General features: G+C 41.0%; 6 protein-coding genes across 10 annotated transcripts; 2 read left to right on the top strand and 4 right to left on the bottom strand.

Annotated features, from left to right (window-relative positions):
• Window positions 1–2790: 2790 nt before the first annotated feature.
• Window positions 2791–14613, bottom strand: LOC128742717 (nucleolin-like). 4 transcript variants are annotated; one of them, XM_053839163.1, is made up of 5 exons: window positions 12924–13165; window positions 12693–12819; window positions 12389–12617; window positions 11307–12285; window positions 2791–4550 (listed from the first exon to the last, which is right to left on the bottom strand). In XM_053839163.1, exons 3-5 carry the CDS (start codon window positions 12398–12400, stop codon window positions 4492–4494), a joined length of 1050 nt encoding a protein of 349 aa, XP_053695138.1. In that variant the 5' UTR covers window positions 12401–12617; window positions 12693–12819; window positions 12924–13165; the 3' UTR covers window positions 2791–4491. The 4 variants fall into 4 exon arrangements, with proteins under 4 accessions (XP_053695138.1, XP_053695137.1, XP_053695136.1 ...); XM_053839162.1 differs by lacking the exons at window positions 12389–12617; window positions 12693–12819; window positions 12924–13165 and adding an exon at window positions 14346–14613 and having other exon boundaries at window positions 2791–4547; XM_053839161.1 differs by lacking the exons at window positions 12389–12617; window positions 12693–12819; window positions 12924–13165 and adding an exon at window positions 14346–14613.
• Window positions 14614–21168: 6555 nt separating this feature from the next.
• Window positions 21169–23191, bottom strand: LOC128742904 (cleavage stimulation factor subunit 1). Of its 2 annotated transcripts, XM_053839400.1 has the most exons (3): window positions 23035–23191; window positions 21793–22975; window positions 21169–21647 (listed from the first exon to the last, which is right to left on the bottom strand). In XM_053839400.1, exons 1-3 carry the CDS (start codon window positions 23109–23111, stop codon window positions 21627–21629), a joined length of 1281 nt encoding a protein of 426 aa, XP_053695375.1. In that variant the 5' UTR covers window positions 23112–23191; the 3' UTR covers window positions 21169–21626. The 2 variants fall into 2 exon arrangements, with proteins under 2 accessions (XP_053695375.1, XP_053695374.1); XM_053839399.1 differs by having other exon boundaries at window positions 21610–22975.
• Window positions 23192–25770: 2579 nt separating this feature from the next.
• LOC128739416 (uncharacterized) lies at window positions 25771–32306 on the bottom strand. Its single transcript, XM_053834901.1, has 3 exons — window positions 26365–32306; window positions 25912–26037; window positions 25771–25837 (listed from the first exon to the last, which is right to left on the bottom strand). The coding sequence occupies exons 1-3, from the start codon at window positions 32304–32306 to the stop codon at window positions 25771–25773; spliced, it is 6135 nt and encodes a 2044-aa protein (XP_053690876.1).
• Window positions 32307–36353: 4047 nt separating this feature from the next.
• Window positions 36354–36808, top strand: LOC128744525 (28S ribosomal protein S33, mitochondrial). Its single transcript, XM_053841596.1, has one exon. It carries the CDS (start codon window positions 36355–36357, stop codon window positions 36688–36690), a length of 336 nt encoding a protein of 111 aa, XP_053697571.1. The 5' UTR covers window position 36354; the 3' UTR covers window positions 36691–36808.
• LOC128744524 (eukaryotic translation initiation factor 2-alpha kinase-like) lies at window positions 36748–41428 on the bottom strand. Its single transcript, XM_053841595.1, has 3 exons — window positions 40989–41428; window positions 37335–40242; window positions 36748–37272 (listed from the first exon to the last, which is right to left on the bottom strand). Exons 1-3 carry the CDS (start codon window positions 41177–41179, stop codon window positions 36967–36969), a joined length of 3405 nt encoding a protein of 1134 aa, XP_053697570.1. The 5' UTR covers window positions 41180–41428; the 3' UTR covers window positions 36748–36966.
• Window positions 41429–43456: 2028 nt separating this feature from the next.
• On the top strand, window positions 43457–45612 carry LOC128742440 (general transcription factor IIF subunit 1). The gene is made up of 3 exons (XM_053838807.1): window positions 43457–43554; window positions 43619–45114; window positions 45182–45612. The coding sequence occupies exons 1-3, from the start codon at window positions 43540–43542 to the stop codon at window positions 45390–45392; spliced, it is 1722 nt and encodes a 573-aa protein (XP_053694782.1). The 5' UTR covers window positions 43457–43539; the 3' UTR covers window positions 45393–45612.
• The last annotated feature ends 21149 nt before the right edge of the window (window positions 45613–66761 follow it).

The following is a 66761-nucleotide window of genomic DNA, read 5'->3' on the forward strand; positions in this document are numbered from 1 at the left end:
CTCTGCCATCTATAAGTCTTTTGAGAAGGCAATCCAATCCAGCTCGGCGACTCCATCATACAGTGGTCCGATGAGGTCGATTACCTCGGATTACCTACGCTAGACTGGCAGCTGATCTTCAGGTCTCATATTAACAAAATTATCAACAAATATGGCATTCTCATCCGGTCCTTGTACCTGATGATATGCAGAACATCTTCCAAACTGAGCTTGACGAATCGGCTGGCTGACTATAAACAAATCATCTATCCGGCAATAGAGTACGCGGTCCCGGTCTGGTCCGGCAGTTTTTGGACACACAAGCCGCGGCTTCAGCACGTACAAAATAAATGCTCAAAGATGGTCCTGAACCTGCCACCCTGAACGAGAACAAGCGAAGTGCACGAGCTTGCTGCCCTGGATACCCTGGAAACTAAGTTTGATGAATAGGATGCATACAAGCTAAAATACGAAGAGAGGTGTTCCCAATCATTACATGAAGTAATTCAAGTTTTGAATTCATTAGGTTAAGGCTTTATTTTGAGGTAGGTATGATATATTTTCAATAAATCATACGAACCAAAATGTTTCAACATTGAAAAATGTTAGGTTTACATTAAAGGCATTAACATTCGTTCAGAAGCATTGGAAGTTGATAAGCGGGCAGTTGATGAAAGAAAAACTGCCCGTATTTTGGCTTGTAATTCTATGTCTTCCTCTCGTGCATCCCATGTGGACCAATAAAATTCCACATTTTTTGGTGTTAATACAGGAAACTTCAGAAACTAGAACTTAATCAATTGAAATTCAAACATTTTAAAATAATTTTTCATAAAAAACCAAGTTTGCAAAAAAATCGTTTTAAGATGATTTCATAGAAAACATGGAATCTATCTATTCCTCGTGGAAAAGCAACTGGAGTGCAGTTTCATCCCAGTTTCCGCTGAACCGAAATAATGAACAATATTTAAGAGTGTACTCTAAACCTACTCACGAAAAGCTTACAAAAAGCTTACTTGCAAGTTCTGGAGCTTTCATTAAAACGGCAAAATATACAGCTAGTTGCATGCAAGAATTGTCAAGGGCGACGCGTACTTATTTTATTTTGCAAATTTTCATTTGATTTTGCCATAAATGTTCAAAATAGACTTGTACGAGTAACGTCTGTTAAAAATAGATAAATCACCCTATAGGCGATTTTCAGCCTCATTCTGCATTCTGAATACCAATGCTAAACAACGTCGAAATTATTGTATGCAAATAAGGTACCCATACTTACTTACTTGTGTGTCCATGTCTGCCGGTCCGGCGGTACAAAGGGATGAAATCAGAGATCACTGCCGACAGTTACCCGTCATGGCTTTTACCTGTCGCCGGGACAAGTTTTCGTTGTCGCCATGAGCCTGTGGGCCTGCCTCTTCTACGACGTACTTGCGGATTCCAGTCGAGTGCTTCTCTGCAGATCTCGTTCGCTCGTTACCTCAAGGTGTGTCCGTTACACTTCCACCTACGTACACGAATTTCTGTTGCTATCGGCCATTGATGACATCGACGATGGAGTTCCTCATCGGATATCCAATTGTCAGGCCACCAGGCACGCATGATACATCTCAGGCTCAGGCACCGATTAATAAATATCTGCAGGTTTTGCCTTGCAAAAAAGATACCAAAAATCAAAAAAGTTATTATTAAACGTCTTAGAATTCAAAATATGAGCAAAAGAAATTATTTCTCTTTAAATTTACTATTATACCTATCACAAACTCATAAGATATTCGCTTAGCGATTGATTCATACACAAAATAATCACTTTAATAGTTTGTAAAACAAATAATGCACTTGAACAAAACTATTTCGAATTTGTCTACCTTGGTAACGGCGGACAATGATACCAACCGTGAGATTCGGAGGCGTATTATCAGCGAAAGTCCTGACGCAGTGGCCTTTTAACCCAATGCCCTCTCCTGGCATACAAAAAAAAATCAGCGGAAGTCGTGCTTACCATGGGCTCCACAAGCAATTGCGGTCGAGCAAACTAAGTCCCCGTACAAAGTGCACCCTGTACAAGACGCTCTTTAGACCGGTTGTTCTCTACGGACATGAAACATGGACAATGCTCGTGAAGGAGCTGCGAGTGCTCGGAATTTTCGAACGACGGCTATTAAGAACGAACTTCGGCAGCGTACAGGAGAACGGAGGCGGAGGATGAACCATTAACTCGCACAGCTCTATGGCGAACCCAGTATCCAGAAGGTGGCTAAAGCTGGACGGATACGATGGGCAGGGCATGTTGCAAGAATGCCGGACAACTACCCTGCAAAGATGGTGTTCGCCTCAAATCCGGTAGGATCAAGACCACCAGAAACGCAGTGAACAAGATGGTTAGACCAGGTGGAGCGAGATCTGACGGAGAGTACTCGGTGTCCGAGGAATTGGAGAGCGGTAGCCCTCAACTGAGTTACATGGAGAAACTTTGTTCAACAAGCTTTGTCTTAGGACGGCAAGCCACCTAAGTAAGTAAGGAAGTAAGCTGTAGCCAAAAATGCAGGAACAAGTAGGTTCTAGAGGCTAAGTTAAGGCCTGCAGGGAACAAGCGATTGTCGTCAAAGTTAGTCGAAATTCTGGACATAATTGAAAAGATTTGAAGAAAAGACAACAAGCAGGCCTACACATGTTCTAATTTTGAATCGGAATTTCCAGTTTTTGTGCAGCAATCTTTTGCGCGGTTGAAACGCCAAAGAAAACACGGGGACAGTCATCAGCGAAATCATATGCGGCGATCACCTCCCAGCGGCAGTTTGTTTTGTTTTTTCCATATTTCTGTATTTATCATCTCTTTCTGTCTCATTCACGACACAATAATAAAATAACCTATACATTAGTTAAAAAGAGACCAGTTTTTTTTTGTTTTCTTTTTGTTTTTTTTTCTGTTTTCCCTATTTGTGTAGTATTCTTTGTCGCGTACAACACGCGCCAATATATTACGTGTTTGTTTCATCAGGTTCCTGTCTGTAGAAGGTTGAAAGAAATGTAAACTCGGTGATCATTTTTGTGTAAAGACTCTCCATATATTTTATCGGCTTTTACCAATATATCTTTCTTTGCTTTAAAGTATAAATCATATCTCTAAGATGGCAAAAATTAACTGAAATTCTTTTAGATCGGTTGTTTTTGCCGGTAGAAATCAAATACAGACAAGTATTCTCTAGGTGTTTATTGATTTCAACTTTACAATAGCCAAAATGGTCCGTTCCCTGCATCTGCTTAGTGTAAACGCTTGCCTAGAATAACGGCAAATACCTGTTTGGCCGGCAGCACACTCCTGCGAACGTACTGCTCTCGGCAAGCTCAGGTATCAGTGGGAGGGAAAAACCTACGACTCGGTGCAACTGTGTATACTAACTATTGTGGATTTCAAAAGAAACAAAAGGAAAGCGACATGTAAGAGAAAAGAGGAAACTAGTAGCAAATCATAAATTATACATTTAAATGTTGCTCTCGTGTTAGAGTCCTTAAGTTTTGCGCTTATTTGCTATCATACATATGTTTTGTTTTTGTTTAGCTTTGTGTAGTTTTCTCAACTGCTACTACAACACGTTCTGTTTACAGCATTAGTTGTGTGCTAAATTCTGCTCAGGTCCGGTTTATGATCAAACAAAAAGATGAAAACATCTATAGTTTTTTCCTAATTCTAGCGATCTGATTCTTATTAATGATTAAATCTGTAATTAGTGTATATTTTACATCTTCCTTCCGTTATTTTATTTTTGCTTTACTTTGAATCTACAAATGGTATGAGGGTGTTGTTGCTATTTAGTCCAAATTTTTAAAACAGAGTTAATTGTAGAACCTTCCGGCCTTCGCTACGTCAAAACTTTCAATCAGCGAAGAGGATTGCCATGCCTATTTGCAAACAAAAATTAATAGATAAAAAATAGAATCCAGCTACTTAGCTTTTAGCAAGTATTTTCGAAAACGTGTCTGTTTGGGTGTGTAAGAAATCTGGTCAGAAAGACAGTAGAAGAGGGGAGGGGAAACTGGTAAATTTTTGGAAGAACAGTTGAAACTCCAATAAATCGAATAGGAAGGTTGGATTCATGCAGTGGTACGACGTCTGTGCTCTGACCCATCTATAATCAAAATATCCGTTCTACGACTGTTACTGTACGCAATCTGGTGAAAACGAGATTTTTAAAAATTTACCATTTTGCCCGAACTTCCCCCTTGATTTAAAATATGATCCAAACTAATTGTGCAACGTGAGAAATGCAGGTTGGTTGTCGTGTTAATTTGCGGGCTTCGCAGCACTTGTCTACCTCTTTGCTCTTTACTGATCCTTCGGTGTGGTTCTTTTACCGCAGCGTAATTGGGACCATATGAATGAATTTTTAGTTTTGTTGTTTTTCTTCTGTGGGTGTGTGTGTGTTAGCTTTCCAAAACAAAAGATTTTGTGAAGGAAATGATGATAACGTAGTATCTCTTTAGGTTCAAAAAGGTACCCTCCGTATGCGTCTACTGTGCTGCCGTTGGTTCAACAGCTGCCGGTTCTGCTGGTAAGATTTTAGGTTCTGCTGAAAAAGAAGTAAAGACAAAGCTTTAGGTGCATGTTAGTTAGAGTCCTACAAAAGCAATAGGATGCACCTGAGCTTGAGACTGTACTGCAGTGAATCTTGTTGTTATAGCTCTATTGGCAGTTTTTTGTGATTCACTTTCTACGTTTCTATAAATTTTATACTTTGTAATAGCTGCAAACCTATGTTAAGAAAAATCAGCGCATATTCCTACAAATCACGTTATCGGCATAATTATTCCTGTACCGAATTGGGTCGTTAGTAAAAACGAATTGAATTAGTTTCTTCTGCAACACATGCAAGGCCTACTACTAACAATGATTGCTCAGAATTTTTAGATAGGTTATGTCCTATCTATAATAAAGTCTGGATGCCGTGAAGGCCTACATACCAGATGAGACGACCTAACAGGTTGTAACGGTTTAGATTGTTCACTTAATCGTTCATAGGAATTTAACATAAATTCAATCAGGTTTAGATCCCAAGTTTTTAATTTTCTTGAGATGATCTGTGTTCCTTTCTGGTATACTTCCAGATTGGAAATCAAGAATCTTCACCCTGTTTGTTAATTTTATCCAAAACGTTTTACCTACACAGTTTTTTCAAATGTTCAAGTTACTTTCCCGGTTGAAATAAGATTTTATACCAGCACTCGGTCACCTCGTTTTGAACGGTAGAAACCTCTGCAAGACGCTTCAAGTCTCCTTTTCCTTTTCCCCTATAAAATGAAGTTTTTCCTTTTTTTTTTCTTTTTTTCGTGTTATCCAGCTTAATAGCGTATAAAACTCTGCGCTGGGCCCTTTTGTAATGTCAACAAAGTGTCAGGGAGACTTCAAACATGAGTTCTACCTGACGAGACAGGCAATGTCGCCCACTAAAACAAAAGTAGAGCCCCAAGCATAGCCGACACGTCTATGCCCGCAGGCGAAGGTATTCCGGCCTTGCGCGGAATCCACGAACTGACTTTGAGATTTCTCTGCCAAAGGCCGGAATGTCATATTTTAAATAAAATGATGATGATGATGATGGTAATGATGATGATGATGAGAAGAAACATGATAGATCGAATTTATAAATGTGCTTTGGACTTTTTGTACCACTCGAGTTGCAATATGTGGTACAGTGAAGAAGTGGAGGATTCGTCAGCCCCGCCTAACACCGGTCTTCAACCGCGCGCCCGCTTTCAATTTTCCAACACAAACAACCACAAATGAACCAATAGGCAAGACAAATTTCGGAACATTAATGGTTATCAACTTATCACGGCAAATTTAATCTTTCATTTCTTTAGCATTCATGCACTGTCCCACGATACAAAGTAAATTGAGCACAGCACAAGCTGGACGGTCGCAGTAGTCGACAGAAGCTTCAAAATATAGAGACTCACCCGCCTTTCAACCCTCGAGACCAAAGAGCTAGTGCAGTAAAGCTCTGGGCTTAAACGTCTCTCTAAGACTCGACCCCTTCTCATCGACAGACCCCGCGGGCGGCCATCAGAGCACAGGACAGCCACGGGGCCAGTGCAAATATCCTACTCTATCTAGCAGCACCGCCTAGCCGAGACTCACCGAGATTACAGAGTGGTCCAACCGGATGGTATCCCGCTTTCATCCCCTTACTAACCCCAAGCCCCCGACCAACTCAATCAATCCGACATTTTTCGGAGATATTTGTGACAGTTGTGATAAATAGGGATGAATCCCAGAAAACTTCATCTATTAATTATCAGAGATCCCCATGCTGGCCTTATTCTTAAATGGAATAAAAGCACTTTCTGAACAACGCAACAATCATAATTGAAGGAAGCTTAGAACGAAAGATTCAACTTAAGTAACGCAGAAGGAACTTAACCGATAACGGTGTGTGGGATTGGGTTATATTAAGAGATATAGAAGCCAATCAGTCTTTCAATCGCGATTCATTGAATAGCTGATTTTAGGTTGCTTTAGAAGCGAATGGTTTTATCTCTCAACAACTGCTTGATTGCCTCAATGTTGGAAGAACTCTCCAATTGGCATCAATCATCGATGATTCCCAGATTCTGAGCTCAGATTTCAATCATGATGTAGATACCTCACAACATGGCTCAAGTCCGACGAGTTCAGTCGATATTTTGATTTTTATCCATACCACTATGACCAGATACGTTTGTGTCTGAATATGATCGTACAAGTTGAGACAGCATGTATTTCTGCCTGGAAGACTGTGGGCCACTGCCCCATTGGAATTGATATCTCGATCTCTGGTCCGGTAGCTCTAGCTCCTGTAGATTTGCCAATTTTAGAACCGTCGGTGTAAAACAAGAGTGATCCCAAACCTTCTTCGCATGTGCTCCAATCGGTTTCGATTACTTTGAAGGATAAATTGAAGTTTGTCCTAGTTTACATCCAGTCTTCATTTATCATTACCAGTGTTTCGTTGGAAATCTCGAAGGATTCGTAGATTTCCATTGAGATCTCCATCTTGAAGATGTTCAGCACACCGAAGCCTAAGAAGAGCACCTTTTCCTGCTTCAAGTTGTTCGAATTGGTGCAACGGTAGAAGACATAAAAGAGCATCTAGCGCTCTTTTGGAGGGTGTGCTGGCCATTACTCCAGTAAATGAAGAACATGCCATACGTTGTAGTTTACCATGCCTTTTTTTTGAGATGTTATTCGTGTAGTTTTAGGCCACCACACTACTGAAGCATTAGTCAATCTGGGTCTCACAATTGCCGAATAGATCCCGTGGATCGTCCACGGTTTAAGTCCCCACTCTTTACCAATAGTTTTGCTTTTGAATTTGCTTTTGAAATTGCATACTCTAGATGATCGCTCCAATTTAGTTTATGGTAAAGTATAACACCCAAATATGTAGTACGGTTGAATAGCGCCAATTGGACTCCCCTCGACTGTAGAACTGCAACACTGTATGGCCATTTTATTGTAATACATCATTATTTTGGTGTGTAGTTTAGGGCTGGATTGGAAATAGTACACTCATATTTTCCTCTCACCAAAGCCCCACACAGCGAATCCTATGACTTCATAGCTTTTGTCAGCCAACATATTTAGAAAATCAACTATGAGAGACAGCATAGGAGATAAGCCTGCCCCCTAGTCGGGTTTGTCATTAAAGCAGATCCTCCTAGTTTTGCTGTTATTATGAGGTTCATTATCAAAGCAAGTATCCAATTGAAAATGCACCTGACAAAATTTCCTCTCTCCATGGTTTTATTTATTGAATTGCGGGAGGCGTTGCCAAAAGCTCCCTCAATATCATGAAAACCTGCAAGTGAGATTTTTTATTGCCAAGACTTCAATTTTCCAGTTTTAATAGACAAATAGGAATTTGTTAACCGTTCAAGTATGATAATTTGATATGAAGATCAATAATTTTTGCCATCATTTTTAAAATCACATGTGAAACTAATCAGTCAGTACGCTTTGGGACTTTGGGTCCTGCCACGTTTTCCAGCTTTCGGAATGAAGATGACCCAGACCTCTCCTGATTTCTTAGAAATGTATCCTAGTATCAAGCGGGCCCTCGACATCTTTGTCAGAAAAGGAGTCGTAACATCCTTACTTTTATGAACTCTCGACTCTCGATTTCGTGAAAATAGTACTGGCCAATTTTTTTTATTAGAGTGGTTTTAACTCAGAGGGTCATTCACCATACTGACTAATTCATGAACTCTTTCGTTGTCGTAATTGAGCTAGATTGTTCTGCGTTGAAATCCTGTGCGTCATCTCATCGGAAGGCGTATAAATTGAGCCTGGAATTCCTGAGAATCGGTTGTAAACGGTCCGTTTTGATATTTTAGACTTCCAAGTCTATTAGTGTGATCTTTTGAAAGGGCTTTGTGGAGACTTGCTACAACAGGCAAGCTATAAACTTGCTCATATGTAATCCTCCAATCCTTTCTGTTGGATTTACGAACTATCCTTTATAATTAGTCAAATTAGAAGTAGCCTTGGCTTTATTGCAAAGTTTTCTAGTCAATTTACTAAGCCTTTCAGCTTTTTGTTCCACCACAACATGAAGTTTTCCGCTTTAGTTGACAGCTTTCCTCGAATGCTCTTATGAAGTTAAGAGATCCACAGATTGCAACTAAACTATTGGATAATCGGATAATAATCGCTCGTTTGGCACATGCCAATTTTCAGTTATATCTGATCATTTAGAGTGTTGGATTATTAACTTCCTGTCCAATTTAAGTAACAAATGTTGGATCATTACTCTGAAAACATAAGTTAATATTATGCGATTATTTTGGTAGGTATACTCAAGTCGCTTTTTACGCGAAGGATACGCCCCGCGTAAATCAAAACCGCGTAAATTCCGAAATTCGCGTAAAAAAACCGCGTAAATTCCGAAATTCGCTTAAAAAACCGCGTAAATTCCAAAAATCGCGTAAAAAACCGCATAAATTCCGAAATTCGCGTAAAAAAAACCGCGTGAATTCCAAAATTCGCGTGAAAAAACCAAAATTTTGCGCGTAAATTCCGAAATTCGCGTAAAAAACCGCATGAATTCCAAAATTCGCGTGAAAAAACCAAAATTTCGCGTAAAAAAAAATTTAACGTTTTGAGCACATCCGCGTAAATTCCGAAATTCGCGTAAAAAAACCACGTAAATTCCGAAAACCGCGTAATTCCGAAATTCGCGTTAAAAACCGCTTAAATTCCGAAATTCGCGTAAAAAAACCGCGTAAATTCCGAAATTTGCGTAAAAAAACCACGTAAATTCCGAAATTCGCGTAAAAAACAAACCGCGTAAAAAACGACTTCAGTGTATTTGCATCCAACCGTTGTTCTTCAATTTACAGTGTAGAACCAGTGCTATAATAACTCCTCTTGGAGGTGTGTCAGCGTTGTCTCCTGGGAAATAGGTTGAATAGGATAGGATGGAATCCGTTATTTCCCGGGTCGTTGGAACCTCCAATTCCATTGCCACAATGTCCCTATTGATGAATTGTCACGGGAATAAATTTATTGTCTTCCCGTTGTCGAATTGCTGCTTTTGGAGCGGTTTTCGAGTATAAAGAAGCCTTCATTTTTGTGTAAAGATTCCTAGAATCCTATTTTTGTTGAACCAAAGCCCTTGAACTATAGAACGACGTACAAGTTTTCGTGAATGAGCCTTTAGCATAGGACGCTGCTTACTTCCTTGGCGTGGTGAAGGTTCACCTGAATAAATTTTACTTTATTCTACATCTTTACTGATTCCATGCTTCAGGGGCATTCTATAATCCCTCTGATTAGAGTGTTTTCCAATTGTTTGTGTGCCTCTCTCTTTCTGGACATTCATAGCCTAGAGTTTAGAACGTCTTCAAAACGACCAGCAGTACTATCAGAATTCACCTAGCTTATTATTGAAGAGCGAGGTTTATCTCTTCGGGACACGAGGCTATTATTATTTTTATTGTGTGACCCTGATACAGGCCTCTAAATCTGTACAATCCGTATTAGCAGGTTGCCCAAGGTTGTCTTCAATACTAGTTTTACCGGTCTTTGTTGGAGTTTTTAACTTATCCAAATTTGTAATTGATGCGCATGACGTCTTCTTCGAAGCTCCGTCCACCGTATATGCTCAAAATAGAAGACAATAGTTTGTAGGGGCATTCCTTGACTCTAGGAATGAAGTTAGAAGTAGTAAAAGTTACAGAACATTGAGAAAATAGGACATACAACACTGACATTTCTTAAGAACAGATAATACAGTTCGCTTACTCAAAAGTGATACTGCAAAGAACGAAGTGTGGAATACAGAAAACAACTGGACAATAACACAATAGATCAAAGTACTTGTCCCAGTGATAACATCCACACAGAAAAAAAATAGACCATTGATAATTTTTTTAAATAATGAAAAAGTTCCACAATTTTTCGTCTGACAAACTATATTTCCCATTAAATTTTTTTTATTTTTTCTAGGCTTATTTTGCAGTTTTCATATTGGCACAAGAATCTCTAGGATTCTGCCAAGAGTTTCCAAATATTTGTGGTGGAAAATAATGTTAAAATAATCTCGTCCAATTCATACGTATGTTTATTAAACTTCTAAGTCATAAAATATTATACAGTTCGTTCAGTTATCACTTATTGGAGTTGCTTGATAAGCCATGGATGCGACGACGACGACGACGACGATGACGACGAATTTTAACAATAAATGAAATGTCAATTTTCTGTTTGGTTATAATCTGTAAAACACGCCGTCTCGAATCGAAAACTCCAATCGAGCAGAACCAGTTGTCAACTAAAGTGATCCCATTTGAACACGAGATCTGTCAAAAAAAATTATTACGATTTGTTTAAACGAAAAGTGTTGTTACCTGAGGTGAAAATTAGTTCATTTTTGGATAGGAAACTAGTCCTGGTATCTGTTAATCACAGAATAATCTGTGCATGTGCAAACCCTGAAATGTTGCTAAATAAATCGGTCAAGTTGACGACTCTCTATCCACCATTACAGCCTCACTGGGTAGTTAAATTTCAATAGAATTGTGGTCAGTAACATATAATGTTGTTGTTGGAAAAAGAATTAAATTCAAAAACAAAATCTGTAAGTATCTCTTACATGCTAGCAAGAATAAAAATCTAGTGCAAGTCGCACAGAGTATCCAATCAATGATTAGCATCAATCAGACCTATCAACTTATTCATTCGCAAAAATATTAACCTATTGCATCCCCAACAAACTAATACTACATTATCTAAGATTTCTAATCGTGCGTCTCCATCAGAAGACACGTATCCTATGCGAACAACTCACCGGTAGTGTCCAGTTTCGTCTCCTCCACGTTGTTCTCAACGACAGCAGCTACGTCGTTCGTCTTATTCGTGGATTCTGTGCTGCTGACATCGTTGGCCTTGGCCGATTCATTTACTATTGCCATTTGCTGTACCGCCAATTCCGGCTCTTCTGGTTCATGCGCCGAGCTGCCGTTGCCTTCCACCTGCACAGGGGCAGACTCTGGGACACATGGCGCTGCTGTGTTTTCCTTCGTTTCTTCGGCAGGTTTTTCAACAGCGGGTGTTTCGACAGCAGGAGTTTCAGCGGGCTTACTGGGTTCGTCGACTGCTTTAGCGGGTTCCTTTTCTTCAACAGCGACCGATGCTGCAGGCGTAGATTCTGTCGTCGCCGGTTCCTCCGGTTTTGGGTCTGCTTTTTCAGCCGCCGGTTTCTCCTGCTGGCTCTCTTTCTCCTTGGTGACTTCTTCCTCTTCATCGACATCCATTTTTTCCGGAGCGGATTTTTCTGATTCTTCTTCCTTTTGTTTGTCTGTGCTATTTACAACAGCGTCGACTTTGTCTTCCGCTTTCTTGTCCGCTTCATCGGATTTTTCCCCAGTCTCAAGTTTTGACTCGTCATCTTTTTTGGCATCAACCGGGGTATCCTTCGAATCTTCATCTTTGTTAGTGTCCTCTTCCTGTTCATCTGCTTTGTCTTCTTCGGCGTCTTCTTTATCTTTGCTAGGTCTTCCTCGTTTCTTAGGAGTCTTAGCCTCTCCCTCTGGGGACTTTTCCTCCTCGTCATCGTCCTTCTTCCCTCGCCGTTTCGGTGTAGCAGCCGAACGAGCTTTCTTTGCCGGCGGGGTAGCCGGTGTGGTTGGAGTAGAGTTAACACCACGTGTGCTAGCTCGCGTGCGGCGCCGGCCTCCTTCCTCCGATGGATCCATGCCCATATTCTTCAGTAGCTCTTCGCTTTCTTTCTGGAATGCATCCTTACGCTTGGATGGCGTACGCTTAGTCTAAAAAAAGAATAAAATACGGTGTGTAAGTGTACATCTACTAACAAGTTTGTTTAGCGTGTTGTGAAAGTGTAATTTGTAATCAAGCTTGTTGCTTAGTCACCATCATTTTCATCGGCCATCTTCAACGCGCCGATAACAGGGTATCTATTGTTCCGTTATTATTACAACCGTGACATCAATTGGAAAAACACATCAGAGCGGAGCGTTGCAAATTGTGTTAGCAGGCATCAATGTAGAATGTGTGTTGAAAAAAATCAACTTGGGATGCGTCGTCCACTGCCACATGCTCCGATGACCGAAGAAACACGCGTACCCAAGCTTAACGCAAACTAATGGAAAAATGTAAGTATTAAATAACATAACTATCGGCGATGTTTGCAAAATTATTATTGACGAACGTCTACCGATGTTATATCAGCACTACCACATCAAACCAGACATTTTCACATGATGCGCCAGGCGCGCTAGTAGGCCTTGCGTTGTTGATAAGTACCCCTCAGAGACCTAAACCGAATGGAATAAGGTAAATAGCTGAAAATAAAAGATTGAAGCAAGCACGGTTCGGTCTCGCAGCGTTTTTCTTTAAATTGTCGGCGCGAAACTCTGCACGACATAGCAAAAAATAAAATACTCACGATTACATGCTAATTATTACAACTTTGCAAATTTATTTGGACGTCATACATTTATATTTAAACGGACAGTACCCATAATCGATTTAGAAAAAAGCCGGCTCAATTGTAAGATATTCTCTGTTAGAGATTCAAGATAAACTTGATAACAAACAGAAAAGGGAGTAAAGAAACGGGAATGACTATGTTCTATTTTTCGACTACGTTTGGTGATATTGCACGCTTGCCGTCACCGTCGTGTCCAGTAGCGGCGGTTAAGTGAGGTTAGAAGACGTGATAAACAGTTTTTTGTTTTCCCTTCAGCCGCGAGCCCAATTCTACCACGTAACAGTTTCCGCGTGATGCAAGTGAAAGTCAACAGACTTCAGAGCCGAACTGCTTCGTATCGTGTAATGCAGTTGTATACTGCCTTCGTTCATCGTTCAAAACAACAAACGAAAACATAAAAAAAAACGAGGCTGTATGGAACACGGATGTTCTTGAAATTTAAAAAGATTTAAGAACGAATATTTAGAAAATCTCCAATTTCTATTACCAATTGCTTGGAGGTTATATTTCGTGGCACACAATATACTTATTATTTCTGGAAAAGAAAGAAGCATACCTACACATTTGCAAAAACAGCGAAACGGAAATCCGCTAACAATTAATTCTCAACCCATTTTCAAAATGTCAACGTTGCGAATTGAAATAGGTGAAAAATCGTTCAAAATTTGTTCAACTAAACAAGGTAAATGACCCTATTATTTATGATATCACTAATGCCCATACATACGCAATCGTCCGTTATGTGATTTCAAACTCTACGATGCAACACACACATACATTCGCACGTACACACTGCGAGCTTGCTTTTTGTGACAAACACGTAATTTCAACAAATAATAAATCGTCCAGCTCCCTACCGTCGCCGAAATCACAGCAAACAAATGCTTTTGTAAAACGTAGTAACATTCCTCCAACCCCAATAGACACCACTCGAAAGCATTTGCATCGATTCAGAGCTCCGCGTCACTTGAAAATTTTCCTCATTTCATCACGCACTAACACTGCCGCATCCTTCATTGGACGGCACACCAACATCACTACGCACCGAAACAAGTCGAAAACCCATTTCAAGACGAGGGAAAAGATGGAAGCAAAGCCTAGCGCTACTGGCCCGAAACCTTCCGGGTTTGAATCGAAAACCCGTCCGACGGGCTCAAATCCGTTCGCTTCCGTTGGGAATAATCCTGTAGCAACGCGAAAGCACACGTTCCATCCGGTTCGAGATGACGCCAGCGGTGCAACCTGGCCTTTTCCGCCAAGTAAAAGCGCAAATAAAGATGGACATTTTTCGCTCCCGCTCGAAATCCCAAGCGCAATGACGATACAGAAGTCGGGTCCCCTTCACACTTGAAAGAAAAAAAATCGCTGCGTACTTACCGGCGTTTTTACCTCTACTTCCGTCGGTACGGCTGCTACTTCCGTGGTATTTGATTCCGACATCTCGTATCAGGTGCTTTCGACAGGATTTTATTCCGATAATCCGGTTTAACTTGCAATATTCCTCCGAATCCGCGCTTCGCACAGGGTCAAAATAACATGAATCGTTTTTCTATACCTAGCGAACGCACTCTCTCTTTTGTATGATCCGTACACAGCTCAGCAGCGAAGCTTCAGTCAGCACCACAGTTCGGCAGGCAGTCGTAAAGCAAACTCAACTAACTCGACGTCTCTCTCGCGGTTCAGTTCTCAGCACACGAGGAACACATAAGAATGAAGTGAACAGCAAAAACGAGGCAGCAACAAGATGGTTGACCGGTGGGTGTCGACAAAAGCTTGCGCAAGCGACCGAGCCAACATTTTACTATGTGGCCGAAGCGGGGAAAACTAAATTATTATCACGCACTCATTCGTTTTTGAGCAACAGATGAGGTAAGGGGCCATCCAGATACCACGTGGACAGAAAAATACCAATTTTCAACCCCCCCGTCCCCCTCCGTGGACAAGCGTGGACTTTACCTCAACCCCCACCCCCCTCCCCTGTTTGTCCACGTGGACATTTTTTTTCTTATGTCAAATTTAACAAAACAGAAATGCATTGTTATAAATTTTGTTTTCAACTTGATTTATGCAGTATTTATCAAAAAGCTGACGTGAAGGGAAGCGCCAGTCTAAATGCTGCGACACAATGCATACGGCTTTTTAGGCGTTGCGGAAATTTGAGTTTTTCCATGGATTTTCCGTCAACTTTCCGCAGCCTATTAAAATCCGTATGCAAGGTTTTAGCACCTTAATTCTTATGATCTTGTCTACTGCAAATTATTATCGACTGCAAGAAAGCTGATAGCTTGACTTTCGCTTGACGATTCTTCTCTGTCCAGAGTATCTTTGTCTAGAGTATCTTTATCCAGAACATCTCAGCTTGGCCGTTTACTTCAACGCAACACAAGACCTTTTCGACGCAATGTGATTCGTTAAATTTTTTGAAGGCGAAGCCTTTTGGAAATAGGTTATCCATGGAAGCCCTTTTTTTGGCGAGCTGCATTTGATTTTGAGGCAAAATGCAAGTATTTGGCGCAAGTGCGACCTAGGTGATAAATGAGTCACGTGACTGGTGAATATTCGTGGATTCTTCCGTTACATTTATCATTTCCCAAAGAAGGCAAGAGTTGTAAAAAAATTTCTATTGCAGTTCTATTGAGTTGTTTCTAATTTCTAGTGCATGAAAAAAATGAAAATTCTTGTCCACGTGGACATTTTCAGTACCCCCTCCTCCCCTTCCGTGGACAAGCGTGGACATTTTCATACCCCCCACCCCCCTCTAAGCTGTCCACGTGGTATGTGGATGGCCCCTAAAATCGAAAGGATTATCATAATTCGCTGTCAAGTATTTCCATTGCGAAATCTTCACAGGATGTTTTAACTGATTCGCGAAACGAAACCCGATACCTGCACGGTAAGCATCTTGGCTTCGGAACAAACAAGACGCAGACTAAACGAAAAATTATAAAACCGGGAGAAATTGAACGAAGCTTTTGACGAACAAAATGGCTGCCGAGGCGTCGCTGCGCGGCCAACGTGCGTCGCATTCGTCATACAGTGACGGCGTAATTAATGGAACTGATAGGGTAATAGAATAAATATGTGCACATGCACGTGTGGTCTATTTTTCTGCAACGACAATAAATACGATGTTGAACATTGAAAGACGCGATCACTTCCGAAATCCCTTTTTTGTGTCAAAACAACAACCATCTGGCTTGTCTTGTCGGTCTAACTGAAACCATAGTTAATTACTTATTAGAAGCCGTATCCAGCCTGATTGTCCGAAGCGCGGTTACGGAAAAAGGCGACAAGAAGAAGTACAGAAAAGCGCGAGCTAAGATTATTTTATTTTTGGACAACGTGAAATTGAATTTGTTATTAGATTGAATTTGAATACAAGCCTATGCCATGAAATTTTATTTGAAACTGGACTTTAAATTACACGGAATCGGAAATCATCTAATATCTCTGACTGTTACAACCTTTATGTAATTTGATTATGATTAGTAGAGTAAAATGAGTTTAGGAAAATCCTTGAGTTTTTGCTAACTCATTTTTTTTTTAATTTTGCAACTTGGTCCAGTCTGATTTAATACCGACCAATTGAAGTTGTAATTGGCCATGAAATGGACATCAAATAGCACTGAAAAATGTTTTTAAAATTTAATCTGAAATTTTACTTGAACTCGTACTTTTTTTTATTATTAATCACTTTTACGAAGTAAGATTGAGCCCGAGTTCTTGGTGTGTGAGGCGTAAATGCTGACCACTACACTGATCCCTCGGACTTAACAATTTGATGAAAAACTGCAAAGCAAATCAAACCAAAACGTGAGTCCAATTTCATGAACAATTTCAATTAAAAGTAAAATTTCTAGTCTTTCTTCAGCTCCAGTTTCGAGTCTGATTTGAAATGCAACTCTAGGTTCATTTTTAGTCCAATTTCAAGTCTAATTTAATTTCATTTTCAACACCGATTCTAACATGTACCTAACATAATATCAGGTGCAATTTTAAGTTTATTTTTAATTCTAATTTAATTCCAATTTTAACTTCAATTTCAACTCCAGTATGAAGTCTAATTTCAAGGGTAATACCAGTTCTAGTCTAATTCAAATTTCAAGTCCAATTTATAATGGAATTTAACGTCTTATTTCAAGTTTAATTTTAGGGCCACTAGTGGACCGAGGCTGGCGCACATTTTTAAAATTTCCTATTCCCACCTTCTGTTTAGGTCTGGGCACGCCAGTGAACATCATACAAACAATTTGTATTTTCTCTTCTTTTACTTACTACAATAGGTTATGAGCCTATTCTTCAAGCGGATAGAGTTTTGCACTAATTGCTAAAATCCGGAACAAAATGGACTGGCTGAGATGGCGAACCGAGCAATCGTCGAACGTGCGAGATGTATGCATTTTAAAGCGAAGCTACAAAAAGCTTTTTGTCCAGAAACTATACCAGCCACGTAGTTAGCTTCGAGGTTGGTAAACGGTTGGATAATGCGGAATATAGACCCCATAGTGGTCGTTAGCCTCTCATCCAGCAACTCCGATCCCGACCTCCTTGTGGTACCAGCCGGAATGTGAGCAACCTTAGCGGAGATCGGGTAACCAACCCCGGTGGAAACTAAGGTCGTATACTAACCGGGAAGGAGGTATAGTGAGTCTCGGCACTATAAGATGGCAGCCCCCTCGCGAGACTCGGTAGTGTTGCCTCAGTACGGCTACACACCTAAATTAAATTACAACTAACAAGATTCAAGCATATTCGGAGCGGAATATTCGGCATCGACCCAGGCGACGGAACAAGGACGACGGAGACGACGACGACGGTACTTGGAACTGCAGATCGCTAAATTTCGCAGGTTGCTGATTGAACAGCTTGAATCTCGCAAATTCGGCATCGTAGCTCTGCAGGAAATCTGTCGCAAAGGAGAAAAGGTATGGAAGATCTGTGGCGGAAAGGTCCAGTTTTACCAGAGCGGTGGCGCTATCAACGAACCGGGAACGGGCTTTGTAGTGTAGGGCGGAATGCAGGATCGCGTGATAGATTGGAAGGCGGTCAACAAGAGAATGTGTGTATTGAGGATAAAGGGCCGTTTCTTCAATTAGCTTCGCCTTTCCACAAAGCCACCTGGAGATCACCTGACAAACGTACAATGAACCAAATTGACCACGTTCTCATAGAGGGGCGGTTTTTCTCTATCATCACGAACGTACGCTCCCGTCGGGGTGCGGATATTGATTCTGACCATTACCTAGTAGCAGTACAAGTGCGCTCAAAGCTGTCCACCGTATACCGGACACGTCAAAGCCGCCCTCCTCGGCTGAACATCAGGCAGCTAGATAACCCACAAGCTGCCGAGAACTACGCGCGAGGGCTGAATGATGCACTGCCTTTTTCCGAGGAGTTAGGTGCTTCAAACCTCGAAAACGGTTGGAGCAGAATACGCTAGGTCATCGGAGAGGCCGCTACCGCGGCACTAGGTTTTAGTTCGCGGAGTACACAAAATGATTGGTTTGATGTAAAATGTAGACAAGCGGTGGAGGAAAAAAAATGCTTGGAAAAGATCGTGAAGAATTAGAGCAACTATTCCAAGCTAATGACACGCGCATTTTTATGAGAAGGTGAACCAAACTCGGAAGGGTTACACACCGAAACCTGACATGTGTAGGGACGAGGGAGGGAATCTAATTACAAACGAGCGCGAGGTGGTCGACCGATGGAAGCAGTTCTTCGATGAACACCTCAATGGCGAAGTCGCAGAAGGAGGCGGAACGGAAATTAACCTAGGAGCGCCGATGGAAGATAGTAATATCCTAGCACCTGATCTCCAGGAAGTCAAACGAGAACTCGGGCTGCTGAAGACCAATAAAGCCGCTGGGAAGGACCGCCTACCGGCAGAGCTTTATAAACATGGCGGAGAAACGCTAGCAAAGGCTCTACACTGGGTTATTTCGAGGATTTGAGAGGAGGAAAAGCTACCGGAGGAATGGATGGGAGGAGTGGTTTGTCCCATCTACAAAAAGGTGATCGGCTAGACTGCTGCAACTATCATGGTATTACGCTGGTAAACGCCGCCTACAAGGTATTCTCCCAGATCCTGTTACGCCGTCTGTCACCGATAGCACAAAGTTTCGTAGGGAATTATCAGGCGGGTTTCATGGGGGCTCGCGCAAATACGGACCAAATTTTTACTATCCGACAGATCTTGCAGAAATGTCGGGAGTGCAGCGTGCCCACGCATCACATCTTTATTGATTTCAAAGCAGCATACGATACAGTCGATCGAGACAAGCTATGGCAGTTAATGCACGAATACGGTTTTCCGGACAAACTGACGCGACATTTATCCTGCATCCTGCAACATCGCTCTTGAGGGGGTGATCCGACGAGCGGGCATCGAAACGAGAGGCACGATTTTTACCAAGGGTAGCCAACTTCTAGGCTTTGCAGATGACTTCGATATCATTGCCAAGAACTTTGCGACGGCGGAGGCAATCTACGCCAGACTGAAAGCGGAGTCTAGGAGAATTGGGCTAAAAATAAATGCGTCGAAGACCAAATATATGAAAGGAAGAGGCTCAAAGGAAGCACCAGGAACAGGGGAGCCCAACGTGCACGATGGCTCGACCAGGTCGAAAGCGATTTGCGACTTCTGAGACGACTAGGAAATTGGCGACGAGTGACCCATGACCGAGTTGAATGGTGGCGAGTACATGAAACAGCATGAGCCACCCCGACTCTATGCTGCTGAAGAAGAAGTTAGCTTCGAGGTACGATGCCTGTCGAACAAGTCAGTCCTCGTATGTTCGAACTCGGCTCGGTTGGGCGGTGTGGCTAGACTCAGTAGGATCGTTGCACCAACCCCGTAATTGTCCTATACTCTAATAAACCGGCTATGAAGTCGGTCGATAAAGAAGGGTCAACTGTGGAAGACGTCCAATCCGTCCATACGCAAGGCTTTGCTCTGCTTCTGAATTGCCCTTAAACTCGTGGACATGATGTCACATCAGATAAGCTTTAGAGCGGAAAGAAACCAGACTTTATCGAATGTTAAAATCTTCGGAATGCAAGCCATGGTTTATGTTCCAAAATGATTCGATGAAAACGCAAAAGGCCACCGTTTACTTGATCTAAAGACCACGAAAATCATCAAAAGTGGACATGTTTAGATTCATCACCGAAGGGACAACTGGTGGTCGTGTATTGCAAGTTGATCGCGAAGGCAATCGAGCGCGCACAGTGATCAGAGTGTTTGTCCTTGACTGACGATGAGACGTGTTCAGCAGCTAATGCAGTTGCAGTAATGCAGAGCAAAGACTTGCCCTGTTCCCACTCATCACAGAAACCTCACATCACGCAAGCTGCCCAATCCGACGATGGACACGTGCAGTTGAATTGATTTGCGAAGCCAGATGAATCGGGGTACTTCAGTGGAATGGCGACTCGCCAACAGGGTCGGCACTTCAAAAGATTCTGTCACGCCCCAAGAAGCGGTATCGCGTCCCTATGCCGAGAAATGGAAGATAGCTATAACCGTACGAAAGTGTGCCGCTTGTACAAGGCACTATATTTAGATATTTTGAAACGATGATTATTGGATCAAGCGTGTCAAGGACTTTCTGAATGACAATTTTCGCATGAAGGACTTAGGCGCACTGGAGCGCCGCCAAGCATCTCTTTCGCTACCTTCGTGGAACATCAAAAATAAAGCTGGTATGCAAGAAGGATAGCAATGACGAAGTTTCTGGATACGGTGCTACGGATTGAATAGCTGATTTGGGCCAAAAAAAAACGAACCTATACATGTGCAAGCCATGTGAAAATAGATATAAAGTCACACTGTATTCGAGATACCTTGGAAAGAGGAGTTGTTAAACTTAAAATAGATTACGTTGCCTCTGAAGACCACATAGCTGATGGATTCACGAAGCCTTTATGCCCCGTCAAACCGAACCGAAATCGTGAAACCATAGGAATTACAGTTAGCATGAACTTTTCTTAGCAGGCTATGATTTGCTAGACTCACACAGAATACAACCAATTTGTATTTTTTTTTTCTGATGGAATACGTTACCGGCTACCGTACACCGATGCTTTCAGCATACTTTGAGAAACAGACGATAACATATTTTAAAAATATGAGGTTTTTCATAGCTGCCAATAACAAAATATAAGAATAAAAAACCCTTGGCATGGTTCTTAACTACAGAGACAGATTTATTACCGCTAAATTATTTGGTACACTTTTAATAGAAAAGATGAATTTTATAACGAATGTGTACAGTATTTCCGCAAATTGCAATCTGATTTACAAATGATTTCGTTGCATCGCTTTGCTAAATTCATTGTCCATACTCCAAGAACAAAACTTTTCATAAACCGCCTAACTCCCTCACAGTGTTACAGATATCCCAAAAACACATTACTCACCGCCTGAAAGCTTCCAAAAATAAGCCGATAACTTCTCAACAGCATTATGCCACTGGCGTCACTTACTTACGAAAGCCAACTAACTATACAACTGCGACAATTCGGTGCAACTCTAAACCGACCACCGGTGGGCCTCTTCAAAACTTGCAGGCCGCGTGCTTAACGTCCGTGAACGCCGTAGACAGCGGGCCCGTATTAGGTTACAGCCGCGGTGCGCGGTATTTAGTTTCGTTTTATTCAGCGTGTTTCATGATGGACCTATAATAGGCGATAAAAGAATGAAATGCGATAGCGGTTAATATTATAGTCAATAATAGTGTAAAGAACGCTATAAAATGACTTGAACATGCTGGATTGTTTTTTAATATGCTCAATTCTACTAGTGCGAATTGGATCGTCTCACCCAGAATCGTGCCCTGTAGTCGTCCGAACAGGTAAGGAAAGCCGGATGATTCGGTGAATGGACGATGAAACGAACGGCGCCGTTGTGACCTAACGACATCAAATGACAACGGGATGCGTTGCGAGAATTCCATGAGCATAGTGAAGTGGTCACCTCATCCGGAAAGAGGACATAGTCTTCCGTATGATTGAAAACAGCTTGAGTCTGATGTTCCTGTTTTCCAGTTGTTCCCGCTCCAGTGTAGGCAATCAAACATCGGCTGGTACTCAACTCCCAAAGCTTTACCAGCGAGTCCTGACCGGACGATAGCAAATATTTCCCATTGCGAGTAAACACAACCGAGCAAATTTCCGATCCATCGTGAGCCTGAGCAAAAGTGTTGATGCAGCGGCCGCTAACACCATCCCACAGCTTGATAGAACCATCCATGCTTCCGGTGGCGTACACCTTGGCATTCACTGCATATCGTACGCACGTAATGGAATCTGTGTGCTGCTGTGACGGAATGGCACTGACGAAACATTGCCCCGTTTGCACGTCATAAACACGAAGCACATGATGGTCGGTTCCAACAGCCATATAATCCCCAGTCGGGTGAAAAGCAAGACAACGAACCGGAGAACAATCACTCAAAACTCGATGGGCCTTTTTTACCGATGCCTTTGAAATATCGAATAGTTTCACCGTATGATCACGTGCGGCCGAAGCAAGAATCTGATCCTTCGGATGGAATTCCAAATAGGAAACTTCATCAGTATGATCATACAACGTACGTATAACCGGATGACCCTGCTGCTCTCTGCCGGGTTCCTGCTCATCCGGTGCCGACTTGGCTAGCATTCGATCCACATCTAAAATTTTGATACTGGCATCCACACTACCGGTGGCCACCAACTGGCCATCGTAGCTGAAACAACCGGCACGGCAAGCAGCTTTATGGGATGTCACGTAAGCCGTCTCGTACGAAGCCGGTTCAGGGGCGAGTGCAGTGCTCTCGATCTCAAATTCCAGATCCAATCCAGAGGTAACCTCATCGAAAACGTTCGTAGGTTTGTTTGAATCGATCTGACTAGCCTGTCGAAATATGTTAAGCAAGCGATCCGACGGCGGACAGGGTGGATCGGCACGTACCAGTCCAGTCAGTTCAACTGCTAGCTGATGATGACCATCGTAGAATAGTTGACTGAAAGTTATAGTAAAAAGTTGATCGGATGGACATTCACATTGTTCCCTATTTATTACCTTATCATTAATCGATACAGAAGCTCTCTACATTTGACCACATTTTTGGGATCAACAAAATCTGAATCACGCATCATTTTTGCACAATAAGATTATCGATAGATTGCAAGCAATAAGCAACCTTTACTAAAAAGTGTATAAACAAAACGATTTCGCGAATGTTTTACGCACTGCAAGCAAAGACGCCCGGGCCGGTCGTCTGTCAACTCAGAACTACCCGAGCTGCCAGATTATTTTTAAAAATCTTTCAGGTCGATTACACTCCTATAAATATTTTTACATGGCAATTTGATTAGAGTTGCCTAAAACTTATTTATGTATATGAATATGAGCTCAAATAGGGTAACAAACGTACAGTACTGCCGCGTTAAGGCCAGCCTCTGTCAGATCTATCCAGCTTTTTACGCGCTACAATGGTGGACGCTATAAATTGTGTTCGTAATATGCGAACAATCTTTTTGACAACTCTGCATACTTCAAATCTGGCACTCTTCTCCTGTACGGACCTCCCAGTTGGCCTCGTGGTATGATGCTAGCCTAATAAGCCAGTCGTCGTATGTTCGAATCTCGGCTGGGAGAGGCTGTTATAGTCAATAGGATCGTAGCAATAAGCAACTGGCCCTGCAATTGTCCTGTATTCTCCTGTATTTCCTGTCGTATAAAAACAGAAGGTTAAGTTTCGATAACGGAATGTAGCACCTGGGCTTTGTTTTGCTAATATGCGAACAATCTTTTTGACAACTCTGATGCATCCATCAAATCTGGCACTCTTTTCCTGATGTACAGCAGAGTTGCTCTTTCTTTCGTTTACACTCAACCCCCGTTAATATGAAAAACGGTTCGTTCAGATTGGGCGAGTTCATTTTCAATTTCAATTTCACACACGCGCAAGACGCGCACCCTATGAGCTTGTTGTGTTGATTTGACCAGAGGTGGGCACAATTCCGCTAATCCGCCAACAGCTAATTAGCACAGCTAACATTTTGGTTAGCGGTTAGCGTTTCTTCTAATTTTTATAACCGTTAGCGTTTTTGTTAGCTTCCGCTAAATTTATGTACCGTTAATAAACCGCTAACTTTTTTTGGCAGAAGGCAAATTTTTGAGAAATTTCGCACAGGCTTCGGTCGAAGGATTTCAATTTCCAAACTTTTGTACGTACTCTACCAGCCAAGAGCCGGGGTGGCTCTTGCCGTATCAAGAATTCCTCTCCATTGTACTTCTGGGTCCTAAGCTACTCGTTTCCAATTTGTTACGCGTCTCGGCACATGCAAGCCAGCTTCAACCTGGTCAAACCACCTAACTCGTTTGGCCCCTCTATTCCTGTTGCCGGTGGGGCTCTTGAAGAGAACGGATTTTACTGCACAGTCGTTCGGTATCCTTGCGATGTGGCCGGCTCACCGTAGTCTCCCAACTTTTTCCAAATAGTGACTACAACTCATGGTTCATACGCCTATGCCACTCTCCGCTATCCGTTTGTACTCCGCCAAAAATAGTCCGCAACATCTTTCGTTCAAATACGGCAAGTGCACTTCCGTAACAACTTTGTTTACGTAGAGGACCAATGTTGTACGCGGACTCAAATAAATCGATATTTAAAAACTTCGAGGACTACTACATTCAGTGAAAACATCAAGGGAGATTTTTCGATTTTCTCGGACATCACTCGTTGTTGAAAACTCGGTTTCAACGTAAATGATTTCCGAAATTATATTCGCCAACCGGGATAAATGAAAAGCAGGTTCTGGTTGCAGCAGAATATAATTTTCCTGTAGAACACACGAATTAATTTAATAGATATAATATTTTTGAGATCGCTTTTGAAACTGCTCCTATGATTACTGGTTAGCAGCCGAGCTTCTAAACTCTTAGATTCTAAATTTTATCAGGTTATATTTATTAGACTTACGTTTTGTCCGATTAATTAATTTGGCCGTTATCTGATGTCGATCGGCTCAGTGGTTGATATGAGCAAAGTAATTTTCTATGGCTTTCAATTATAGCGTCTGCAGCTTTAATCTAGTATGTAAGTGACATCTAAGTATAACTATTTAGGTTTAAGAAAATGACGCTTACCGATATCGGCTTATAAATCTTCTTATTATCGCATCTAGAGCTTTAACCGACTGCAGCTTACAAATATTTTGATTATAGCGCCTAACTGTAACCCAGTATGTAAATTGTGTTTAAGTTTCATTAATTTAGGTTTAAGAAACCGCACGCTTACCGTCTTCGGCTTATAAATCTCTTACTTGTAGTATCTATAGCTTTAACTGACTGCAGCTTACAAATCTTCTGATTGTAGCGTCTAGTTTTAACCGACTAGGAAATTTTGATTAAGAAATTTAAGTAGTATAATTCACGGTGAAACTTGCACTAATTATAGTTTATAATTTAGCTTTAGCAATTTACTTATTTAGGAAATTGGAATTGCAATGAGATGCAGCGTCCTATCTGATCTTCCTTCTATTGTTTTATTTTCTTCTCGAATGACAATCGAGTTCTGATACCCTCGCACTGTATAGCATTTGCACAGGTCCAGCGACCAAGATAATAATGAGAGGTGCCGTCAGGCCGCTATGGCCAATACTCCTCCCCGAGTACGCCAGCTGTTTGCTGGCTTACTATTCGTCGCACCGGACATCCAGTACTGCTAGCTTCGTCGCTGGGCGTTCATAAATCCCATTCGCTGTCCGTACAGTCGCAGATCTTACCTGTCCATCTGTGCTTACTCTGGTACTAATGATTTTCCCCTTGGGCCAACAATTGCGGGGCATTTTGTTGTCCGCAATCACCACTACATCTCCTATTGAAAGCGGTTTTGTTCGACTAAACCATTTTGTTCGTCGAGTGATTTCTGGAAGGTAGTCTGACACCCACCGCTTCCAGTACTGATTTGCTAGGATTTGCGAAGTACACCAGTTCATTTTAAGGGTCGCACCACTGTCGTCTAGGGTAGTAAGTGGTTTCGATCCGTTGGACGAACCTACTGTTTTACCTGACTCACTGCGAATATGCGTGTTATTGAAATAAAACGTCACCATGCGTTTTATTCGTTTATAACGCATATGCAGCTAATATCGATAACAACCGATTTTTTATAAGTTGTGCTTTTGTTATTGCATTTAACTTGTAAAAAGTTGCATAAATAACAATTCAGTTTCACAATACAATTATTGCGTACTACTAGCACTTGCAATATAACGTTTAAGTACGTTATTTTTAGTGATCAAAATCAACGATATTTTCGATACAAGGGCGATATTTTTCGAAACCTTTCGAACCAACACGATACCGCGAATACAACGCTATGCGCAGTGAGTCAGGTAACACAGTAGCAAAAAATCGTTCGGTGTTAGAGCTGGGGCCGAATCTTCGTCAATCGGCACGTGAGTTAACGGGCGTGAATTAACTATATTCTCCACCTGTACCAGTAGATTGTGGAGCACCTCGTCAGATGGCCTCTTAGATCGACAAACTACCATCAGATTACTTTTAACGGTCCGGATTAGCCGTTCCCAGCTGCCGCCCATGTGGGGTGAAAGAGGTGGGTTGAATACCCATTCGATTCCGGAATCGGCAAACTCCTTCATAAGTTCGTGCTGATTGATGGTTTCCGAAATCCACCGTAATTCTCGATTCGCCCCCACAAAATTGGTACCGCGGTCACTGTAGATTTTCTGCGGAGCGCCGCGACGTGCAATAAAATTTTGAATGGCTATGATGCACGAGCTTGTACTAAGTGAGTATACGACCTCGATATGAATCGCTCGTACAGTTAAACAGGTGGCTAGCATGCCCCACCGCTTCTCCACTCTTCTTCCAACAGCAACTTCGATGGGCCCAAAATAATCCACGCCCACGTGTGTAAAGGGTCGTGAAAACGCAGCCAAGCGTGCCGGCGGGAGATCAGCCATGTACGGTGGCCTTGGTATTGTACTATAGTTCTTACATCTTTGACAGGACCTTCGTACCTGGTTATAACATGCTCGTAACTGTGGTATGCGAAATTTTTGCCTAATCTCATTTATTACCGTTTCGTGGTTTTGGTGGTGATACTTTTGGTGATAATGGTTTACAATAAGGCTAGTGATGTGGTGTTTTTTATGAAGAAGGATCGGCTGCTTTGCGTCTTCGGTGGCATAGTGGCATGCCGCAATGCGAGTGCGCATACGCATAATTCCTCGTTCGTCTAGCCAAGGCGTTAATTGGTAGAGTGAACTGCTTTTGGGAATGACTTTGGCAGAGGTTCCGGCATCACGATTTGAACCTTGAAGAGCTGCAATTTCGTTAGGGTACATTTCCCGTTGCGCAAGCCGGATCAGCGATTGTTCAGCATTTAACAATTCGTCGGTTGTAAGCGTACCTGTGGTGGCGCACTTCCCAGCTCGCCTACGACGACAGTTGTCCGCAAATCGGTGAACCTGTGCTACGACTCTAATAAGTCTTTTCCAGCTTGAGAAATCAATAAACGAAAGAACTGATATCGGATGAGTGTGGCATGCAAGGAAGCAAGATCGTAGCTCATTCTCGGTCGCCTCGTTACAACATGACGACTTAGGCCAATTTTCTTCCAATAACTGAAGAAATTCGGCTCCCTTGAACCACCTGTGGTCGGATGACAAATCTGGTAAACTAGTCCATTTGGTAGCGTCGTCCGCAGGGTTAAGTTTTCCAGGAACCCATCGCCATTCACACCTTTCCGAGATCTCCAGAATCTCACTGACACGATGACCAACATATTGGTTGTATCGACGATGGTCTGAGTTGATCCAAGAGAGGACATTTTTAGAATCTGTCCAGTAAAACTTTTTGAAGCCTCGAATACATAGCGATTCTGCTACCGTGAGAGATAGACGCGCACCAAGGCGTGCAGCTTCCAGTTCCATTCTTGGAATTGATACAAATTTTAGTGGAGCAACTCTTGTTTTGGCGGCTACAATAGAACAGTTGAAGATGTCATCTTTAAGAAAACGGAGATAGCAAACAGCAGCCATTGCATTTTCACTGGCGTCCACCATCGTATGCAACTGTATTTCGTCTGCATCGTCCATTGAGTATAGCTTGTTATAGCACCGAGGTATTCGTAATTGTTCAACGAGCGGCAGAACCTTTAGCCAAGTTAGCCATTTGTGGAATGAGTCTTCGTTGATGGGCTCGTCCCATTGAACGCCAGAACGCCAGATTTGCTGTAGGAGAATCTTCAAGTACGAGAGAACGTGAGAAATCAATCCAAGTGGGTCAAAAATCGACATGAGCACGCGCAGTACCTCCCGCTTCGTGGGACGACGTGGCCCGGCTAACAGAGCCGTATCGTAGCGGTGCCATCCGATTTTATATGTAAACACATCGTCACGCGTGTTCCACCACATTCCCAAAACTTTTTCCGTCGCTAGCTCGGAGGATAAATCAAGGCATTTTTCATCGGCCTCCGATCCTTTTAGCGACGCCAGCACTTTGCTTGAGTTGCTTATCCAATTTCTAATCTCGAATCCACCTTCCGCATGGACATGCTTAACGTCTTTGGCTAACTGAATAGCTTGCTCTTCTGTATCAACACTTACGAGCATGTCATCGACGTAGTGAGATTTCGTAATGGCTTCGTATGCTGCTGGGTAGTCGTATGCAAATCGTTCAGCGTTGGTGTTCTTCACAAACTGTGCTGTGGTGGGGGAGCAGCAAGCCCCAAATGTCATAACCCGCATAACGTACACTATTGTATCTTCATGACTATCTTGCCAGTAGAAACACTGGCTCGGTTGGTCCTCCAGCCGAATCATTATCTGGTGAAACATCTCACGGATGTCTCCTGTGAGCCCGACACTACGTCTTCGAAAGTTGAGTAAGATTGCAAACAGAGAGCCCAGCAGATCCGGTCCTGTTATTAAGGCGGAGTTCAATGACGTGCCGTGAGCGCTAGCCGCAGCATCCCAAACTATCCGAACCTTGCCAGGTTTGTTCGGGTTCGTCACGGGAAAAACCGGCAAATACCAACGTCGCGGCACTCGCTGCATAATTTCTTCTTCGGTGAGCTTACGAATATAGCCTTTCGCCTCGTAATCGATTATCTTATCCTGGAGCGTTTTTGCTAGGTCAGAGTCTTTCTCGAGTCGTTTCTTAAGACATACGAATCGCCGCAGTGCCATTGATCGGCTGTCAGGGAGACGGGTATCGTCGTATCTCCAGAGCAAACCGCACTCGTATCGATCCTCTTTTAAACGGGTAAGCGATTCAAGTAGAAGCATCGCGCGTTTATCTTCGGTCGACAGGGATAGCTTTTCCGACTTCGTCACTCCAAGACTATCCAGAGCGAAGTAATCCTTCATTGCCTGATGTAGATTCTCGTCGAACCCATCACTGCATTGACAGACATGAAAGGTGTAATGGTGTAGGCTAGCGTCGTTTGCTGTGCTCCATCCCCCACATACGGTCCATCCTAAACGCGTCTTTATAGCGATTGGTTGACCCATTCTACCTTCTCGACACTTAAGCATTAGAATGAGTTGAGCATGTTTCATGCCGATTAAAATACGAGGGCGAGCATTGCTGTATGATTCAATCGGCAAATTCCGCAAATGCGGATACAGCTGTGACAGTTCAGATATGTCTAGCGTCTGCTGTGGCAATAACAGCTCCTCAACAGTTCTAACTTCGTCTAGTTGAAATTGTTTACTTTCCTTGTCGATTCCGGCAATTTGGAGGTTGCAAACGCGTGAGTTAGCTTCATGTCTTTCAGTTCCTCCGGTCCATCGAAGGCACAACGGTCGTGTTGAACCTTCAAGACACAACTCATTTGCGAGATCCTGATCGAGCAACGTAAGCGCGGATCCCTCATCCAGGAATGCAAATGTGCGAATCGCCTTTTTTGTTCCATAAAGTGTTACAGGAAGGTAACGGAATAGTGCAGAGCTTCCTGTTGCTTGATGAGTGTTGCAGTCGGAACGGCTAGTACCGGGTAGTGGAGATTGTGTGCGTTCAGGAATCCCTGCTATTTTTTGTCTGGAATCATTGTGTAGCAGTGCGTGGTGCCTGTAAGTGCATCCATTTTTGCCACATGGTTTTGCTTTACAAACTCCTCTATGAATTCGCAGGCATGTTCGGCAATATCCAAATTCTCTTATGACTGCCCATTTCGATTCCCTAGAGAGCTCTAAAAAGCGTTGACACTTGTCAGCAGACTTGCAGCTTCCTTTACAAACTGGACAGGCTTCTCTGAATGACGTTGCTGCCACCGTTGATGGTTCTTCCGTATCGCTTTCGTAGTTTTCTTGAGGATGAAATGTTTCAGAATGCGCGCCAAGGTATGCGTTTCCTTTCCTTGATCCACGAGCTTCATTATGAGTGGATTGCATTCCTCGTACCGTAGGTGGGAAAACGACGACACTAGCTGCCTCCGCCAAGGTGTAGATCCACTGTCCAAAGGATGCAAGGTTGACATTTTTTAGTGTGAGACGATGCTGAGCCCAGGTTAGTTTCAGCGACGATGGTAGCTTTCCGACGAGCTGGTGGAGCATGGTAACGTTATAGATGTATTCCTGCATTCCACATGCATCTACGGTTGCACAAAAGTTTTGAACACTCACAGCAAAGTTTATTAGCGTTTCCAACCTGTCTTCTCGGATCGGCGGCAGTGAGCTTATTTTATCGATCAACGACTGTATGATTACCTCGGGTTGTCCAAATAACATTTTCAAGGTAGTTAGTATCCCTGAAACATTTCCGGAATGCATCAATCGACTCTTTACAGCGTCGTAGGCCTTGCCCTTCAAACTCTTTTGCAGCCGAACTATGTTCTCATCGTCTGTAAATCCGCACATTGTGGTGGTGCGATTGTACATCGACATAAAAACTGGCCACTCCTCAGGATTCCCAGAAAATATAGGCAGGTCTTTGGAAACTGCCTGTCGGGCAGCAATTTGAGAACGTGACAGCTGGAACTGATCGTACTCGTCCACTGACGATGATTTTACTGAGAAAGTGTTATGGTCGTTGGTCGGGTTCTCGTGCGTGCTACGCAACACACCAGGCTCTCTCGGGTGGAGCTGTGTTGACTGTGGTAGAGCGTGTGGAACGAATCGTCCAGGCTCCTGGTGAGAAGAAATTCGATTTCGCGGTTGCGACCTTACTTCTGCATGCCAATTCGATAACTGCTGTTGCTGCTCGCGTAGAAGCCTACCTTGTTCCAACTGCTCTTCCCGCATTCGATTGATTGTACTTGCTTGCTTTTCCAATTCCTCCCGTTGCTGCTGAAATACGTCGTCGTGCTTCCGAGATCGTTCTGGAGCGGCGGCTTCAGCTGTATCTATGGCTATAGGAGCAGTGCCTCGGACCCACTCTTCTACTCGGCTACCGCATACATTTGAACTTCGACTCGATGCTTTATCGTTCGCCAGGTTCTCAAGGATTTTGTATTTATTGTCTAAGTACAACTTATACTCTTGCGCTGCCTTTTCCTCTTGCTGTAACTGAAATGCTCGTTCTTCCTGTAGCCTCATGAGCTGGAGCTTTGCACGATCCTTTGCAGACTTTCGCGATGAGGATATAGAGATCTCTGAGAGAGCTTTCTCTACATCGATCACTTGCAGACTTACAGCCGGCAATGAAGGCCTTTGATTCTGCTGACAGTACGCTGGGGCTGGATCTGTCCGTCGCTCTTGGATTGGGGGAGCCTTCAACGACTGGGTTGGCTTTGATGACGTTTCGTTTATACAAACTCCTGGTTTGCTTACACCTCTCAGTTGATACTGCGGTGCCATTTGTGCAGGCACTGTATCCAGCGGAACTGGCTGTTGGTTAGATGACGAAACTGTCAACTGATTTGTTGACAGCAGAACCGGAGGAATAACTGGATTTCCACGGTTACTGGTAACGATCTTCCCGATGCTTAGGTTGCGCAGTGATCTTCGATCATCGATTACGCTTTCATGTACTGGTGCTCCATCAGAAGCTGCCTTAGTTCGCTGAACCCATTTTGCCGTAACGCAGCTTGTGCAGCTCCAGTTCTGATTGGCTATTTCTTCTGATACACCTACACAAGCAAAGTGATGCCAGCCGTCACACGCGTCGCACTGGACCATCTCTTCAGTGTCCGGCCCGCGACACGTCTTACAAGCATGTCCCTCACGTGATTCATCCGATGACACTGCCTTAGCGTTATCAACAACATTTTGTATCGCACAACTCTGAATCTCATTATCACCACCAAAACATTCAACCACACCACATTGTATCGCGTTATTACTTTTCGCTTTTGATTTATTACCACGTACCGGCATTTTGACGTAAACTGACCGCTTCGTACGCAAAAAACGAAAATTATATGCTGTTGAAAACTCGGTTTCAACGTAAATGATTTCCGAAATTATATTCGCCAACCGGGATAAATGAAAAGCAGGTTCTGGTTGCAGCAGAATATAATTTTCCTGTAGAACACACGAATTAATTTAATAGATATAATATTTTTGAGATCGCTTTTGAAACTGCTCCTATGATTACTGGTTAGCAGCCGAGCTTCTAAACTCTTAGATTCTAAATTTTATCAGGTTATATTTATTAGACTTACGTTTTGTCCGATTAATTAATTTGGCCGTTATCTGATGTCGATCGGCTCAGTGGTTGATATGAGCAAAGTAATTTTCTATGGCTTTCAATTATAGCGTCTGCAGCTTTAATCTAGTATGTAAGTGACATCTAAGTATAACTATTTAGGTTTAAGAAAATGACGCTTACCGATATCGGCTTATAAATCTTCTTATTATCGCATCTAGAGCTTTAACCGACTGCAGCTTACAAATATTTTGATTATAGCGCCTAACTGTAACCCAGTATGTAAATTGTGTTTAAGTTTCATTAATTTAGGTTTAAGAAACCGCACGCTTACCGTCTTCGGCTTATAAATCTCTTACTTGTAGTATCTATAGCTTTAACTGACTGCAGCTTACAAATCTTCTGATTGTAGCGTCTAGTTTTAACCGACTAGGAAATTTTGATTAAGAAATTTAAGTAGTATAATTCACGGTGAAACTTGCACTAATTATAGTTTATAATTTAGCTTTAGCAATTTACTTATTTAGGAAATTGGAATTGCAATGAGATGCAGCGTCCTATCTGATCTTCCTTCTATTGTTTTATTTTCTTCTCGAATGACAATCGAGTTCTGATACCCTCGCACTGTATAGCATTTGCACAGGTCCAGCGACCAAGATAATAATGAGAGGTGCCTGTCGTGCTCCGAGACAGATTTGCTGCTCACTCCAGAGTACCGCGCCGCCGGTGTGGTTCTACCTCCTTCGGTTGAGCAGTGGTCTTACCCTCAAAGGGGCCACTGGTTTCGCTGCCTGCTGCTGGTCCATGAGGATGAGATCCTTCCTCTCCGAAATCCGTCACAAGAATGAGGATTCACATGGATGACGTCCGTTTATATAGCATCGCTCGGCAGCTGACGCACCGTTGCCATATTGGACTATAATACGTTGCATTGACAGTGTTGTCAGAGCAGACCGATGTGAATCGCTTTATTATTTTTTTTCTAGTTCATGATGTTTATTCATCATTAATTATTATTATTATTCTTATCTCCCACAGTGCCGTCAGGCCGCTATGGCCAATACTCGTTTTATAAATTCATAAGTGTTGGGCCCTTGGTTGGGCCAAATTTCAACGCAATAAAGTTTTTACAACAACCAAGGAAAATTATTAGGGTAGATGCTCCAGTAATGGAGGGATTATGTCGGGGGATAGTGTGTAAAGACAATTTGAACGCTCAATTTATCAGTTTCCAATTGAACTACATGATAATATGATGCACCATAGTGTTGGCTGTAAATACATACCAAAATTATACCATTCTGCTGGTTAATATATCTAAAATATTGCTTTTCCTGACATTAGTATGTGCTCCTAAAGTAGTGGTAATGTTCCTATAATAGTGGAAAATTTGCCTATAATAGTGGAATGTTGTTTACCGCCTTAGCAACGCTTGCAATGAGCATGGCAGCAGGTGGATAACAACGTAGGCTTGTTAAAATACTATGGATTGTTACGAATTTCTTAAGCAATTGCACTCTATTGGACTGCTGAAAAGGAATTTGTAATTTTTGCACCAACATTTTGAATTTTAACATTGTATCTTAGATAAAGTTGTTAACAAATATATATTTAACAATAGAAAACGGAAATTATCTCGAAATCCGCCAAAATCATGATATATTTCGAGTTTCCACCACTACTGGTACTACCACAACTACTGGAGCATCTACCCTATCTACAAAATATTTTTTACAAATTTTCTACCTTCTGATTCTGATTCCTTTCATTGCATTTTTACTAAAAACTTGAAATTTTTTTACTAGATGCACCACTACTGGTACGCTTACCGGTAATGCTCAAGTGTAAACCCAACTGTAACAAAACAAAAATTTTCACAGCGATGGAAAACTCCAATAAAAAATCGAGAAATCTATGTCATGGAACATGGAAATGTTTTGTACCCTTTTAATGTGATAATATGCTAAGCGATAATGTTCTTCAAACATTTTTCATGAATGCCTGCAATTCTTTGCACGGAATTACCTCAGGTATTTTTTCTTAGACCTTTGAAATAAAAATTTTATTTTATCCAGCTTTCCACGAGCGATAATGGCGGATATTGAGCACAAGTGGGCACAATCTTTTGACATTCATTGGAGGAGCGTCGAGTTCGCCCTGACGGAGTTGCTATGGATACCAAGGGCATGGTGTGTTGCTATCTCTTTCTCATGTAGGAGTGAAGAGAGCAACTTTCAAACGGTCCTCGGTAAAGGGGAATCCCCAGCAAATTTTTTGGTTCCTGTCAAAATCAACATTTTGGTACCTATGCGTGGGTCATCGAAAATGTATGAATTGCCACTTCACTCCGTAGATGGATACATTCATGATTGTTTGTTGTTCGAATGTAAAAATGTAAACATTGTTCAATTTTGCAGATCAGCTAAAGGGGAACATAATTGAACGGACAACAAGTTTTATGGATTGTGGCTTTGCAGTTTTCGCAAATTTCAGGGAGAATGTCCAAATACGCAACGGAAAGTTTCTTATCAAGTCGAGACGCTGTTCGAGAGCAAACTTGACAACGGCTCGACCAACATGAAGTTAATGTTTGCGTTAATGTGCAATGTTTCGAATGTTTAATTCGCATGATTGTGAAAAAGTATTCTGAGCCAGTGCCTTCAGCAAATGATGGCCGCAAACCACTATAAAAGTTTGAATCCGTTTATAGTTATGTTCTACTTCAGCTGATCTGCAAAATTAAACAATGTTTACATTTTTACACTCGAACAACAAACAATCATGAATGTATCCATAGTAACTCCGTCAGGGCGAACTCGACGATCCTCCAATGAATGTCAAAAGATTGTGCCCACTTTTGCTCAATCACAGCCATTATCGCTCGTGGAAAGCTGCTAGATTATCACCTATTATCACCTTCACCTTGAATAAAATTACGAAAATTACTTAGAAAATTACCAAAAATTACGATACAGGCCAAGATACAGGCGGTAGAGAATGAATTATTTTTCTCTGGTTAGGACAAAAATGAACGAGCGTGTAAATGTAAACTTTTCAGATCGAACAGTCATGCCAGATGCAATTTTTTAAATATAATCAACATTCGCATCTTTCGAAAACGCTTATAGGGTAACCAACGTATTTTGGACCCTATCAGCAGCTGTACATAATTTGGACACTTACAGCAAAATCAAATGGAAGTGTCCAAATTATGTACAGCTGCTGATGGGGTCCAAAATAGGTTTGTTCGGTAAATAGAAAAAACGCATGGAAAAATAGTGAATATGTAATTTTGTAGATTTGAGTGATTTGACTATCCCAAGACTAAACCCGTTTTAAAATTTATGTAGATATTTAAATCTTATTTTGTTGATGCTCGTTTCAATTCGAAATAGTTGTAGACCACCATAACAAAGATTCTGACATCACTGCTTGTGTGTGGGCTGAGGTTGGACTTGACCAGAGATGCCAGAAGTGAAGACATGTCTTCATTTTGAAGACATTTTTGTTACAAAGAAGACTTTTATTTTAAAATGTCTTCACTTGAAGACATGTCTTCACCATGCAATTCAAATGGGTAAAAAAATCTGGAAAGCCGGAAGAAGACAAATGAAGACATTTTTCTTGATTTGTGAAGACTTTTCAAAAAATCACCTGGCATCCCTGGACTTGACCCACCTGAATCTGACGGCGGATGGTATCCGAGTCCGAGAGCAACATCCTGAGTTTTTGGTTACACAATTTCAAAATAAACAGTGAAATTTTTTTACGATCAAAATGTCCAAATACAAGGATTTGGTGCAGCTATCGACGACCTACGCGCGACGGATGAATCACCTGTCGAACCGGATCTTCGGCGAGGTGACCCGACCCACGAATCCCCAATCGATGAAAGTGGTGAAAATGTTCAGCGAAGAACCGATTCAGTCCCGAGATTACGTGAAGAACTGGTACCCAAGGCACGTGGAAACGCACCTGCTGGCAAGGAAACTTCGGGAGTACGGTTTATTCCGGGACGAACATCAGGATTTCAAGGAAGAAATGAAAAGGCTACGAGCACTGCGCGGTAAAGCTCCTCCCAAGAAGGGCGAAGGAAAACGCGCTAAGAAATAGTTTGTGTGTTTTTTTATAGGAAATAAAAGAGCTCGTAAATAGTAAGACTAAAATCTTTATTTTACAATTTAAGTAGTACAAATCCAGCCAGAATTGATTCTGTTCTTTTCAAATAAATGTTTAATACTTGGTATCGTTAAACTGGAAGAGATACTTAAATTGTTTTATCAAAGTAATCAACTTAACTTAAACTGTCTTCTTATGTTAAGAACAGTGAATAACTTAATAAGCAGCGCCCTTGGCCACTGTGATCTCCTGCAACTAAACCCGTCGGAATCAAAAGAAGATTTGATTCTGATTCTGTTCGGAATTATTGGAGCTTGAGGTTGTCGTGTTAACGGACCGGCTATCCTTGCGTCTGGGTGGTAGCTCAAAGTGCCATTCGCTGTGATCAGACGAATCGGATGACGGGGAATTGCCGGCTCCCACTAGCAACGGTGGATCTTCGGCCGATGACTGCGAGTGAAGTTGCGGTGTCGAACGGCTTGCCGGCATGCGTTTCAACGGTGGCCGAGCTTTGATGCCAAAGGTCGTCGGTCGGTGATTCGGTTTCTCCGCCAGCATTAGTTTCAGCAATTGATACTATTATAAGAGAAAATTTGTTATTGGACTAAGAGAGTTAATATTTAACGCTGTTCACTTACCTCGTCGGAGTACTGTTCCTGAAACCCGTCGGGAAACTTATTCTTGCGTACATTTTTCATTGTATCGATTCGCTCCATTTCGGTTCCAAAGCTAACCAGCAGCTCAAACAAGATCAAACCGAGTGAGTAGATATCCACCTTGTAGTCGTACTGTTGACCCTTGAGCTGCTCCGGCGACATGTACAGCTGTGTGCCAACCTGTCGGGTGTGGCGCTGCCGATGGCCAGCCGCATTCGTCATGAGCATCGTCATTCCGGGAAGATTATTGTCATTATCGTACTGCAAATCACTGGAATCGGTGACCAGCCCGAAGTCACCGATTTTAACACGCCCGTCAAGCGAAAAGAAAATGTTACTTGGTTTGAGATCTCGGTGTATTAGTCCTTTCAAGTGGACGTACTCGACGGCATTTACAATCTGTTCGAAAATGGAAATAGTGCGATCCTGCCGAGCGCTGAGATCGTTTTCGGCAAGCCATTCCTTCAGTGATTGCTTCCGACACAGTTGCATCTGAATGTAGAGATAAATTTTATTGCTTACGTTGCTGGTTCCTGTAGCGTTGGAACTAGAGGGGTCCATCATATGGTTGCTTTCGGTAGTGGGTGATGGTCTAACGACGCTTCCAGTGCTGGTGAGATCAAGCGAAAGGTGTCGTCGGTGACGTTTCTTAAGTATTCGCGGGTCAACTTCAGGCTTGATGGGCCGACTTATAGAAGATACCGTTGGTTCCTCGATTGATACCACATGAGATGAAGCGCTCAGTGAAGAATCGTTGACGGCGATGTTGACAGAATCAGCTGCGGCTTGACTGTCATGTTTGAACTCAATTTGGAACGATGAGTCATTGCTTTCACTGCGGGCATGATCTGCCCGGAATTCGATGAAGCTGTCGGATTGATCATCCTCAACACGGGAACCGGAAAAGCTAGGCTCTGGTACTTTTGATAGCCATGGCATCGGTTGGCCCAAGCTGGAATGTCTCGATTTGTTGTACTTTTGTTTGATGCTCTGCGAAAAGTTACTGTTGATCGTTGGTATTAGATTACTGTTGGGCGGAGATGTCTCCGTCGGTGATTCTATATCAATCGATGTCGACAAACAGTTGCGTTGGATCCAAATTTTATCCTGATTCTCTTGCCAGCCTGGCGGTGGAGTCTCGGTCCATGCATGAAAATATCGCACGATATTGTTGTGTTCACAGTGAGCAAGTGTTTTTACTTCTCTCATTACTCGATCTTTAGATTCCTGCCGATTGGGAAGAACCACTCGTTTGATGGCATAATTACAATCGTCCAATTTGTTTCGAACTTCAAAGACCACTCCGAAACCGCCTTTACCCAAGCATTGCACAAGCTCGAAGTCTTCTTGGAAACGGGAAACGAAATTATCACCGTTTGATTCGGACAAACTTCTGACGCCTCGCAACGCAGCCAAAGGTGTTATGTTGTCCTCTGTCGCTTCCAACGCTATTGGAACGGGAACTTCGACCTGCCGTTCGACAAAGACCACTACCTCTTTTTCGTTCTTAAATCTCAGTATTACATTCAGAAGAAACGCTGTTGTGGCGGAAATAATTAAAATTTCCTTCCACCAAAACCAAATGGATATAATAATAATTTTAACCGGAGCGTCCGGATCCATCGTAAAATCGAAAATGGAACTTTGGTTTCGCAATCCTCCTGCCTCCGGCGAATCAGTGCTGTTCGAGCATAACCCGTTGTCTTTTTGCTTCAAATCCTCTGGTGTATAGAGGAAAAATCCGTCTCCATTAACGTACGCCGATTGGTACAAAACCGACCGTGCGATTGCCGTTGATTCGGCATATTCGGAATCTTCCGTTTCCGCCTTTTCACTCCCATCTGTGATGTAACCAGCAACTTCCGGCCTTGCCGGGTATGGCTTCCAAGGAATCATCGGATACTTGGTATCATCGTTGACCAAAATTGTTTGCACATCCACCGGCTGACGGCGAGCTAAAAGTGTGCCGGATTCCTGAATGTACAATTGCTTCTGATGCATTCCCAAATAAAGCGACGGGTTGATCATGCTATTTTGTCTAAACTCTGCTCCTGTAGGAGCTGATTTGTCTTGACCTTGTGGCTGCTGTTGTTGCTTCTGATTGCCATTCCAAATCCAATCCGCTCCGTGAAACAAGTTTACGCTCATAATATCATTCTTGTCTTTCGCACGCCAAGCACTCACTACCGGGTGATCAAAGGTGTATTTCCACAGAATCTTTCCCGGTGTTGATCGACTGACGGCACACACAACTCCATCCGGAATAATGACTTTCAACTCCAAATCCAAAATTTTTGGATCCAATGACGTGTCCAAGGACCCTCCTCGACAGTCTTCGTTTTTCAACATCTCCAATTCGTGATGTCCGATACTAAAATTCCATCGTTCATTACCCGTACGAGACTCGACCGCCCGAACCGTTTGCGTCTGACGACGAATAACAACCACATCATCTTGCAGCGGATCGTGTGGTAATACTTCTTCCATCGGTCCATTCTTCCCAGCGTCGTCTTGCATAATTTCGGTACTATTCCGACAACCGCTCATCGTGCATTCGTAAATAATCTGCCCGGTTCGGCTGGATATTCCGTACGATCGGGTCTCCTTACCCCCGGATATGACCAGGTCGTCGGAAAACTTGAACGACGATTTCAGTAAATCTTCCGCACTGAAAGGAATCGGTTCGACCGTTTCGCCGTCGAACTTATAAAGGCCTCCATTCAGCGACGGGATCATGCGAACCCATTTTCCATTGTTCGTTAGTTCCAGCCGATGAATGCTGGACGACAGCAGAGGTCCCGGACCGGTTTCGACACTCCACTGCAATGCACCTCCATTGGTCAGGTCAAGGGCTGATAAGCGGCCGTCCAGGGTCGTTACGTAGAGCAATCTAAAATGGAAACAAGAAAGTTATTTTTTATCCTCTTACTTTTTTTAATTATAAAAATATATAATTTTTCTTTTTTTGTCTTGTGGTGTATAATTTTTTCTCTTTGCAAAGGTTGCTTTAATAGAATTTTAATTTACCCGATTCTTTGCCATTCGAAATATTTTTCAAAATTAGCTTCAAAATACCCGCCTACTGCAATTTTCTGTGTAGAATACGAAAAATTTGAAATTTTTTCGAAATATTGGTATTCTTTCACACGTAAATTGTGTACTTCACACAGATCTCTCTAGAATATTCTCGCACTACCTAATTGAAATCTGCAAAAGCTTATATCGTTATCAGTGATTGGCAAACTGGATTACCTATACAGTTGAATAGTTTTTTTTAGCGAAGTTGATGAGAACGTACTATGAGTAATCAAGACAAGATTAACCATTTGTACAGGTGATATAAAAATGACGACACTGATAAACCATTACCTTTACACATTATAGAATAAAAAAGTGCAAAAGGAATTCCAAACTTAAGGATGCAGCCATAAAACATGATGCAATCATGTTACAACATGATCATTTTAATGCTAAGGAAGAAGTTATTAGAAAACGAAAAAGAACATTAAACTTTCTGATTTTCATACATAGTTGTTTATAAAGTTAATTAAATAAACAGTTTACAAACAATCGAATTGATTATTTTCTCCGCGCCATCAATAGCAAAATAAAAACACTGGTTGTATTATTACTCACCTGTCGCTAATATCGCGGTCGCTTTGTACATCCTCGTCGCAGAAGGGAAGTTTTTCCACGATCGGTTGCGGCGGTTCGTCGGCTGTGGTATCGACGACCGTATCAGCTCTAACCGGTATCGAACCACCCAGAAGGATGGTTCCCACCAGCAGCAACAGCAGTGGTCCAATCAGCGTTGAGAACGTAGCCATATCTCAGTGGGTGTTCCAGTCGTTTCACTACCTACCTACTGCGAATGCTGCTGCTGGTCCTGCTAGACAGACGGCTGATGCGTCCAATCCAGCGTGATACATTTGTTGGCTTGTTCGAAATTGTACTACACTCGTTTCAATACAATTATTAGAACAATTTTTATATTGATTATGTGGATTGCAGAAAATTTTCTTTAGAAGCTCTCCAACGTACAACCAAAATACGGAAAAATTAGTGCCACAGACTGAACTGGGTTGCCAGCAACTGCCACTGCAAAAACATCCAACCTGGAACTGTCAAAACAAGCGCTTGCACGCTCGTATCGAAATGAGTAAAATCCAGTACACATTAAAAAAATGACAGAAAACTAAAAAAAACATAGTTACGTGGTTTTTACCTAAATAGGAACAGGCTGTCCCAAGCTCTAAACCTGATGCTCTTTATTTGCAGGCGTCTGAAACTGCTTGGTAAAGAAGCAGCAAACATCTTTTTACGAAATGAACATTCTGCTGGATTTCTGGCCGCCGTCACCCGTGAAAACTAGCAGAAATGACACATCCGATTCGGGCACAAATTTCGCCTTAGGGTACCGCCAGAGTACAAGCGACATGCGACGCGACGCGACATTTCTTGCTGTAGTTATACGCGCAGCCCTTTTTCGCCCGAAGCAGGACTGTGCATTTAGCAACATGAGAGCGAAGTCGTGTCGCGTCGCGTGCCAGAGGTTACGAATAAAAACCGGTTTTGTACGGACGGCGAAAACGAGCAGTTTACCGCTTAGGGGCGTCCGGCAGAAATTGAACAAAAATCTGGCAGCGACAAACTTTTTCTGCCAGACATTCTGCCGGATCTCTGGCCGTTGTGCAGAAATGCAACATCCGATTCGGCCAGAAATTTCTCCCGGTTTTTCTGCCGGATTTCTGTTCGATTTCTGCCAGAGGTTTCGAATAAAAACCGGTTTTGTACGACCGATTCAGTTTTCTCTCCTTTTTTGGAGGGTAGCAGCAACGGATTGAAGCAGCAAGAAGCGTGCAATAAACAGGTTAACAATTAAATTATACCTGCTTTGTCATATTCCATATTATCCAGCTTTTTACGAGCCATAATGGCGGACGTGTTCGTAATATTTGAACAGCATTTTTGACATTTCCCCAATACGTCGCACGTTTTCTTTCCGCGCGTTCACGGTAAAACTGAAGGAATGTAGGGAAAGAAAACGTGCGATGTATTGAGGAAATGTCAAAAATGCTGTTCAAATATTACGAACCCGTCCGCCATTATGGCTCGTAAAAAGCTGGATTCTCTTACCTTTTGCCCGAAACTGCAAAACTGATGAACCACTTTTCTCCTGCCTCAAAGCGTCACATTTGACATAAAGAGAATCGAGCGAAAAATGAAGACTGGTTCTGTTCGATTTCTACCAGGCATCCGACTTTTTGGTAAGCGGGTATGTATATGCTCTCATTGAGCAAAACAACTATAAATCTGTCAAAATTTGAAATAGTTCGCATGCTGAACTGATTTTAACCACTCGAGATGAATTAACTATCGAACTGTCAAATTTTAACTAAAAAGTTAAAAATTTTGTAAAATGGTTCACAGCCTCATCAGTTGGCAGTTGCAACCCCGAAAAAAATTAATACTAAATTTGCGGACATTGAAACATATGGTAAATTTATTGTAAAAGTGTCTCAAGTGTCTCAGTGACACTTTGAGGCAGGAGAAAAGTGGTTCATCAGTTTTGCAGTTTCCCGCAAAAGGTAAGAGATTAATATGGAACATGGCAAAGCAGGTATAATTTAATTGTTAACCTGTTTATTGCAAGCTTCTTGCTGCTACAATCCGCTGCTGCTTCCCTCCAAAAAAGGAAGGCAACCCAAGTACCAATTTTAGGCTGATCAAACGCTTTTATAGCTGATTTTATTCAACCTGTGGCTGATCTATGGTTTAGGTTTAGAAATAAAAACTCGCGACAGCGACGCGACACGACTTCGCTCTCATGTTGCTAAATGCACAGTCCTGCTTCGGGCGAAAAAGGGCTGCGCGTATAACTACAGCAATAAATGTCGCGTCGCGTCGCATGTCGCTTGCACTCTGATGGCGGTACCCTAAGGGGCCTAAGCGAGAAACTGTTCGTTTTTGTCGTTTTCGCCTAGCCAGGACCGGCAGTTATTTTAACCTTCATATTTGTTTATTCAGATTTAGCGTGTTTCTCATCCTTTATCAGTTATTCTTTCTTTCTTTTGTCTTTTCGTCTTTTGTTGTTGTGAAACACATCGCTGAGTGTTTTAGAAAGTTGGAAGTTTTTTAGAAAATTGTAGTAGAAAAAACACTCTAAGAAGTCAGTTAAAGTTGCCTAATGAGTGGACCATCTGTAAGTATTTAAAATAATCACGACAACATCGAAAAATGGTACTAAATTTCGCTTATGTTTGTAGAGTCACCCTTCGGGCAGCGGATCTGCCGCTGGCGGAGCAGCTGGTAGCTCGTCCGGTCCACCTGTTTCGGTGCAGGAGTTTACAATCCGTGTACCGAAGAATTTAAAGAAAAAGTACCATGTAATGCGCTTCAACGCAACGTTAAACGTTGACTTCACTCAGTGGCGTTCGGTCAAGATGGAACGGGAGAATAATTTAAAGGAATTCAAGGGATTTGACGATGAATTGCCGAAGTTCGGAGCTGGTTCCGAGTTTAATCGTGACCTGAGGGAGGAGGCTCGCCGGAAGCGCTATGGAATTATTGCCAAAAAATATCGACCGGAAGCGCAACCCTGGATACTGAAGGCAGGTGGTAAAAAAGACGGCAAGAAGTTTCGTGGCATTCGAGAGGGAGGCGTAGGCGAAAATGCGGCCTTCTATGTATTTACGCATGCTCCGGACGGAGCGATTGAAGCATATCCTTTGCACGAATGGTATAACTTCCAACCTATTCAACGGTATAAAGCGCTATCGGCTGAAGAAGCCGAACAAGAGTTTGGTAGAAGGAAGAAAGTGATGAACTACTTTTCGCTGATGTTACGAAAACGTATGAAGGGCGATGATGACACCGTGGAAGATCAAGAAGAAGCCAAGGGTAAAAAGGGTGGTGGCGCAAAAGCGAAGGATTTGAAAATCAGCGATATGGACGAGTGGATCGATTCGGATGATATGAGTTCATCGGATGATGACGGCGAAGGAAAGCCTAAGGAGAAAGATAGTGACGACGAAGCAGACAAAAAGGCCAAAAATAAAAAGAAAGCTTTGGCTGAAAGCAAGAAAAAGAAACGAGACGTAGATGAGGAAGCTTTGGAAGAATCGGACGATGGCGACGAGGAGGGCCGAGAGCTTGATTATATTTCCGACTCATCGGAAAGCGAATCCGAACCGGAAACGAAAGCCAATAAAGAGCTGAAGTCAGTTGCAGAGGAAGATGCCCTCCGCAAACTATTAACGTCGGACGAAGACTCCGAAGATGAAGAAAAGAAATCTGAAGAAGAGGAGAACCAAAAAGAGGAAGAAAAGAACGGTAAATCCTCTAAGGATAAAGAGAAGGACAATAAGGAAAAAGATTCTAAGGAATCTAAGAAAAAGAAGAAAAATAAAAAGAAGAAGAAGTCTGATAACGATAAGAAGGACTCATCAAGTGGTTCCAGCTCGGACAGTTCGGATTCCGATGCCGACAACAGTAATTCGAAGCAAAAGAAAAAACACAAGAAAGACAAAGAAGGTCTTGGTTCGAATTTGTCCAGCGCTAATAATTCTCGGTCGGCTTCACCTAGTGCATCCCAGCAGGAAGGAATGAAACGGAAGCTAGCTGGATCGAATATGCCTTCGGCAGACCTTACCGGGTCGGACAACAGCAACAGTCCCATGTCGACACCGGCCAAGAAGATCAAAATGGACTCGGCGATGTCTTTACCGCCCACATTTACCGGCCTTGTTAGCAACAGTAAAGAGTAAGTTCATTGATTTGTTTAAGCATGAAATGGTTCTAAGATATTGTTTTTTCTCTATTTGTTGCAGTGATTATGGTATAACGGAAGAAGCGGTGAGGCGCTATCTGATGCGCAAACCGATGACTACCACGGAGCTGCTCACTAAGTTCAAGAACAAGAAAACTGGTGTTTCGAGCGAGAAACTTGTTGAAACAATGACTGCCATCTTGAAAAAGATCAATCCCGTTAAGCAGACTATTCAGGGTAAGATGTATCTCAGCATTAAGGTACCCAAGTGATAACAGCCCAATACTGGCGCACTGACGGATCTAGGAAAACTACTTCTAAACCGTATTATTCCTGTTGGAAGCAACTGTTTTACTTGGCCCTCGTTTTAGTTAGATTTGATTTCTATTTAATTTACCTACTTCCTCGTTGATTTCTATTTTTAAAAACAAATTCTGATTTATTATAACCACACATCTTAATAGAGGAATGCCTTTTCTTATTTTAGTACAATAAATCGAATCGAGGTTCGATGGCTTCGAACTTAATTGCGTTTTGAAAATCGATGACAAATTCTAGGATAAAAGAAGAAGCAATCAAAACAAAAACTTACGGTGCAAACACCGCTTTCATCGGCGGGGGTTATAGATCCGATCAGCGGAAAACCTGGGATTAATCAGCGCTCCTAATAAATCGAAAAACAAGGGCACAGAAGCTTTAATGAATCCTCTGGCTCGGGCAACAGAATTAGCTTCAGGCATTCGAAACGACAATTTGGGATTTCGTTTCAGATACTTAGTTATTGAAGCTCTTCCAGCAGCTTAGTGATTTTGTTGCATGGGTGCTGTAGTTGCTTTTTTCCGCCAAGTCGTAAGCAAGTTTCTTTACGTCAGCCATCATGACTCGGTAGAATCTCTTTTCTAGATCTCGCAGATGTAGTACCAATTCCTGCTCTTGTTCATCCAACTGCTCACTATTCTACGCCTTCCGATTTGTTTTACGGGTACAATTAGTAGATATTTGGAAAGCAAAATTGGTTATATCCGTCTTTCCCTAGCTTTGAGGGTCCGTCTTTCGCTCCTCAAACATAGTTGTTCAAATTTGGATAATATTCTGCTGAATATTTAAAAACTTTTAAAATTTAAAAATCGTTTTTTTTTCAATTAGATATTCCAATTAAGGGAATTAAAAACTCAACAAGCTTGATAGAAAGCAAAAACACTATTTTAATAACGATGTATCCGTTATTTTCGACAGAAAGAAAATTACATCTTCTAGCGCATGCAGATTTTTTTTTTTCATTTTCTTTATCGAACTGACAGTTGACTTGCTATGATTTGACAGTTGAATAATTCTCGTTGAAACGGGGCCACTACTGACACCAGGTACCGTATTTATACGACGAACAGGTGCCAACAAAGCGTGTAGTGCTTAGCTGCGTCATGAGTATTTTTAACTCTCTAGGACTACTAGCACTGTTCACCTTCTATGCGAAGGCGCTGATCCAAATTCTGTGGGGAATGGGCTGTGAGTGGGATCAAGTCATGGTGAAGGTGGTCAAGGTGAAGCGCACGAAAACTGGAAATTGTGGACGGGTCACTTAGCACTTCGTCACTTCGGCGATGGGTTAGCCCTCGACTACTCAACGTTGCAACTGCACATTTTTGCAGACGCCAGCGAAAAGGCATACGGATGTGTAGGCTGGTCCTGGCTGATGGTATCCCTCGGTGTACGCTGTACAGGCGAAATTAACGGTCGCTCCGACCAAACAAGTGTCAATCCCCCGGATGGAACTGATGGCAGCCGTCTTGGGATGTCGTCTAGCAAACACAATCAAAGAGTATCACAGCTTGACAGCGACGCAAGTTTTGTATTGGACGGACTCTCGCACCGTGCAGTCGTGGATTGTCTCCGATCAACGGAAATACAAGCCGTTCGTGGCATTCCGGATCGGGAAGACCATCAGCCGGTCACAGCCATCGGAGTGGCGATGGCTGCCAACCAAGTTAAATGTAGCAGACCAATTGACCAAGTGGAACAAAGGCCCACAGCTGGTTTCTTGGTTTCGGGGTCCACATTTCTTGTATGGACGCCGCCGCATCGATCCACGAATCCGAATTCAGAAGAAGAGATCCGAACGGCGTCCTTGTTACATGACATCGAAGCACAAGCTCAGTTGGTGGACGTCATCAGATTTTCCAAATGGAACGTGCTCGTCAGAACGCTGGCATGTGTGAAGAGGTTTATCGATAATCTACGGGTGGTAAAGAGACTAGGAAAGGCTATCGAAACAGTTTCAGCACCAACGAATGTCAAAGCGTTGGTCATGAAGAAGCAGCTGACGATCGAGAAACCATTGATCCGTGAGGAGTATCAAGTAGCAGAAAGAGCGCTGTTTTTTTTTTTTTTTTTTTTTTTTTTTTTTTTTTTTTTTTTTTTTTTTTTTTTTCATGTTGGGTATTTTTATCACTGCGACCATTTGTTTGATCTATTGTGATATATCCCCCGTTTTATTATAGCTATGTTGTCAAGATGACGTACCACTATCAGAAGTGATCGTCATTGTTTGACTAATAGCATTTGTCCAGCCTGGTGATGCACTTCGGATGAAGTGCACTACTGCGCTGGGAGTTGTTCTCCAAATATCAGAGGGTTCTAACAGCCCTCTTTCAAAGAACCTTAATCTTTTATTGAGAATTGCCGGACATCGGCATAACAGGTGTTCCGAGTCTTCTTTTTCTATGCCACAGAAGCGACATATATCATCTTGAAGTTTTCCCATTAGCTTCAGATGATATCGGCTCGGACAATGTCCTGTTATAAGACCAGTATAAATGCTAAGATCTTTCTTCGAAAGCTCCAGGATTTTGCGAGTCATTGAAACGTTTGGAGAGATAAACCGTTTCGACTGCCTAGCAATGAAAGTGTTATTCCAATTTGATTCCACTTTCGCACATTCCCATGCTTTTAGCTCCATTTTTAAAGCAGAGGCAGATAAACCACAGAAGGGCTCAGGTCCTACAAATTGATGAGATGATCCGAGTCTTGCAAGCGCATCAGCTCTTTCATTTCCATCGATTCCACAGTGACCTGGGACCCAATACAGGTTGACTTTATTACGACAAGACAATTTTTGGAGTAATTGAATACATTCCCAGACAAGTTTTGATGTGCATGTCGCCGACTTTAGAGCGTTTAGAGCTGCTTGGCTGTCTGACATGATGCATATATTTGAATGTCTATAGTTCCTGCGCAAGCACACAGTCGTACATTCTATAATTGCTTGTATTTCAGCTTGGAATACAGTTGGCCATCTGCCCATAGAAATTGACATGTCTATTCCTGGGCCAGTCACTCCTGCTCCAACTTGATTGTCCATTTTTGAACCGTCTGTATAGAAAACTGTCGAGCCTGGACGAAGATCGGGACCACCATCTTCCCAATAATCACGTCTAGGCTCAAATACCCGAAATATTCGATTAAAGTTGTATTTTTTCTCCATCCAATCTTCATTATTATTTACAATAGGATTAATACTAATAGTTTTTAGAATACTAAGATGACCTGTTAGATCACCTTCAAAGAGGTTCATTGATCTTTTGATTTTTAGAGCACTCTTTTCAGCTTCTAATTGTATAAACTGATGCAATGGAAGTATATAGAGTAAAGCATCCAATGCCTTCGATGGTGTACTTCTCATTGCACCTGTTATTGAAAGAGTGGCTAGCCTTTGAAGTCTTTCCAGCTTTTTTTGGGTAGCTTTCTCTTTCGTTTTTGGCCACCAGACCAACGAGGCATAGGTAATCCTGGGTCTGACAATTGCCGAATAGATCCAATAAATCATCTTCGGTTTCAGTCCCCATTGCTTACCAAAAGTTCTTTTACATATCCATAGAGCATTTGTAGCTTTGTTTACTGCTTGCTCTAGATGTGTGTTCCAATTGAGTTTTCTGTCAAGAAATACTCCAAGATATTTGACAGTGTCTGAAAGTTTTAAAAGTGTTCCTTTCAATCTGATGTTGTTTAATGTAAATTGTTTTCTTCTCGTAAATGGTATGATAGTAGTTTTATTGGCATTTATGCTGAGGCCCTGCCTATCACACCATGATGAAATCAAATTTAAAGCCATTTGCATTCGGTCAGCGATAATAGAATCAAATTTTCCTCGAACAATTATGACTATATCATCTGCGAAGCCAATTATTTCAAAGCCTAGCGCTGTCAACTTTTGAAGAAGATCATCAACTATTAAAGACCACAATAAAGGTGATATTACGCCTCCTTGTGGGCACCCTTTTACTGCTCTAACGCTTACAGATGAGCTTCCAAGGTTTGCTGATATCTCCCTTTTTGATAACATTTCGCTAATCCAGTGGATAATGGATATATCGAAACCACGTTTCGTCATAGCCGTAATCATTGAATTATGAGATGAATTATCAAATGCGCCTTCTATGTCTAGGAAGGCAGCTAGTGAAATTTCCTTCGCTTCAAATGACTTTTCTATTTTTTTTACAACAGTTTGTACTGCTGTTATCGAAGATTTGCCTTCTTGATATGCGAATTGTTATTTGCTCAACGGATCTTGAGCTATATATGATGACTTTATATGCTCATCAATTATTTTTTCCATTGTTTTTAAGACAACAGAGGATAAACTTATCGGCCTGAAGGATTTAGGTGAAGTTTTATCCTTCTTATTAGCCTTCGGAATGAACGTGACCCGTACTTGTCGCCATACTGCTGGTATATGGCCTAGTATCAGGCTTGATTGAAAAAGGTTTGTTAGAATAGGTGTTAAAAACGCCTTGCCCTTCTGCAGTAGTACAGGAAGAATTCCATCCCTACCCGGCGATTTGAAGGGTTCAAAAGTGTCAATCGCCCATTCAACCTTGCTTCTCGTAAAAATTTTTTTGGCCAAAGTACAAGCATCATTCCTGTTTCTATCTAACCCAGTCATTTCATTCGCTATTTCGTGAATGTCTGTCCTGGTTTCAAGATTTACAGTTCTCAATGCCGGTGCACTTTGGTCTCCGCATGTATTAATGATTGAACAGGGAAAATGTGTTCTCATCATTAATTCTAATGTTTCCTTAGTTGAGTTAGTAAAAGAGCCGTCCTCTTTTTTCAATGTACCTAACACATTAGAATGATCTTTAGCGAGGATTTTCTGCAATCTAGCGGTTGCTGGAGTATTTTCAATGTTTTCACATGTGTGCCTCCAGTGAATCCTCTTTGATCTTCGTATTTCCCTATTATAGGCAGTGAGAGTTTGTTTATACTCCTCCCACTGTTGTGTTCGTTTAGCCCGGTTAAATAATTTCCGAGTTTTCTTCCTAAATTTCTCCAAAGTTTTGTTCCACCAAGGTACATCTCTATTCGTAGAGCGTTCCTTTGCAGGACAGCTTTCGTGATAAGCTTGTTGGATCAGGTTTGAAAGTTGTTTTGAGTTGTCCTCAAGTTCTCAAGAGCGCTGTTGGAACATTACCATCAAAAGTTCGGCTACGCAGGGCAAGAGACGGTCACTAACGAAGTGCGCCAAAAGTTCTATATACCACATCTTCGATCCGAATTCAGAAAGGTGATGGATAGCTGTATGTGGTGCAAAACTAGAAAATGCAAACCGGAAGCACCAAGGATGGCACCGTTACCTGTGCAACGCGTAACTCCCAATCGTCGTCCATTCAGCTTTACTGGGGTGGACTTCTTCGGTCCTTTGCAGGTTACCGTCGGTCAGCGTGTAGAGAAGCAATGGGTGGCATTGTTTACTTGCCTTGTCACAAGAGCAATCCCATAGTTCGTCAAGTCAGGCATGCTTGATGGCGATACGGCGTTTTGCGTGTCGAAGAACCGATCGAGCCTGGTGCCGTAGTCTATCTTGCACTCAACGAGAATAGAAAGACGTGGATTCGAGGAATCGTGGAGGGGGTCATCAAGGTCATCGACGGGCGCGTCAGGCAAGCGATAGTGCGAACAATAAAGGGTGTCTACAAACGCCCGGTAGCTAAGTTGGCGGTGCCTGAAGTTGGAGAGCGTAGGTCTGGTTCTAGTAGTGGACACACCAGAATTACGGGGCGGGGCTGTTGCGGCACCACTGGCAGCCCTACCGAAGGTGAGGAGTGATCAACAGTGAGCGAAAACTGTCATCGTTACGAATTGTCATCGACGGAAGTGAAAACGGAAGGAGAAAAACCAAACAAAAAGCTAATTGAAACCAAGTGGTAGTGCAGAAGTTTTATTTATTATTATTTTGAAGTAATTTGGAGAGAATTTTTGATTTTAAAAAAGGTAAATTTACTTAAACTCAACTTGTGATATTGTAAAAATCTATATGGTTAAGTCAGACCGAACCACGTGACAAAACTCTGATTTCTAGAAAAACGCGTTCAAAGTTTGCTGTTCTGTATGGTTTATAGCTATCAATCGTTCGAAATCATCTCATAACTCTGGCTGTTTGCAACATTTATGTATAGTCTGAATCGGTCTGTTTTGGTCTCAAGTTTTTGGGTTCTGCTCGTGTAAATCGTTCTTGTTCTCACTAAAGTTGATTAGATAGTCTAGATATGAAGCGAACATAGTCCGGTGGTAGATTAAACCTTGGTGAACGACTCAGTATTCATCCACCAGGTGGTGTACCATATATATACCATTTTATAAATATTGGTCGCAGTTGAACCTTTCTAGCGTTTATGTAGAAAAACCAGCGAGCAAATCCTGTAAAATGCCACGCATAACTTTGAAGATCTCGTGTTCACGTATATTTTTGTAGAAGGAAGCATCGTTCTAGGTGGTACGAATCTCGTGATATAAACGTCACAAATCTGAAAAAATCCGATTTTTCCGATTTATTTTTAGTCTCCATTCCTAATTTTATCATTTATTCCATTAAATTGTCCTTTTGAAACATCTAAAAATTCGGATATCCGTCAAGTTTTCGCTGAGGTATAACAGTTTGAATTTTGGGGTCAAATTGACCCCAATGCACAGTGGTCCTTTCAACGAAATACGTGATCGTGTGATATTGCGCCAAAACGTGAAGTTGTTCGCATACAGTGTCTTTAGGAACATTTCTTGGTATAATAAGCTTCTTCTTGTGAGAGAAATCTTTGGGTGATTAATTCCCTTAAAAGTGAGATAAGAAATTTGTTTTCTCGTACATTGAAGATACAGGTTTGGTACTTTCGGCAAACTTGTGGTAAATATTAATGCAAACAACTTTTTCAAAGACACCATACTTGTATCTCTTCATGGAAATTATCAATGAAGCGTTATTCGTGGACAACCCCTCAAAACAGTTTTTAAACCCTGAGTTATTCTGGCCAACTTTTACGTGTTCATAGTGTTCCAGAAAGTTGTTTATCTTGCTAAAATCAACGTTTTTGTAGAACATTATCATAAGTGATTTTCTGCAGTTTCGGAGATTTTGAACATTTTTGATGAAAAATAGTACTACTTTGTGCTTAAATATTTACCAAGGTGGCAAATGGTGGCAGATCAAACAACTCGTACTTAAAAGTACAACAAAAAACCCATAAAAGCAAGTATCAATTGACAGTATCTGTTTGTATCCTCATTAGTTATAGTTGTCTTAGTTAAAAATCCATCACACGCCATTTTGTTTATGTTGACAATCTCTTTCTAACAAGTTGCGTTACCTGCAATTTTTTCGCCTATTTTCGAGTCGAAAATGAATGTAGACTTAAAATTATTTGACGCAATTAATAAGAGAAAAGCTTCCAAATAACCAACTTAAGGGGAAACTAGCAGTCATTGACTTTTCGTCGGAAGGCCCAATTTCGGAAGCAGTTTTTGGGCACAAAAGCGAGATTCTGTTTATAAAAATGTAAATACTGCATTCTTCTTGCCAGTCTGAACACAGCGAATATATTTTCATGAACAGAATTTTTGTTTCAAACAAAAAAACTGCTTTTGAAATCGGCAGAATCGATAACGACTAATTTCACCTTAAGTCTATTATGTTCAATACCTTCGATTGATGTCTTTTCAAAAGACAGCACTCATAATGGGCTGGTACCAAATAGCCGAAACACAAATGGTCGAATCACGAATGGCCGAAATCCAAATGGCCGAATTTTAACGACAGTCGCAGAAGACCGAATTTTCTCGGAATGACTGAATTAGAAAACACTATTTAATTAGAAAACACGAATTGACAAACAGTTAACAATTAACCTTACTCAAAAAAAAATTAAATAAGTAACATATCTTTTTGTTGTATTTTTAAGTACGAGTTGTTTCATCTACCACTATTTGCCACCTTGGGAAATATTGAAGCTCAAAGAAGTACTATTTTTAATCAAAAAAGCTCAATATCTCCGAAACTTTAGAAAATCACGTATAATAATGTTCTACAAAAACGTTGATTTTAGCAAGATAAACAACTTTTTAGAACACTGAACACGTAAAAGTTGGCCAGAATAACTCAGGGCTTAAAAACTGTTTTGAATAACGCTTCATAGACAATTTCCATGAAGAGATACAAGTATGGTGTCTTTGACAAAGTTATTTGTATTGATATTTACTACAACTTTGCCGAAAGTACTAAACCTGTATCTCGAATATACGAGAAAATAAATTTCTTATCCCACTTTTAAGCGAATTAATCACCCAAAGATTTCTCTCACAAGAAGGGGCTTGTTATACAAAGAAATGTTCTTAAAGACACTATATGCGAAAAACTTCACGTTTCGGCGCTATATCAAACGATCACGTATTTCGCTAATTGGACCACTGTGCAATGTACAGACAACGAAAGTTTTTCAATAAAATAGTCGCAAAACGTAAGTTTTCGAATTTTTTTGTTCAAAAACTTCTATAATAAAAGATAATAATCTCCGGTAGACACATCTAGTCGCGAAAGCAGTAGTTTAATTCATTGAAAAATAAAAAAGTTATAGTGGCCTGGAGTCAAATTGACCCCAATGTACCGATAAAGGGTTAAAAATGTAATTCTCATTTCTTAACCATTTTCAACCAATTAAGCCGATCTACATTGACCTTAATTACATTGTACTTTGGCCTTAATTTCACCCATGAGGTTTTGCACAATCTCAGAATCGACATGTTTTTGCATATTTACCCATACTTTCTTCATTTCTTCAAATGTTTTTACTACTTTAGGACATTTGAGAAGATTTTACTTCAAAATTACCCGGTTTTTCTCGAATTCCCGGAAATCGGTCTCAGAATTTTTTTATGCAGAATTTTTTTTGAACGAGCTGTTCTTTCGACGCCAGTTTTCAGCGCCTGATGAAAAGACTCACACAATGCATTTTGAATTTTCTCTTTCTTTCAATTAAAACAGTGCAACAGTTAGGACAATTTGTGTTATTAAAACAAGACCAATTTTCCGATTTTTTAAACTCTTTATTTTGTGACGATTGGAGTTAAAAAATTCCTTTGGGAGAAACATATCGGGGTGATTATAAATACAATTTATGCGAAAGAAAAGTTCACTTACGTTTAGTAATTCTTGTTCAACTTTTTAGTATCTTGAAGCGTTTAGCTCTGTTTAACTTTAGGCTGTAAGTATGTATAATGCCCGAGTTAACCCTCTAACGGGCACCATCGTAGAAACGATGCGATCGAGCAAATGATTACTTTATCATGAAAGTACACTTGAAAGAAGCTCGAGTGTTGATTTTCATGGGAAAATATGTATCTAGAGGACCGCTAGGTATGAAATCGTCCAATTTCTCTTCTTAGTTTTTCATGCCTAACGCTCTACCCAATTTTTTTTCAGTTCAAATATTTCACGAAATTGATAAAAAAAACATGTAAATTACTCATAGAAAAAATTTGAGATCGAACATTTTGTTCTAGATGTCCTTTTTCTTCAACCGTACAAACGGGAATATTCGCACCACAATTTTTTTTCGGAATTTTTTGGAATTATTGTTTTTGGAAGATGATAACTTTTGAACGCATGGTCAGAATGTTGTGATATTAGTAGGGTAGTTGATCCAATAGTTGTGGTAGTACCAATAGTTGCGCTACTATTCATTATTAATGCATATTTTCGTCACCGTAGCATTTTAGATAAAACAATTACATTCATTATATAAAACAAGTTTTTAGAAGTATTGGTAGTTAGACTACACCATTTAAAATTAAAGCATTATTTGCTAAAATACCAATTTTCCAAAATCCAACGCGCAGTTGAAGAGCACAACTATAGGCGCTCATCTATAGTTTTGCTACGATGTTTTTTCACTTAGCAACCTAGCAATGTATATGGAATACCACAACTAAAGGAACATCAAACTTAATTAAGGAAACATTAGCTTAATTAAGCAAACTGTTGGTACAATATGATTGAATCAAAAAATTCATTTTTTCTTTATAAAGCTTCTCGTACAACGAAAGCAATTGTCTTGCCTTGTAACAAATACCTTGTATTTAATAAATTTAAATCCCACAATCATTGATTGAAGCATATATGTACCTCAATAAACAAGCAAAATGAAGTTATATTGTGCTTAGTGGCGCAACTAATGGATCATCTACCCTATCAAGATATCACCAAATCTGTTCTGAACACATTTCTCATATTGTCAATTCAAGATAAATTTCGTATATGGCTCTGGAGCTCCAAAAGAGAAGGCCGTCTACAGACGGTCTTACCCGTCAGAGGGTTAAGCTCCTTTGAATTAGGTTAGAATTTAAGCTAGACTTACTTCTGACAGAGTTTTCCATCAGGGTGAATTTAGATAGTTGTAGGTAATAATATTAACTGTAGTGACCAATAGCTATAATTTATCACTAAATATAGTATGCAAAGAAATTTAGATATAGGTATTATTTATTTCAACTTGGCATGAATTTTGATCCCAACACTACTCACATTCGCACCGCTTTTTACCATCGCTTTTGCTCTGATTATGACAGCTAGTAGGAAGTGCCGTATAGTATCAGTGTGTCGGTAATAGTAGAGCGTTACTAATGGATGGGGACACGTCACCCGTGTGTGACAATTTGGGTATGTTGCAATTTAACCGTGGACACCCTTTATGTACTAAATTGATTGGGTCCCAGGCTCGGATATCCTGGGTTTGCTGCAGTCACCTGTCCGAACATCTAACCTGAGAATTGAGGACACTTTCAGCGACTTCCATTCACTAGAACTTCTTCATTCCATATAGGATAGAGCTCTTTATTTCAACTTTATCTCATGATGTATTTCAGTCAATTTTGAGCAATTAACACATAGGAATGGCTTTTGATAAGACCGACTTGTTACCAACAATATCCCTTCAATAACTCACTCAATTGATCAAAGAAAACCTTAAAATAAACTAATGTTTAACGTGATTAAACTAAATACGGTTAATTATTCAACGGGTGATAATTTTGCATTCCCAGTTTACTTTCATCTTCAAGGAATTGACGAAGAACTTGTTTTTTAAATTCTCCGTCCCAAGTACATATAATGTAGGAAGCCTTTGGTACAGGAGGTTCACGCTTTCTGCCTTCCTCTTGATTTTAGGAAATTGAATGGAATCAGGCATCAATTCTATAGTTCTTTGTTTCTGGTTTCTTTGGAATATGCTTTGCAGTACATGCTATACACAGTTGGTCTGACCGTCGCCAAGAAAAATAATTGTTTTCAGCAATCGGCATTTTCCAGGATTGACTGCTTAGTATGAGATTTGCTTTAGATTAGACGAGGTTTAGTTGAAGCAAAGTAAAATGCATAAAAATTAGAAAATCAGAGTTTTCTGGGACCAGAAAATAAAACATATAGAATCCTTGAAACATTTTTTCGTTCATAATTGCACGAATTGTGACCGCATGTGAATTGTCATAAGATTCCGAAACCATCCGACTTATTTTGTACACATTTCACCCAACTGTATATATATATATATATATATATATATATATATATATATATATATATATGGTACATTTAATAGAAGAAGTAGAAACAAAAAACAACAAGCTAAAGAAAAATTTCAAAAATCTTCGACAAATGTAGCTAAAACGGTTGCAAACGCAGCTTAACGGTTGGCTCGTGTAAACTTAAACTTCGTAAATCTCTGATGCAGTGAAATTAAGTAATTTTGCATTCGGTTCCAAATTTCTATCAAACCTAATCTGATCACATTCAACACTCAACCACGATTATCATATAAATATTTTTAGGTATTTTGAAAACGGCGGTGTGTCGATTGCTCCTGCATATATATTTTTTTATGCTTTCTTATATTAAATACGAAAATTGTAACTTGTTTTGTATAATGAAATTTATTGATAAATAATTTTAATTAGTTTCTAAAAATATCACATATATGGCACTAGTTTTTAAAAATATCGCACATTTTGCAGCTATCACAATGTTTAACACCGGCAAAGTTGTTCATCTTACTGTACGGCGCTTTTCTGGCTGGTTTCAAACGAAGCATTACCGATGCCATGACCTGCGTCACTTGGTTACTAACAGATACGATTTTTCCAACACGGACCGATCGTTTCCGCTTCCTCAGCGACGATCGTTTAGCGCTAGCGGTGGGTATCAGCAGCTGCATATCATCGTCTGTGATCGACGCGTCGAGAAGGCTATTCTCTCTCGGTGTTGATGCCTTTTCGCTCGGACGCAGCGAACCTGCCGAGGACAATAAGTTCGTTGGGGTCTCGCCACAATCAACAGCTTTCTCCACAACGTTGCGGTGTTTTCTATACCGGATGGGTCGCCGGAACGTAGAGGATCGCCGAAATACTGTGTTGTCCTGCATGATAAGCGATTTTAAATTTCCAAAGTTCTGAAACGGTTAGTGATCGGCTCTGCAGCTACGGTACTAATGGTAGCTACTGATCCTGACCAGAGACTTTATGTATTGATTGCCGTGCATCTGTATAGGTAATATGTTTGTTATGTTTAGTAGCTCGGGTTAACCTGTGCGTACGAATAAACTAACGCTAAGGTAAGCATAAAAGCTCTCGTAAGCACTACTACGCATACTGGATAGATAACTATCAGCATACAAAAGCAAAGGAAGAAACAACCTTAATATGTACCTGAATCGTAGGATATAAGGATCGAATACATACTCGCAGAAGTCACCCCATTCACCCGTACGAAGCTTCAAGCTTTTTGAAATTTTCAAAAAATAGGGCGGGATAAATCCTCAGTAATTAGGTTGCAGCAGGAAGCAAGCGCAAATAATCGATGAAACTGTAATACACAAAAAGGCAGTAAAACTGAAACTCATTAGTGATTTTCGTATGCTGGCTGTTTTAGGGAACGGATCTTTATTGCGTCAATGTCCCAAATTGTACAGCCTGCGGCTATTCAATTTAAACAAAGCCAGCAATAAACAAAATTTAGCATGTGGCTTGAATAGAAAGACCGACTTACTATGACTTATGCGCATCAAGTAGCCTTTGCTAAATGGAAGAGAAAATGTCATAATACATACAGAGATTTTTTTCCATCAACAAATACGTTCTCTTTTCAAATAAAACCAAACTTCAGTTAAGTAAAATGTTAGGTAAAAGGCACTAACAAAACGTAGGTATCAGGTATCATCACCGACCGACAGCTTAAACCCGTAAGTAGTATTAATTTGTAAACACCTTTTCATACGTGCATTATCTTGAAGGAGTTTGTTTTGCCCTGCCAATTGCGGTGCGGTCCGATCTGCATATACGGCAAGCCTCTGCCTGGGTTTTAGATCCGGGAATTTCCCGCAATAAATTTGTCCGTTTATGGCTGCTGTAGTGTGGTAGATATACATTAGTATGCTAGGGTATAATAGAACAGTAATTATAAACTAGTAAGAATATGCTTGTATCGATGTCATGTAGGTTACAACGGTAGCTTTCAATTTATGCCTTGGCCTTGTTTAAAAATATATTTATAAGCTATTTATATTATTCGGGCTACAATTAGAACGTCAAGCAGGGCTTGTGATGTCAATTGCATATAATTTTGTCAATTGCTATAGTTTAAACAGCATTCGATATCTAAACCTTCAATTTCAATTCTTCTTACATTGTTTTTATACTAAAGCGCAAGAAGTTAAAGGCAGTGTTGCGGAAAGTAATTAGGTTCTGAGCGCTAATTTCTTAGCTAAAGCTTTTATGAGTGTCTTGGTTCTTGACTCGGTTCTTGATCGCTAATTTCGTCATCGATTTTTTCTGTATTTATTTGCACTGGAAAATCTTTACTTAGGGAAATCTTTTCAAATCTTTCAAATAAAGAAAACTTGATTTTTAGCGCATGCTAGTGGAAAACTTGCCAAATGAAAATTATCAAACTACGTATATCAGATACACCTTATGATTTGTTGTCGTGACCATTATGATGAAGTCAGGCATTTTTTTCTTTTGACGGTAGTCTTTCCAACACTGGCACGCCAGGCCACGCCCATTCTGGGGCACAAGCCCCTCTTCTGTGTAAAATTTAATGTTAAAGAAAATAATTTCTGTAACCTGTAAATTAATTGCCCAACTTAATTTTTTTTCTATTTTTAAGCGCAATTTAAAACCAAATCATTTCCATTTTTAATTCGAATTGTAAGTTAAGTGATGGTGCAAAACTCCCGAAGAAAAGACGGTAAATTATGTTCTGTCCCATGGAAATTATTCTTGTTTGTCAATTCCTAATCTTTCACTCAAAATTTTTTTTGTTGTTCCTGAATTATGACTGAAAAACTCTGTTTTTCTACTCAATTTTTAACATTTCATAAACCAACCAGCGTAGAGCAAACAGTTTCTTTTTGAAAATTACTTTGCTAGTAAAGTTTAGCTGGACGATGGATCTAGACGTAATTCGCCTCCGGCCGCTCTCGAGAAAAAAAGGCTAAAAAGGTGTAATGGGACAGAAGGAGAAAAACAGAAAGGGACATAAGCACGGAAAATGTGACAGAAACTGGACAACTGGGATAGCAAAAGAGAGAAAAGGACTAAAATTGACATAAAAAAACTAAAAAACGTGAAACATGATGGGAGGGAAAATGGGACATAAACAGTGAAAAAAGAGTAAACAACGGGAGAGAAAAGGAGGCACAAAAAGAGACTAGCCGAGATTCGAACATACGACGACTGGCTTGTTAGTCCAGAATCGTACCTCGAAGCTAACTGGGCGGTTAAACGACGGAACAAGGGAAAATTAAAACTCAGGCAAAAGCAAAAAATGGGACAAGAAAAGAAGACAAAAAGAACGGATCAGGAAGAGGAAAATAAAACAAAAATTGGCATGCAAAAAGGGAAACAAATAAAAAGGAAAAGAGTGGAAAAGAAGAAAACGAGGGAAAAAGAAAGCAAAATGACACAAGAAAGGAAATATGGAACAAAACCAAACCAAAAGGGAAAAGAAGAACAGAAGAAATCTGATAAAGGAAACGAGGAAAATGGAAAAAAAGAGGTCAAACGGGATATAAATGGAGAAAGATGGGACAAAACATGGGAAAATAGGACAGAAAAAGAAGAAAAAAAAAGAAAAACGGACTAAAAATGGTAACACGGAAGAGAAAAGACGAACAACAGGATATAAAAAAGAAATATCGGTAGAAATATAGAAACAAGGTAGTGAAAAACAAAATAAAGAGATGTTTACTATCTCGAGAAAACGGGATCAATAAAAAGCAAAACGGAACAGATGAACACGTAAAACGATGTAAAGGAAATAAAAAGAGTTAGACGAAAACGAAAACTGAAAGACGAGCAAAGCAAAGCCATGGGTGTAAACGTCCTTCAGAACTTGACCTTTCTTTATCGACAGACTTCGCAGCCAGTATTCGAGTATTCGAGTACAGGAAAATTACGGGGCTAGTGCAACGATCCTAATGACTCTGTAGTGGCGCCGCCCAGCCGAGATTCGAACATACGTCAGCACCGTACCGCGGAGCTAACTGGGCGGGTTGAAACTAATAACGAATAAAGGGGAAAAAAGGACTAAAAATAAGAAAAAAATATGACATGAAATGAAAAAAAAAGATCAATGAAACAGGAAACACAGGACACGAAAAAGGAAATCGATGGAAAAAGAGGAAAAATGGAAGGAAAGTAACAGCAAAAATCAAGAAAACGGTAGAGGAAAGGAGAAAAACAGAACAAAATGTGGAAAAACTGAACTGGGTTAAAACAAATAAATGAAACAGAAAGAATGTAAATAATATAATAATATAATGTAAATAATGAAAAAATAAGATAGAAAATGTCAATTCTAATTTCAAGTAAAACTTCGTGTCAAATTTCGTGTCCGTATCCGGTTTGAAGTAAAATTTAACGTTCGAATTAGTCCAATTTCAAGTCTTATTTAATATCCAATGTCAAGTTCAATTTCGTGTCCGATTTTAAGTCTAGTTTAATTCCAATTTTAGGTTTAATTTTAAGTTAAATTTAACCACAGATTTCCAGTTTAATTTACAGTACCTTCAGGAGCCTTCAGGATTCAATACAAAAACCTGATTTAATCCACCTAGTGGTGAAAGGAACCTTTGTTATACGGTCTATTTGGTATTTCAGAAAAAAAATTCCAAAATTTTAGTTGCCACCCGTTACCTTATTAGTTTCACTAAGCCAATTTCAATTTGGTCTTACGTTCAGTATGGGTTATTCATGGAACTACGAGAGCCTATTCTAAAATGATAAATTCGATTTCCTCGATATATGAGAAAAGGGTCCACATTTTCAATTTCAAGACTATTGATAACCTGAGAGAGAGGATTGTTTTTGCCAGCTGGGATTGTTTTTGTGGATCGAACTGTCGGGTGAAACCGGGCAAGAACTGTCACTGTGAACCGGTCTAGCTTTTAACTATAGGTAAAATATGATTGACAAGACAACTCAATAGGTAAACCAATTGATAGTAGTGTATTTTTTGTTAAGGTATTTAGCAAAACCAAAAGAGCGTACCAAACAAACCTAAAATTATGTTTTTCATTCAATGTTATGAGAAAATGTAATATAGAATAAAAGACTTCGCTAGGGTTAAGTTAATAAAACGTTTATCTTACATTCTTCATATATACTTACAACCTATTCACTGGGATTCACAATGCATTTTGAAAAAAATCTTAAAGCTAACTATATCCTAAAGCTCGGTGATCGGTATGTTTTTACGATAAATCCTCAGTTGAATGTACTCCAGCTCCACGTTGTCCGCTGGTTTGGATGACTTCTTCTTGAAGAGTCGGGCAATAGCCTTACACAGACGGCGCCGTAACTTGTTCTTTTTCGACTTCTGTTGGCCGTTCAACACTGACAATGGATCCTTCAGTACTGCAAAGCTCGGGGTTTCGATAAAGTCTTCATCATCGGCACACTCTTCGTAGTAATCATCGTCGATGAAACTGTGGTGCAATGAGGAAAAGCTTTCCCAACGGCTGATACGTCCAGTAGTAAATGCTGCTTTTTCCCGCTCATGCAGATTATCGTCACACTCCTTGTAATCATCGTTACACTCCTCGTAATCATCATCGTCGTCGTCGACGAAACTTTGCGGTAATGAAGAAAAACTTTCCCAACGGTTAACACCTTCAGCAGTAATTGCTGCCTTTTTCCGCTCATGTAGATTCCTTAACAGGTTCTGCGCCAGCGGCGACAGATTCGACGTCGAACGATTTAAGCGATTTGCTAAACGTAACGAACGACGTTGGGTTGCGGAACGACGAATGCTAAGAGCTGAGTTGCTATCCATATTGATGTTACAAGAATAAACAGAACTGACACCCGTGACTGACTGAAGAGCTAATGATACTGACTGGAGCAAAAGGATATCTTTTAAAGGGGCCTTTCGCCTTTTCTTAACCTACCCACCAACACAGTACTCACTGTATGAAACATAGTTACCTACCTGCATACGTTACCTTCTCTGCATAGGTATTCATATGTTGCCGTTTCATTCTTTCCTTAGTAAAACATAGTGGTTTAGTATTTTTCCGTGAAAAGGATATTTTAAGAACGATTTAGAATCTACCCAAAATACAAAAGTTCATGATCGTATACGTATAGTATATGAGATAAGGCCATTACAAATAATTTTTAAAGTTTTTGTCCTTCCGATGCTAGACAACTGAAGGGGGGGCTGAAAAAAAATAATTTTTTAAATCAGGCAAAAAAAATTAGGATTTTTAGGAATTTTTGCTTGAATCGTGGAACCTAAATTTATTCTTGCTTTTGAAATAATTATACTTTGTTTTTTTTCTATGCAAAAGCCTTCCAAAATAAAGTCAAAATCAAAAAATAAATTTTTTGCCGGTTTTCGGAAGCTACATTATTTGTACTTCCATTTTTGTTTCGTGCTAGAAGCGTTTTTTTCGAGTTCTTTAGGCTGTAAAACCGACAGATAATTGATTTGATACAAAAAAATTTCACTAAAGCTTAACAAATTTTTTTTGCCCCCCGATTTTTAGAGCCAATTTTGAAGAGTGGGGGGACAAAACCTTTAAAAATAATTTGCAATGGCCTAATTTTACGCTACCCGTTATCTCACGAAGTCGTGCTGCCGGAAGAGGGTGAGCTTGATAAATCCCCACTTGAGGACACAGGTGGGACTGTTTTCGTATTTTTATCTTTTTCTCCTTTTTCATCCCGTTTTTTCACCTTGTCTGTTTATTGTTTTCTCGTTTTTCTCTTCCGTTCTTCCTCTTTTGTCCCGTTTTCCCTCCCATTTGGTCACGTTTTTTCTTTTCTTTTTGTTCCAGTCTCTCTCTCTCTCTCTCTCTCTCTCTCTCTCTCTCTCTCTCTCTCTCTCTCTCTCTCTCTCTCTCTCTCTCTCTCTCTCTCTCTCTCTCTCTCTCTCTCTCTCTCTCTCTCTCTCTATCTATCTATCCCTGTTTGTTTTCCCCTTTTTCTGTTCTCGTTTCTCAATTTACCTGCTCCCGTATTTTTTTCCTCCTTTTATATCCCTTGTTGCCTTTTATGTTCAATTTTTCTCCTTTTCAATCCAGTTTATCTAGTTTTATTCTTTTCACGTAACGTTTTTCGTCCGTTCTTTCTTCTGTTTGCCCAGCTTGTGTCATGTGTTCCTTTGTGCTTATTTACGTTTTCTCATCCAGGAAGAGCAAGAGACGGATGATTAAATTAGACCTAAACTTGGACTGTTTTGGCCTTGCAGCTGTACTTCATGTTAAACTGCAAATTGATTTTGAAACTGCGATTGCGAATGAAGTTCTATCAAAGACTTAACACATCTCACAGCAAGGGCTTTGCGCCGCAGGCAGAAGACAGTGATAGTTGAGGAAGTGCCTTTGTTGGTACAGTAAGCAACGGAGATGTGCCACCCCCCAGCGATAAGCGAAATTAAATAAGTCATCCAGCGGCTGAAGAATAACAAAACGACAAAACAGATGGCTCGGACAAGTTGGCTAGCTGTTTGCATCTGTTGATTGTCAAGATTTGGGATACGGAACGACTACCGGAGGAGTGGAAAAAGGCGATAAGCTGGATTGTGAGAGAGATCACTACCCGAATGCCGGCTACAAAGTAGATCCCAAATCATCTTATATCGACTGTCGCTAATTGCCACTAGATTCGTGGGAAGTTCTCAGGCCGGCTTCATGGAGGGTCGTTCTACAATGGACCAAATTTTACCCTGCGGCAGATCCTCCAAAAGTGCCGCGAATTCCGAGTCCCCACGCATCAGCTGTTCATCGATTTTAAAGCCGCAAATGATAGTGTAAACCGACAAGAGTTATGAAAAATTTTGGATGGAAACGGCTTTCCAGGTAGGCTAAGTAAGACTTATCATGGCTACGATGGATGGGATCCGGTGCTTTGTGAAAATCTCGGGTGGATTGTCGGACCCATTCGAATCTCGCAGGGGACTTTGACAAGGAGATGGCTTGAAGGTGTTATAAGACGAGCGGCGATCGAAATGCGGGACACGATTTTCATTAAATCCAGTCAATAAGCAGATAAGCTGACCGTGTAGAGGCTGTCGGCAGAACATTTGAGGCGGTGGAAGACTAAACTAAAACTAGACTAAAACGCGAAGAAGAGAAGATTAGGTTGAAAATAAACACGTCTAAAACGAACTATATGATGGCGAGCGGAACTGAGCGCGACAGGGCCGGTTTGGGCAGTACCGTGGTAATCGACGGGGATGAGTTTGAGCTAGTCTACGAGATCGTATGCCTTGGGTCACTGGCAACAGATGACAACAATACCAGCCGTGCGATTAAAATGCGTATTATCAGCGGATCTCGGGTCTACTACGGACTCCAAAAAACATTGTCTGTCGAACAATCTGAGCCTTCGTACAAAGCATACATAGAAAACGCTAATTAGACCAGTTGCCTCGACAACCATGAAATGTGGACTCTGCTAGACCTACGAGCAGTACTCAGAAACTAAAGCTGAAGCTAAAGCTCGACGGATACGTTGAGCTGGACATGCTGCTAGAATGTCGGACAACTATCCTGCAAAAACGGGTTTCACATAGAATCCGAAAGTAACACGACGAAGAGAAGCACAGCGAGCGTGGTGGCAAGACCAAGTGGAGCGAGATCTGATGAGCACCAGTTGCCCGCGAAACTGAGGGCCAGTTACCATGGTCCGAATTAGATGGAGGAATTACGTTATGCGGTCCTGGTGATGAGACTTCACACACCCGGTGTGGTATAACACTGAATGTGTTGCTTACTCGACGGTCGGCGCCTGACTGTTCGCTCCTAGCACACTACCGTCCCTTCATCAATTGTAGAATCATCGTTTCAAAAAAAAAAAATATTAATATATGCCTGACCGCATTTCAAGGTCATGACTAAAGTCACGAGTTTGGTCAACACTACAGTTGATTAGTGATGTCAGATCTACGGATTTAGGAATCTTCTACCGACCTACAAATCAAGTGCTCGAATCTCCGGATTTTTATTAACTTCGATTTCTTTCAGTTACAAAGCTCACGAGAACGCTACATACAAATGTGTGAATAACATCCCGATAAGTATAACTTTGTTATTTACGAGCCGAGATGAGAGTTTCTTAGAGAGTTTTTCTGAGAGAAAGAAACGAACAAAACAGTAGAGGATTTACTCAGACTCTGGCTCGGGATTCAGGCTTAGCTGACCGTAGTTAATTGAAATTATTAGTAATATTATCATTTTCCCGGTACGGAAGAAAAATGAAATATTTCCGTTTCTATTTCTTCGCATATTTCAACTGTTGCAAATAAAATGTCTGTAATGCGATAGCATTTCACCATTGTCGAGCGAATAAGGTAGATCTTTATAATTTAGTAGCTGTAATTCTTGTCTTATTTGCATTAATTAGGTTTGCTTCTTCTAAGCGATAATTAAAAACTATTGATATGCAAGCCTTCAGAAAACACAACAAAAAGGGGAAGAAACGATGATTCAAATACGAAGAAAAGACAACGAAACTGCGATGAATAGATGGCGAAAAAGTTTAGGATAGTAAAAGTACGATGAAAAGTTGACGGAAATACGTTGGAGTTAACATGAAAATACGACGAAAAGACGCTAAAAAACAGCGGCAAAAACACAACAAAAAGATATTTAAAAAGAGTCCTACAGGCGGCGAATAGACAACATTTTTCTTGTATTGACAACAAATAGAAGGACGAATAAATATGGGATCTGACGAAACAACGACAAAAGAGGAAAAAATGATAAAAAATGACGAAAATACGCCAAAACAGACTACAAAAAACGGCTAAAAATTACCAAAAAAAA

This window comes from Sabethes cyaneus, chromosome 3 (genome assembly GCF_943734655.1).
Source record: "Sabethes cyaneus chromosome 3, idSabCyanKW18_F2, whole genome shotgun sequence".
NCBI classification, from domain to species: Eukaryota; Metazoa; Arthropoda; class Insecta; order Diptera; family Culicidae; genus Sabethes; species Sabethes cyaneus.

What these genes read in the sequence shown, in the direction of transcription:
- LOC128739416 (XM_053834901.1), bottom strand. Translation starts at nt 32,306, where the DNA reads ATGCCGGTACGTGGTAATAAATCAAAAGCGAAAAGTAATAACGCGATA. An exon ending in CCGAACGATTTTTTGCTACT is followed by an intron (nt 26,038 to 26,364) that starts GTGTTACCTGAC and finishes GCATATTCGCAG; the next exon opens with TGAGTCAGGTAAAACAGTAG. An exon ending in GCAAATCAGTACTGGAAGCG is followed by an intron (nt 25,838 to 25,911) that starts GTGGGTGTCAGA and finishes CGCTTTCAATAG; the next exon opens with GAGATGTAGTGGTGATTGCG.
- LOC128744525 (XM_053841596.1), top strand. Translation starts at nt 36,355, where the DNA reads ATGTCCAAATACAAGGATTTGGTGCAGCTATCGACGACCTACGCGCGA.
- LOC128742904 (XM_053839399.1), bottom strand. Translation starts at nt 23,111, where the DNA reads ATGATGCGTGATTCAGATTTTGTTGATCCCAAAAATGTGGTCAAATGT. An exon ending in CTGTATCGATTAATGATAAG is followed by an intron (nt 22,976 to 23,034) that starts GTAATAAATAGG and finishes TATAACTTTCAG; the next exon opens with TCAACTATTCTACGATGGTC.
- LOC128742717 (XM_053839161.1), bottom strand. Translation starts at nt 14,408, where the DNA reads ATGTCGGAATCAAATACCACGGAAGTAGCAGCCGTACCGACGGAAGTA. An exon ending in AAGTAGAGGTAAAAACGCCG is followed by an intron (nt 12,286 to 14,345) that starts GTAAGTACGCAG and finishes TTCTTTTTTTAG; the next exon opens with ACTAAGCGTACGCCATCCAA. An exon ending in GACGAAACTGGACACTACCG is followed by an intron (nt 4,551 to 11,306) that starts GTGAGTTGTTCG and finishes CTTCTTTTTCAG; the next exon opens with CAGAACCTAAAATCTTACCA.
- LOC128742440 (XM_053838807.1), top strand. An exon ending in CTTGTTAGCAACAGTAAAGA is followed by an intron (nt 45,115 to 45,181) that starts GTAAGTTCATTG and finishes TATTTGTTGCAG; the next exon opens with TGATTATGGTATAACGGAAG.
- LOC128744524 (XM_053841595.1), bottom strand. Translation starts at nt 41,179, where the DNA reads ATGGCTACGTTCTCAACGCTGATTGGACCACTGCTGTTGCTGCTGGTG. An exon ending in GACCGCGATATTAGCGACAG is followed by an intron (nt 40,243 to 40,988) that starts GTGAGTAATAAT and finishes TTTCCATTTTAG; the next exon opens with ATTGCTCTACGTAACGACCC. An exon ending in AGGAACAGTACTCCGACGAG is followed by an intron (nt 37,273 to 37,334) that starts GTAAGTGAACAG and finishes CTCTTATAATAG; the next exon opens with TATCAATTGCTGAAACTAAT.